The sequence below is a fragment of the Melozone crissalis genome, unplaced genomic scaffold (assembly GCF_028551555.1).
Source record: "Melozone crissalis strain CALT ecotype California unplaced genomic scaffold, PUWL_Pcris_2 ptg000034l_1, whole genome shotgun sequence".
NCBI classification, from domain to species: Eukaryota; Metazoa; Chordata; class Aves; order Passeriformes; family Passerellidae; genus Melozone; species Melozone crissalis.
Window position 1 is genome coordinate 22,517,843 of NW_026535812.1, and position 71,406 is coordinate 22,589,248.

The 71,406-nt window shown below is 44.4% G+C and overlaps 1 protein-coding gene across 5 annotated transcripts; it reads left to right on the forward strand.

Moving 5' to 3' along the window:
* The first annotated feature begins 2,458 nt into the window (after positions 1-2,458).
* Positions 2,459-48,344, forward strand: MECOM (MDS1 and EVI1 complex locus). 5 transcript variants are annotated; one of them, XM_054282548.1, is made up of 15 exons: positions 2,459-2,593; positions 12,790-12,892; positions 14,631-14,847; positions 16,535-16,682; positions 17,711-17,867; positions 22,941-24,303; positions 26,389-26,476; positions 29,386-29,412; positions 36,412-36,578; positions 38,916-38,993; positions 40,724-40,893; positions 41,951-42,095; positions 44,808-45,044; positions 45,603-45,789; positions 46,715-48,344. In XM_054282548.1, exons 2-15 carry the CDS (start codon positions 12,844-12,846, stop codon positions 46,847-46,849), a joined length of 3,168 nt encoding a protein of 1,055 aa, XP_054138523.1. In that variant the 5' UTR covers positions 2,459-2,593; positions 12,790-12,843; the 3' UTR covers positions 46,850-48,344. The 5 variants fall into 5 exon arrangements, with proteins under 5 accessions (XP_054138523.1, XP_054138525.1, XP_054138526.1 ...); XM_054282550.1 differs by having other exon boundaries at positions 17,714-17,867; XM_054282551.1 differs by lacking the exon at positions 29,386-29,412.
* The last annotated feature ends 23,062 nt before the right edge of the window (positions 48,345-71,406 follow it).

The following is a 71,406-nucleotide window of genomic DNA, read 5'->3' on the forward strand; positions in this document are numbered from 1 at the left end:
CGCTGCTCCGCGACCTGGCGGTGACCCCCGGCCGCGGGGCCGCTGTCGCTTTAAGCGCGCCGGGAGCGCCGCCGCCGCCGCCCCGGACGGGGGGGCCGGGGAGGATTGGGGGGGGGGGGAAAGGCGGCCGGAGCGGCCGGAGCTGCCCCGCTTTAAAGAGACAGTGCCCGAAAGGGGAGCGGCGGGAGGGCACGGCCCGACGGGGTGGGCGGGGAGGGGGGGCGGAGAGGGCCGCGCCGGGCCGGGCCGGGCGCTGCCCGGGGGTGCGGCGGGGAAGCAGCGCCGCGGGCAGGCTGCGGGCGTGGGGAGGGGGAGAGCCGCCCGTCCGTCCGTCCGCCCTCCCACGCGCACTCACTTTTCTCCCATCCCCGGCGGAGAAGTGAAAGAAGTTTGTTTTGTTGAGCGGTGCGCTGTGGGGTTTGTTGTTGTTGTTTTTCTTTCCCCCCCTTTTTTTTTTTTTTTTCGCTTTCCCCCTTTCCTTTCCCTGAAGAGGCTTGTGTGGGTTTTAGGTGTTGTTTTTTTTTTTTTTTCCTTTTTTTTCCCCTTCCTCTCCCTTCCCCGATAACTTTTTTCGCACACGCCGCCCCAAAGCCAGCCGATAAGACCAGGAGGGGCCGAAAGGGGACGGGGATGGCGAGGCGGCAGGAACCCGCCGAGCCCCGCCGCCGCTGAGCCCTCCGGGGCCGGCAGCCCCCGCCCGGGCCCCGCCGCCCTCCGCGCATGGTGCAGCGCCCGCCGCTCCCCGGACCCCGACGGCCGCGGCCTCCGCCCGCCTTTAACGACGAGATGTTGCTTCCAGCCGCCTGAAGGATATTTGTCCCTCTGCCCCCTCCCTGCCCCCGCGGGCTCCCGGCGACACAAGGTAAGAGCGGCGAGCGCGGCGGCGGCGGGGCTGCCACGGCCCCGCGGGACGCGGCCGCTTTGCCCCGTCGGTGCCGCCGCGCCGCCGGCCCGGGGCAGAGCCCAGACACCGGGGAGCGCGGGCTGAGCCCCCCTTCCCTCCTTGGGGCTTTCTCCGAAAGGGAAAATTACACGTCCCGTTCCCGAGAGCAGCCGGCGGTGCGGGCGGCCGGGCAGCGTGCGCGCCCGTGGGGACCGAGCTCGCCCGGCGCGGCCGCGGAGCCCTGCGGGGCTCTGCGCGGCTCTGCGCGGCTCTGCGGGGCCTCCGGGCTGGGGGCTCGGTTTCCCACCTTCTCTTTCGGAGGAGAGGGCAGAGCCCGGCTCGGCGGGGCGATGCTCGGTGCCGCGCGGGCTGCGCGCCCCCATCCGCGGCCCGGCCCGATCGCGGCCCCGGGGATGAGCGGGGCTGAGCGGGGCCGGTCCCGCGGGGACAGCGCGGGGCTCGGCCCGGGACACCGAGGGGCCGGGCTGGGACATCCGAGGGCTCCCGGCAGCGGCAGCGGCGGCTCCGGCCGTGGCTCCGGGCGCTCCCCGGCGGGGCGCAGCTTCCCGAGCCCTCCGCTTTCGTTTGGGGCGTTTCGGGTTGTTTCCTTGATTTTGCTGTGAAAATGGGGCGGCTGCTGCCGGGGGCAAGGAGAAGTTGTTACAGTTTAGCAGTGAGCTCCCCGGGAAGCTGTGGGAAGTTTGGGATAGGCCGATGGTGAAGCTTGCAAATAATGATATTCAGTCCGCTGTAATGATTAGTAATTTGTCATAATATTAGAATAGAGCATCGTCTTTAGCTTGTCCACGAGCAGTCTCATTATATTTGTTTATTGTCTGCATAATTGGAACCATTTATTGGTGTGTATTGAATACTGCCATGGTTTGCATGAGTGTTTAGGTTGTTTTTCATTTATTCTCTTTATTTTGACATAAGGAGTTCTGTTATTTGCTTCGATTAAGGGGAGGGACTTAAGTGTTGCACAGGACTGTTTGGGAAGTGTAATGGTAAAACAAGATAAATAACTCTGCCTACCAGATAAAGTTTGGTTCAGAGCAACAAATATAAAAATTCTAAATGAGTGCTGCAATCAAAGTAAATCCTAAAACAAAACAGAAACCTTAAATGAAGCCAACACCATCTATTTTAATAATTTTTGTTATAGTTTTGCCAGATTCTTATTTAATTAAAATAATAATTTCAGACACAGTCATTGATGAATGCATAGAAAATCAGGTGCCTCTTAAATTAACATACTGTTTCATTGCAATAATTAGGCAACATTTCGATTACTTGTAAATAATTGTCAAGACGCTTTTCAGAACATTTGTTGTCTTTTTATTATTATGTATGTATTCTGACAGTTCCTAAAAAAATCTCAGCAGGGAAACATATTTCTGAATAAACACACCATTACTATTGCTGCTACTACTGTTTATTTATTATTATTATTATTATTATTATTATTATTATTATTATTATCTGCTTGTTTATCTGGAAACCTGTGATTTATCTTTTGATTAGAATACTCAACCAGCAACAGAAAGATTTACTCTTTCATATTCTTCTTTTTAGATCTTGGATGAGTTTTGCAATGTGAAGTTCTGCATCGATGCCAGTCAACCAGATGTAGGAAACTGGCTCAAATATATCAAGTTTGCTGGATGCTACAATCAGCACAACCTTGTTGCATGTCAAATAAGTGATCAGGTACGTGGTGTTCACTTTCTGGACTTACTTTTTAAAGGAACTTTCACGTGTCAATGGAAAAAAAAATAACAGCATTTCACAACAGCTTTTGGCCTGTTTGCTGCTATGGCAAATGATAAGGTACAGATGGAAATGCAGAATGGAATAATTTTGATTAGGGGCGGTAGAAAATACGAATTTTCAGTTTTATGTATTGTTGTTCAATTCATGAAGGAGTTTTTTTGGTCTTATGTCTGATAAAATTCAGGGCTGCTTTCTAAGGGATACGAAGGCATTGTGTGCTGATTTTGAATTGGGAGCATTTTCTGGCCCCTGTTGCAGTCCACTTGGATTGCTGTGTTAAATCGTGGAGTTGGTTGGATGCTGTAGCATGAATTTAATGGAAAGAGGGGAGGACACAAAAGTGATAATGTTACCAGTGTACTTGCATGTGTGGGGCTTTGGATTTGAATGCACACATGCATGGATATTATTGTGCCTTCCCATACACTTTGCTGGAACTCGTAGTACTTATGTGCTGAATCAGGGTCTTCGGTGGTTTTCTTTTTCTTTTCATTTATTGCACTTAAATCCACTCTTTGTTGGGCTGAAGCATTATTTATCCTTGTGTGTTGGAAAAAAGGCTGGGATAGGCAGAGGAAGAATGCAGTAAAAGCATTTTGTTTTCAATTATGCTGATGAGTTATTAGGTGTTTCCTAAATCAGGGTTTGCTTTTGTCTGCGGATAACACAGGCCATTATGAAATATTTTAATGGGCAAAGTTAGGCTGAGGAAGCTTTTCTTCTTTAAAGTAAAATACCTAAAACAGCAAAGCAACAGATGATTGTGAATTCTTGTTTTCAATTTAAACTTCGCTACCTGCAACACAGAATTCGATTCATTTAATCAGTGTTTCATTTTTCACCACTTAATTAACTGCATCAGGTGAATGTTAAAGATTATCTTTAGCTGATTTAATTGCCTTGACAGTATTGAAAGAAGAATCACAACCAGACACAAAGCTTCAATTAGAAATCATTCTTTCTAATCAAATTCCATATGTATAGGAAATGAATGTGAGGGAGCCTGCTATTTCCAGCCCAGTGCTACGTATTTCACTCATGTGAGATAGCTGATTAAAACTGGGTTAAATAACTTTCTCAGAAACTATGAGAGAAGATCTTTTTCATTTCCAACTTTTACAGTTCAGCCCTGAGCACATGTAGCATGGAACGAGCCAGCGGACCGAGAGATAATTTCTTTTCTTTTCTATACAGCAGCTGGTTTAACTAAAGAAACCATAAAGGCTATTAGTAAAAGCAAGTTACGTTTTCCAAGCTGAAATACGCTTTGTGCTGAAAAACGATAAATTCTCTCCGTGCAGAGCATTTATGGAACAGAGATAGGAAAAGGAAACTATGTAGATTAATTGAAACAGCAAATTCAAGTTATTTTACATTGAGCAGGAGCTGGTGTAGGTAGGAAAGATGAGAAGAAATCACATGCATTGGTCAAGCAACTCACTGTCTTTGGGTCGGTGCTGGGGATCTGCAGCAGAAAGTGCAGGCGAGGCTGAGCCATCAGCATCTCCCTCTGAGCGCACTCCCGCGCTTTGACGTTTTTGGAAGCAAAGTTATGGCGCTTTTAACTTTCTCTTTTTTTTAGTGTTTACATTTCTGACATTTGGTAATGGTGGCTGTACTGCTGCCAATAATTCCCTTCATTCACTGGAGACTTGTTATTTATTTTGCACAGTATCGTGCTGTTCATAATTCCATATTTTTATAGCGTTTTGTTGCTGAGATTTGCAAATTAAGATTTGGTTGTCTTTCAAGTAGCTTGTTGTGATCTGGGTGCTGTCAGCAGGAGATTGTTGTTCATTTGGCCCTCTGGAAACGCTGCACACTTACCCACAAAATCGTCCGCGTACTCCAACGTTTTATGACCAGAGCCTAAAAAGTTAATGCTAAAAATGTGCTCATGAATCTTAAGGCAAGAAACTCTTTCTAACAGCTCCTCCTTCTGCTTTCTTCTGGCACAAGCTCACCAGAGGTAATATAAAATATAATGGGAAGGCAAACTGGGAAATGGACGTTACATGGCCAAGCGTGTGCGTGTACAAGGAGTGACAAATGCAAGTCAGGGCTGAGTGTGCGCATATAGACTCTGTGGGGCTGCCTGGGGTCACTCAGCCTTGGAAAAATAAAAGGGGGGAAAAAAGAGAAAAAGAAGGGAATAAAAAGGAGAAATAAAAATAAGGTGAAGATGAATATGTGTGTCAGTGGCTGTGGCTAGAGCTGGAGGGCAGAGACGATGCAGCCCAGCTGGTTCAGGGGACCCCAGCTCAGCTGCAGCCACAGCCAGGGCTGGGTGCAGGCAAGGGGGGACACCCCAGTTCTTCCTGCCTCCCCCAGGGACACCAAGCAGCTCAGCAGCCCTGGCTGCACAGGGAGCATCCCCAGTCCGCGCTCGCTCCCGAGCCACTGACACTCGATCAGCAGTAATTGTTCACCTCTAATTGCTTCAACTCATCTGTAAAATTCACAAGCAAACATTGGGCTGTACCTGAGAAGGTGAAAGATCCTTCCAGTGCTCCCGGCCTCATGCTGCCCGCAAGTTTATGTTACTAAATTCAAGCTTGACTGATAGGTATGGCTCCCAGACTGCTCGAGGCAGGATTGAGATGAACTCAGGGCGGTGTGTAATCTGGTCTCTCTGCTGTGTTCTACCTGCTGTATTTAACAAAAAGAGGGAAAGAAAAACATTTTTTTGTCATTTTCTCTCTTAGGGTTTTTTTCGGAGACATACCACCCCACCCCCTGACTCACGGCTGGGGTTAGGTTTCATCACTTAGGATCAACTTTACAAAAGGCCTGGGCTCTTTCTTATGACTGTATAAATGAGCTTTGCTGAGATGAACAGCTTGATAATGGTGGGATGCAGTCAAAACATGCACGCTGGATGCAACTCATGTTTCATTTGATTGCAGCTGGAGTAGGGCTTAAAAGCTGCATTTTTGTACTTACTGTTTTTTTAAATCTCGAATGAGGTCGATCTAGGATTTCTTTTTGCTGTCTTACTATTATCTCCTGTCACACCCAATCTAACCTGAACATATGTAATTTTGGGTGTATATCAATAATGAAATTCCACAAACTGGGCACTCAGTTTTTTTCTTTTCCCCAAAGAGACTACAGTGTGTGCAGAGCTGCAGAGAGCCTTGTCACTGTTCTTGCCCTGGAATGTGCTTTTCCAGCTCAGAGGCAGTTTAGGATTCTAGAGCAGTTTCTGCTAACTTGGACAACTCCTCTCTGTTATCGTTAAATATCTATTAGTTCAACTTTTTAATGACTTCAGAATGATTGGCTCTGTTAGGCTTTCTGGCAGTGCTGCCAGCCCAGCAAAAGCATTATTTTTAAAGATATATGTTAATGGAAGTACAGTTGCAAATCAAGCAGTGCCATGGCAGCGTCTGTCACACATTCCAGGCTGAGATCACGGTCACCTTCAAACTACAAATTTTTTTTTTTCTACTTTTTTATTTTTAGAAAGATTGTTGGTAGCTGTTGAAGTTAAAACCCCAGAATATTGTTTTTATCTTGCTTATTGCTTGCAGAGTTCTGACAATGATGCAGACACATAGTGCTGTGAAACTGACCTGGACTTCCAGATCCCTTTCCCCTCTACAAAGCAGCTCCTGAAGAGTCCCCTTGGTTTATCCACAGAAAACTCAGAGTGACTCAGGGTCACTTTACTGAGGTTTTAGATTGCTGTGCGTGCTGCAATAGGTTTTTAGTGGGTTTTTATGTGTGTGTTTTGTTTCCTTGCCTTCTACTCAAGTACGTGCCACTGCAAAGGGAGCAAAACCAGTAGTATCACACTCTTAACAACGTGCCCGATGTCAGGAATATAAACTTACAGGAGTGAACCTACTGCTGTAGGTTCCAGCAGCTCTGATCCCACCTTACACGTTTTACAAACTTTTTTAATCTGCAGGCACAGCTTCATGTTTCGGGTTTTACGGCCGCGGCCCCCTGTCCGTGGCGGGCAGGGGCTCCTGCACAGCCACCTGCAAAAGTTGTGTATTTAAGGAATAGTTCTGAGGCTTTGTTGTCAGAGAGTGAAATTAAGGTTTTGGCTGTTGCGGGTCAGGAGGGCACGCACACACTGAGCTCGTACAGGGCTCTGTTCTGCCATCATTCTTCCTGTGAGTTGCTGGTTATTAAGCAAATAAAGCTTAATCCAACTCCCGCTAAAAATCTGTCTCCAGTGGGGCAGGGATGTTTTAGCTTGGAGCTGGTGGAATGAAGAGCTGCCTCAGTGGTGATTTTCCACTTGCTGCAGTTAGAGCTGAGGCTGTGGGTGAAATTCCTGCCTGGGCTTTATGACTGCCTGTGTTATCTGGAATTTGATGCACTGGTGGTGTTACTGCCCTCACATTTGGTCCTGATGTGACCTAAAGTAAACTGTTTATAAGCCAAACCTAGAAACTTCTTGTTGCCATATCTGCAAAGCAATGAGGTTTTTCTTGCTGATTCATGTTTCATAAAAGTGATAAGGGATTTTTCTGTGATGAGGGCTGTCAAATCCTACTCATCTGCTCGTTAAAACGTAGAGAATTATGGGCAACCGCAGAGCCAGGACAATATTGCACCTTGCTTGATGTTGGTGTGGTTCATAATGCAGGTTCATGGGTGTTAGAGGGCAACAGATTGGTTAGATCAGCTGAGGAGAACAGCTGGGTGACAGAAGTTGGGGTCTGGTGTCAGTGGATAGTGATCCCTTAGGAGGAGGTTCTGCAGGACCAGAGCAGCTTGGAGGAATCAAGGCTTTCACAGAGGCTAAAATTCACTGACAGTGGAAGAAGACCTGACTGGTACTGGGGAGGGAGGTGGGCTGCAGCCCCCTAAGATGCCAAAAAGGGTGCCCTGCAGAGAGGTATCCTGCAGTTCCCTTCTTGCTTTGGGGAGCAGGAAGGTGGAAGAATGGGGATTCCTGGAGCATCCTTCCTCCACTCCTTCCTGCATAGAGATTTTGGGGCATTTTGGAAATGAAGAAGGAAAGGATTCACAGCCCTGGTGCTGAGGCACTGTGGTGCTCTCTGCCCTGTCTGCAGCGGGAAGGGGAGGGTCCTGGCAGGGTCCTTTCTCCCCTCTGGGCTCCCACTTGTGCCCCCACAGCCCCTTGCATGCAGAGACTTGCTGACTTTTGCCTCTGGATTTTTGCTGAAGTTTTCTTTGGGCCCAGTACAGCTCTCAGGCAGGACTCCTCTACCTTGGCCCTTGAAAAAACTCCAGTTTCTTTCAATTTATCATTTGCCTGAGTTTTGCAAAGAGAACCTGGCTCGGGTTTCATCACACAGCTCTCCAGCTGCATGAGTTGTTCATCATGGGAGCTAAAATTGAAGCTGTTCTATTTGGACCTTTTTCTTTCTTGTTTTTTCCCTTCAAACTCCTAATTACAGCTTGTTGTGAAGCTGTGTGTCTGTTCACCCTTCTCATTTATCTGGTGGGCATAATTCCTGATTTTGATGGAGCTCCTTGGAAGTGATGCTCATTAGTAGTTTTGGACATTTAATTTGTTTTACTTTTCAAGCAAATTCCCCTCTTGCTCTGAAGCCCTGTGGAGGTGGATGCCAGTTGGCAGCATGCACTCTGCCTCTTGGGGCACTTTCCCCAAAGGAGCTGGGTGATGGGGCTGCCTTGCTTGGGGGGAGTGAACCCATGGACTGTGGTCAGTGAGTGCTGGTGGAGCTCACCAGGCACCAATCCACTTTTGGGGTCTTCTGTTCCATCCCACCGTGCCAAGCTGGGTCCTCCTGTGTGCACAGTGCAGGACAGGATCCCTGGGTGCCTCCCCTGTGGTGGGAGCTGTGAGTTCAGCACATAAAGGACAAACTGCATCCATTGGAGCAGCGTCTCTAGCCTGCCCTAAAATTGGAATTTCCCCGGCAGCTCTGAACCATGTGCAGTGTTCCCCAAAGCTGTAGGCAGGAATGAAGTGTTTATTTGGATGCACCAGAGCACAGCTCCTCTTTGGGGCGCCACAAACGTGTGCATGGCACTTCCTGCCTTCTCTCACACTCAGTGACTGATCTGCTGCTTTTCCCCCCAAAACCTTGCCTTCAATGAACCCCCCTGGTTCTGGGGGATGCTGGTGGGAGCAGAGGGGGGTCCAGGCAGGGCTGGCAGGGGCAGGGGGTGGCTGGGGTGCTTCAGAGCACAGGGGCTCCGTGGCTGAGCGCGGCCCCAGCCGAGCTCGCGGGGAGCGCGCTGCGCTATTATTTCAATTATTACAACTTCCTGAATAGGTCGAAGGTCGTTCATAATTCACGCTTCTGTCATCTTTACACATGCCAAATGCAGTCTATTAAGCATAAATAAAATTTCAAGTGCCTGACCAGGAAAAGTAAACTGGGATTCATAACAATGAGGCCTTATTCATCCATTTAAAAATGAATTGTGTGTGTTCCTTTTTTTTTTTTCCTTTTTCCCCCCCTCCCCTTTCCCTTTATGGCTTTGCAGTTTGGGAGCTTTTATTTCTGCTCGGTAGCACAGATCTCTGACCTGCGGCGTGGGTGTGGGCAGGCACAGAGCCCTGATGAGCCAGGCCTCCCCCAGCCTCTCCCCACCTCAGACCCCCTGAACTTCGAAAGTGTTTCCAGACCTGAATCCGATTTTGCTCTTCCTACATAAACTGTAGTCACACACCGTTGATCCCAGGGCATGTGAAATGAGCATCTGGACTTTGCTTTTTTATTTTTTTTTTTCCCCCCTCCTCTGGTTGTTCCTCTCCTGTGCAGAAGCTCTTCCTATACTTGTTCTCAAGCAGATCCCAGTGCAGGCTGAACCCAAAAAAGTTGGTTAATGCAGCAGCATCAGTCAGCTGGAGAAATGATAGCCAGAAAATTGAAACCTTTCATTAATTACAGTAGAGTCAGGGCTGTGTGCCAGAAATCTTCAAGCTTTGCAATTGAAAAAATCCACTTATTTTATGATGGCATTTCCTAATACAAAAATACTGCCCGTGGTAGAGGTGCTGTTCTTGCAAGACCCAGGCAGCCCAAGGGGTGCCTGTGGAGCTGGGGGGAATTTGTGAGGTTCCCCATCTGTGGGCTGCAGGATTTCCCCCCTCCCTGCCTGCCCTTGGTCATCTGTTGCTGCCTCAAAATTCAGGCAATGTGGTTCATTTCAACAGTTGGCTTCTCACTTTTTCCTAGATAGGGTAATTCCAGGAGTTTTTAGGTGGGAAGAGTGAGGAAAAAAAAGCTATTCATGTGAAGCAATAAGGACAGCTTTTAAAATCAGAATACATTTACCTGCATGACTGTTTTGGTTTAAACTTCGATATGTTTTATTTTAGGTGTTCACTGCAATGCAAATTGATGCATAAAGGGTTAGTGCAGGTGAATTTTTCTGTATATACAGAAATTTTAAGCATTATTTTTAATAATAATTAAAGCTAGTACTCTAATGATGTGAAAACACCAGAGCTGCAAATCTGTCACTCAGCCTTTTTTTTGGAGAATGTCAGGTCTGAGATGCAAAATAAAGAAACATTACTCAACTTAAAAAATGGAGTTTTTTGGAGCACTAGTCTTGTTTCCCTGCTGAGGGACAGAGAGGCTGGCCAGGCAGTTTCTGATAGGTAGCTGGGTCATTTTGGGATTTTTAAATACCAGTTCAGACAAGACAGCTGTCTGCAGAGCCTGCTGCTGCTCGGGGCTGTGTCCCACAGCTGCGGGGAAGATGCTGCATCGCCCTGGGCTGCCCCAAGAACAGCAATGCTCCCCAGCTTTCATGGTGTTTCTTCATCCAGAGCCTGTGAACAAGACCCTCTTTATGCCCCAGTCCACGTGTCCTCCCTGTGTGGTGAGGGGTGAAAAGGTCTGTGCAGACACCTTTGGTGGGACAGGGAAAATACGGGAGAAAGCTCCGCTGTGGTTTTTGTTCGCTCCTTGGTGTGGGTGCAAAGCCAGCCCAGGAAGAACAGCCGTGTTTACCTGACTGGGAAACAGAACCTGGGAGGAGAAGCAAGTCCTGGGCAGAGCAGAGGCTTTGGCACAGTCCCTGTGGGGTGGTGGGAGTCCTGCTGTGTCCTGGCTGTGTGCTGCTCCTTCTGTGTCCTGCTGATGGAGGTCTCCAGAAATCTCTAGAGTCAATGTGCACATATCATTATTCCACACATCATTTTCACCCCAGACCAGCCAGCAACTGGGCCTATCTTCCACAGATCCAACTGCAGCTTACCTCTCAGATGTACAGAGGCCATTACACTTGTGGAATTAAAAATCCACTTTTCAACGCGTTCATAGTAACAAATGGAAAACCAAGCATTGCTTGCAGCAGATATTCACTGGATGTGGCATTGTCACTGGGTTTATTTGCAGGAGGTAAAAGCTGGCTCCATTTAAATGTGTTTTTGCCTTTCATGGGACGAGCTGTGTTGCCTCAGTGGAGCCCCAGCATGCGGAAGCACTGCATCCTTTGCCACTGACAGCAGCATTGTACGCTCGGGGGGTTGTGGTACCAGATACCTGCCTGGCTGCATGAAGGGATGCTCACAGGGCACTGCCAGGCTCTCTGGGCCTCCAAAACACCCTGTGGAGTTTGAAATCCTCTCAACCAGAAATACAAATGGGAAGCCCAAGCAGCCCAGGCTGGTAGTTCGCTGAGGGAGGGTGGTGTGGATGAGGAGGGAGGGTGGATCACAGTCCATAAACTCTTTCTCCTGGTTTTTATGGGGAAAACTGGCCACAAGCAGGGGGTTGTGCACTGGTACCTCGTGCCTGATGTGTTTTGCCAGCATTTCTGTCACCTGGTGAGGGGTGTGGGATGAGCAGCCTCCACTGCCACTTCCTGCACTGTTCTCCGGAGCGGCTTTTGGGACAAACTGCGGGAAAAAAAACCCCAAATCTGAGGAAATGCATCCGAATTCGATATTTTTAAGTGTTTATCCCGTTTAGTGGGCACGGCTCGTGCAGGCAGGAAGGATTAGGCTGTACGGCCACCTCCTGGAGGACGCGGGTATGTGCTGGCTGCCGATGATGCTCCAGTGTGCCTGGGCAGGGAGAGCATCACCCTGGGTGACAGTCCTGTGTGACCCGGCAGGGCAGGTACCCATCACCTCCAGACACCTGTCCCTACCTGTGCCAAACTCACCAGGACTTTGATCCCTGGAGGTGATTTGCTGCCTCTCTCCCCATGCACTGCAATGACAGTTAAAAGTTTCGGAGCAAACCTTTTAAAAATACTGAGAAAAAGCAAAGGCGTAATTTTTTAGCCTTTAGGAAACATAGCTGTCATGTGGTTTTGTTTAACAAGGCCCGAGGAAGTTACTAATATTTATTTGAGCTGCTTCATGGGGCTTTTTTAGTGCTCTTCACATTTCCTGCTGAGACAGAGAGCAGCCAGATGGATTTTGGGAATTTCCTTTCGGCAGAGTCTGGTGCTGCTGGCTTGTGATGCCCCTGGTGCATGGACCCAAGGGAGGGTGTCCCTTTGTCCTTCCCCACAGCCTCCTGCACCCCAAAGGGCTCCTTCCCACAGCCCAGCGTCACCTGTGTGAGGGGACACGGTGTCACCAGCCAGGGACACCACCAGCAGCCTTGGCTTTTGGCTGCTCATGGTGTTTCTTCATCCAGGACTGATTTTTCCCCTGGTTTCCATTTGGAGCTAAGGAATAGCCAGGTGCTTACAAGCTTCTCTCCTCACAGCTTTTTGGACTGTGTAGATGGTTGGAATGGAGGGCTGGATGGCTGTGGCTTAACCAGCAGCATCTCCTCATGTCTGCTTTAGAATTATAGAAACATCAAGGTTGGAAAAGACGTCTGAGATAATTGAGAAAAAGCATTGAAGTTACTTTAGTACTTTTCCCCAGTGCAACAGGAGTTCCTTCCCTTACCAGGATCACTCAGGGATGTGTTTTATGACTGCTCTGTACTTTGGTTTGGTATAACTCAGCAGACAAGTTGCTGGTGATATCTGCAGTCATCACGCAGCTCATTTTGCAGTAAAGGCTGTTGAAAGCAGTCCTTTTTATCCTCACAGAGCCCAAAATACAATGGCTTTGGGGCTGGAAGGAGCACACTTGCCATGGTCATCATGAGTGGGCAGGCTCTGGCCACGAGGTCTGCCACACTCACCAGCAGGGATTGGTGCTTCTTTGCATGTTGTGGTGCTTACCTTGCTTTTTCTTTCTATTTTTTTCCCCCCAGATATTCTACAGAGTGGTAGCAGATATTGAACCGGGAGAGGAGCTCTTACTGTTCATGAAGAGTGAAGATTATTCACATGAAACAATGGCTCCGGACATCCACGGTGAGCCTCTTCTTACTGTTTCATCTGCCAGAAAATATCACTGAAATTAACCCCGAATTTAGGAAGATTTTTTTTCTTCTGTTGAAATCTGGGATGGCTTCACTGCAGCCAGAGAGGAGAGCTGGACTGTGGTTGCATTTGTCCATCTTCTGCCTTTCTGTTCTGATTGAAACTTGATTTTTTTGTGGGGTTGCAAAAGAAGAACAGCAGTCCATGTCCTTATCTCAAGATTGTGCTGCTACTGCAGGAGCAGGGCCCTGGTTATAGGTTATTTTTTGTCATTTAGCCAAACAACTGTGACCTTGAAAACAGGAAATCTGAGGTTTTCGATGTTGCTGTCACTTGTGAGGACATCTCAGCCATTCTGACTCCTCACACTTGTCCTTTACTCATCCCACACACAGATTCTTTGTCTGAAACTCCTGAATTGTTGCTCAGATTTGTCCCCCAATCTCCAAAATCTCCTTTAGCTGTGATACTAGTGGGTTATCAGCCACAGCGGGACCTGGGTGTGGGATATCTGCTTAATGCCCAGCATGTTGCAGTTTACGCCCAGAGGGACATTTTACAAATTTTCAAGGAATCAGGAACAATGCACGGGGCAGAAATTATAAAGGTCTCTAATTTCTTGTAAGGGCTTGTACATTTAAATTTTTTTTTTCTTAAGAAAAAAGTGGGGATTATACATTAATTCCCATTTGGTTTTGTGTTTGGGTTTTTCCTCCAGTGTTAACTTTGTTTAGTTATTGCTGAAGGTGTCCCCATGTCCAGCACTCCCTGCCTAGTCCCCATGGCCTAGCAGCTATTGTACAAATGACACCAGAGGAGATCTCTGCAGTCACATGCAGGATCGTGTCCCTCAGGGCCAATTTAGAAGCAGGCTGAGCCAAAGTGCTGCTCGTGGACAGCCAAGAGCAGAGCCCCATGACACTTTCTCTGGATCAGCTCAACTGTCAAGTAGCAACCAAGAGCGTTCAGCGGGGATCCCAGCCAGTGCCTTTCTGACTCAGAGCCTCAGGGCATTTATATCTGGAACCAAACCAGGGTGTCTGGCTCCTTGCATGGACCAACACTAGAAAATACAGCAGAAAAAAAAGCCATAGTGGGATGCTCTTCTCCAAGTTTGTTTTTGGGGAGATTTTCTTCAACTAATCTATTCTTTTGCAGGAATTACTAGTTAAGGGAATGCAGTACTCACTCCAAAGTAACACTTTGCTGGTATTCGGCACTTTCCAGCAAGAAATTAAAACCAAATTTTTGGAATTTAAAGCAAAGAATTTAACTTCATGGATCTGTAGCCTACTTTGAACAGGGCTGGGTGGTGCAGAAGGACTGTGATGAAAATGATGAAGCTCAAAAAAACTCTAAACACCCTTTTGGCTATTTTAGATGCTGGTGTTTGTGTCTGAGTCAGTCCCTTTCATTAAGAAATGCAGAGACTGGCAGCCTCTGCTGGATATCCATGTATAATTCCATTTAGGATGGTATTTAAACACTTGTCCTTGGTATTTAAACCTTTGTCCTAAACCAGGGCTAGGGATTCCTGTTGGATGTCACCCAGTTTTAACATTATAAAGCATTCTTAGAAATCCTTCCTTCTTTTGAGGTTCTCCTCTGTATTTTATTGAGCAGCAATCCATTAACCACACCATCATCCATCCTGTGGTGGGGTGGTGGTTAAGGACGGGTGCAAGCTGAGGTGGTGTCCCTGTCCCCACCCTGTCCCTGTGTGTTGCAGAGGAGCGCCAGTACCGCTGCGAGGACTGTGACCAGCTCTTCGAGTCCAAGGCTGAGCTGCTGGACCACCAGAAGTTCCCCTGCAGCACCCCTCACTCCGCCTTCTCCATGGTGGAGGAGGACTTCCAGAAGAAGCTCGAGAGCGAGAGCGACCTTCAGGACGTGCATGAGATCCAGGAGTGCAAGGAGTGTGACCAGGTCTTCCCAGACTTGCAGAGGTAGGAGAAGGTGCTGAAAACGTGATTGAATGGGGCAGGTTCTTGTGCATTGTGTAGTGTGTGTTCCACGTGTCTGATTTTCAGTCTGAGGGATTCATTTGATGGAGGCAGATCAAGCCAGAAGAATTGCCTGGGTGAGGCAGGACTCTGGCCTGTGAGGTTTAAGTTCTTTTCTCCCTGCGAGTGAGAGGACGATATCTAACATATGGGGATCGTTGAGGAAATGTAAATTTAGCTTAAAATATTAAATATTGAACAGAAAAGGCAGAAAACAAAGAAGGGGTCATCATAAATAGATGGGCAGTACTGTGAAAAAGAGTGAAAAATGAGAGTGAATGCAGCCGTTCTTTGAACTGCTGAATTATTGAAAGGCTCATACACCACGCAGACAGTTCACTGCAAAAAAGGGCCAAAGTGTGCTAAATCCAGATTACATAAAACAAAGGGCCCAAATGAGCTGTGCTTGAGGGTGTGAGCAATTAGATGGAGAAATAGCTGGGCAGGAAGATGGGGATGCTGGATCCAGGAGTGCCCAGTGCTGATGGCCAGTCACAGAGTCCAGGTGCCACAGCCAGGGACAAGAGTCTCTCTGGGTCTCATGGCAAATTTGTTTATGTGATGGAAATTCAATTTTTACAAAAGTATCAGGAGGAGAAGCCAGAATTATTTTTTTCCCCTCACAAAAGAAGAAGAGGGGTAGAAGTAAGAGCATCTGCAGTGCGAAATCATTTCCATTGCCCATGGCTGAGAATGGAGGTTGCTGTTTGGGCTACACAACCCAAACAAGGTTTGAGCTACACAACCCAAACAAGGCTGTAACCCCAGCAGATTTGGTCACTGATTCAGCAGAGATCAGTGGGAACTTCATGTGAAAACAGTTTGGGCATCCCAGGCTAAAATTCCCACTTTCCAGTGGGTTTTCTGTGAATCCACTCTTGCATTATGGAGTGGCCTTCCCTCAAGCAGTGGTGTGAGTTATGACTCTGTACGTGAGCAAGCAATATAGCTTTTAAAAAATACATATTTACTAAAAATGAATGGTAAAAATTCAGAGACAAAATTTAATTTAAAGATGTGCAACAGAATTTAGGTGGACACTGAATATTAATAATAGACTGAATAAACCACCAAGAAATGAATGATTAAACAACAACACAATTGCACACAGTTAATAATAATAATCAATAATAGCTTCAGTTGTGGTGTACCTTATCTAGAGGCTTCTTAAACTCATCTTGTCCTACTCCAGAGGAGTTATTCCTCATCTATTCCTGCTGTAAGAAAAATTGACTCCCATCAAAGGAGTGGATTTATAGCAGGTGGTGGCATCCAAGGTGTGTTTAGAGGGAAAGTCATAAGGCAGAAATAATTCAGGCTGCAGGGAAGAATTACCAGAGTGAAATAGTGAGAGGTGTATGAAATAATCTCCTTGGGGAGCGGGGGCAGCAGCATCTCCTGGAGCATTTGCAAGTGGCCTGGCAAAACATGAGAGGATGTGTTATTCTGGTGGGGGGAAGAAGGTTCTGCCTCCTGGCTGGGGTGAGCCTGGAGCTCACAGGACTTATTTCTGTCAGCACTGGGCCTTTGGGGCTTTTTAATTTTCTTCCTTTTGGCTGTAACTGTGTGCTCTGCTCTGTGCTCCTCCTATAAACCCCCATCTCACCGAGCCCTGCTGCTGTTTCCACAGCCTGGAGAAGCACATGCTGTCGCACAGTGAGGAGAGGGAGTACAAGTGTGACCAGTGCCCCAAGGCTTTCAACTGGAAGTCCAACTTGATCCGTCACCAAATGTCCCACGACAGCGGGAAGCACTACGAGTGTGAGAACTGTGCCAAGGTACAGTGAATTTTTAGGCTGCCTGGCACTTCTTGTGCTGCTGGATGCAGGGGAGCCTGGAAATGGGGGTGCCCCAGGCTGGGATGCAGGAGGGCAAAGGGCTTCTGCCCTGCTGCAGATGGTTTCTGAAGGGTTTTCACTTCTACTCTGAAAATAGGTTCTTTTTATTTCCCTTTTGATTTGGAAATGGCTGTGGAGTCTGAAATGGGCACCAATGCAGGATGCTGAGCATTCTTGAGCTCAGGGCTTGGCTCCTTGAAAAGTTTGGTGGGGTGTAAGAGGGTCAATGAGGGGCAAGAACCCCCAGGGAAACACTGGGCAGAGGGTTCCCTAGGCTGTGTGCCAGCTGCTGGGACCAGAAACTTCAGGTCACTACTGCAATATAAATCAAAAATAAGCAATAGCAATGCACTCCAGCTGCACTGAGTACATCTCTCATCTCTAAAGCATCTCCATCACTTCCCAGCACTGGGCTTGCTATGGGGATTATCTGTATAGTATGTGGTACTCTGCATTTGCTTTTTATTAGATTTCCAAAGTTTGGCCCTTTTGCATGAGGACTTAATTGATTTTAGGTAGATTTGCTTCAATATTGAGAGTTTGATATTGAGCTGACACTTATAAGATGTAACCAAGCCCTGGTTTCCAGCTCTGAGTTGTGTACAGGATTACTTATTGTCACACACTCAGGTATCAGTATAAAATATTTCTATTGCAGTAACACTTAGAGGTTTCAAGCAGCCACATTTTCACTCATTTCCCATGAAATCCATGACCTCAAATGTGCAATTTCTAACAGCAAAGTCAAGTGTTTGTGCTGCAAAGGGGTGCACAGACACACACTTGGGTGATCCTGGGAAACTGAGGCCCCTTCCTGCAGGCACAGCTCCCATTGCTGGCCATTAGCAAGGGTTTTAACCTTAGAACACTCCCAAAAATAGCCCCAAGATTTGAATTTTAAAGGGCTCTTGTAATGTCTGGCTTCTTGCACAGTCAAGTTTCTTGGTTAATCAGTACTCATTTCCTAGCAGGTTTTCACGGACCCCAGCAACCTTCAGAGGCACATTCGTTCCCAGCACGTGGGGGCCCGTGCTCACGCTTGTCCAGAGTGTGGCAAAACCTTTGCCACTTCTTCAGGCCTCAAACAGCATAAACACATCCACAGCAGTGTCAAACCTTTTATATGTAAGTCTCCAACTAAACGTCTTTGATTAAGTGTTGTTTCTGTTGCTGTAAAGCAGAGCAGTTTGGAAACAGCAGGTTGTGTTCTGCTCCCTTTGAGTTCCCCACCCATGTCACAAGGGATGGGAGTTACTGAATGAGCTGTGGGAAATTTGTGGTCCAATGCAAGGAGCTGTTTTCATGTGATTTTCCTTTCCAGACAGACTGTATGAATGTACCTGTTGTCCCGGGGATGTTTTTCCAGGCGCAGATGCAAAGCGAGGAGTGGGATTTAGCCATGCCAGGCTTGGTGGCTGCAGCCTCATTGCTCTGCTCCTGCTTTAGGAGCAGATTTTGGGCTGCAGAGTCTCCACAGCAGATGCCATGACTTTTGCTGGATTTGGAAAACAAATCTCAAAGGCAATGAGATTCACCTTGCCACCTTCCTCGAGCATGCCCCAAGTTTAAGGACTGGGTTGAGCTGTTAGACCTTCCCTGACAGCTTCTCCAGCAATAAAGCTGGCCTTGGATGTGAGCCTGGCTGGCTTAAATGGGATCCTCAGCACCTCACAGGTTGCATTTGCTGCTGAGCCAGACCCTGCTTGGGAAGGGTGCAGATTCCTTTCCCCCCTTTTTACCAGGGAAGCAGAGGCAGAAAATATTTTAAAGTATTGTTGGTAGTGCTGCTCTCCACCACAGCCTTTTCAGGCACCTACTGTGACTTGAAAGGTACCTTGACCATCTCTCCTACTTGTCTGCTAAACTTTTCAATCTTTTGCTGCTCTCAACAATAATTTACTGAAATATCTGCACCACACCTGTGAAAAGCATTGGCAACAAGCTAATATATGTCCTCAAGAGGAGGAGTATTAAACAACTCATTTGTGCAAAATCTGTAACCTGCCATTGGATTAGTGATAATTTTGGTTTGGACTCCTTCAATGAGAAAATGTGTAATAGATCCAACGTTAAATATCACTAATAATTTTTAAAGCTGATTGCAGATTAAATGATTGCACTTAATTAGGAAACTAACTTCTGGTTAGGTAGGGACTCGTCAGGTAGGCCTATTGCAATGTCCTACATAGAAGTCTCTAAGTGGAAGCTCTCATGAATGAAATAATCTCTCAAATTCTTTTTTGTTGCTGTTTTTCCTGATAAATCAAAACGACAAATGGTATCTCTTCACATGTGGTGTGAGGGATGAAAACCCCATGGAGCAACGTACGGATAACATCCGTGTAATTGCAGAACAAAAAGGTTTGGGGACCACGTTTGGTGGGCTGTGCTGAGCTGTGAGAGTGAGGTAGGGTCACCTAGAGCAGATATCTGCTTTCCACCAGAAGGCCACACACCATGATTTACTCCTACCAGTCTGTTTATGGCAACTGTCTCTCATTAGAGTGTGCCGCCCCAGCCTGAGTGAAAACTCACCAACACTAAGGTAATTACTCACTGCCTTCGCAGAACCTCCAGCCTCCCCAAATAGAAACCACATGCCACAATGGGCTGAACGTATTCTACATAGTACTTACAGTAATTTTTGTAATAAGCAGAAAATATGCAAAGTTAACTGCTGGCTAATTTGGGGTTCAGAGACGATCACTGTACAGAGTGCGTAGGCACGAGATTAATTTTTTGCAGTTTTTGGGGGTTTTTGTTAAACCTGGGGTCTGCAAGGAGGGGAGCTTCTCTTACAAGTTAGTTGCTTAAAAAGTATGGCAGTGAGATTTAAAGGGTGTAATAAGGTATAACAGCAGAAATCAAACCCAGCTTCTGTTGCTTTCATACATGGAAACAATTAAAGTTGATAACCACCCCCCATCTACAAAAGTTTGAGTCATGGGATGAAAAGGAGGTAGATCTTACAACACAAATTTATCTGAGGAGTCCTTGGGACTGTCCATGGAGGTGTCACAGTCAGTTTAGACACTGAGTCTCCCCCAGAGTCCCCATGGCATTGGGTGTTCCTGTCACTGATGCTGTGACACACCTGGGCTCCAGGTGACAGTCCCCAAGCGGAGCAGTACTCAGGGAGCAAGGGCTGCCACCTGGCACAAAACTTATTTGCCAGCCCTAAAAATTGAATAGAGTGCCTGTTGAATGCAAGAGGCAAGCAGCACCTCAAATAGTTTTAAATAACTTCAATGCTCGAAAAGGTGAACTGTTGGTACAGCTGTTAATTGTTTGCTGAGATTATAATAATAAATATTTATGGATCTTAGTGGTATTGCCATTATTAATTAGATTTAGTTTAAATACTAAGATAAAATGCCTTTAGCCAAATTATTAATTTGCATCTCTCTTAATAGCCTGTAAGGATATCTTAAAATTTTAAGTGCATATTTTCACTTTTCTCCAGAGTAGAATATTTCTTGATTCTATTGACTTTATTCTCCATAATAATGGAAAATAATAGTTTAATTATGTACCACTGTTATTTAAGGGAGAACTTTCCAGATTTTAGGAAGACCTAATCCTTGCCAATACCCCTCTTTTTCGTCCTTTGCCACTCCAGCCAAACTGATCAAAGCCTTATCTTTAATAAAGCCATGTGAATAAGAAGCAGGACCTCAGTGCAACCTGTTAGAAGATCAAAAGTCCATTAAACATTCTTTATTTTTAATTCTACAATAGCTTATCATTAGAAATGCATGCATTTGAGATATTTATTTTCTGGAAAAATGCATATGGTCTATCCTGCTTTAGACATGGGAGAGGAATAAATTCATAATATCCAGCTTGTGTGAGCCTATGGATGCAACACTCGAGTCACCATTTAGGTCAGTTTAATTTTGGTTTCTGTGATCAACGTGGTGGGAGCTGGGGGAAATTACTGTATAAAGCCTCAACAGTGAAGGTAAGGGGCCTGGTTCTGTACCCTGGAGTGTGGAATAGAAATCTTATGCAATTAAGGTAAAAATAGGAGAAAATTGCAGAAAAATCAGAGCAAAATTGAATGATCAATAATTCTGTATTAAATAAAAAACATATCTATGATAAATAGGCAAATAAATTATTTTTTAAGGGAAAAAAAACTACTTAACAGGAGAAAACCAAGCATTTTCAAGAAACTAGAATAATCTTTTCTCATCCTTCTTGTCTCTCTTATTTCTTTCTCTTCCATTTTTTCTCCTGTCTATTTTTCGCTCGATTTTTTGATTTTTCTCTCCCTTCTTTCTTGCCTCTCCTTGTGAATGAAGATTCCCAGCAGGAACAGTAACTGATACACAGAACCAAACCTCCTTCCTGAATTACCACACTGCGAATTTCCTGTGTTTGGGCCCGATCCTGCGCCGTTTACCCCACGAATTGTCCCGGGGATGTCGGTGCGGGATGAGAACAGGGGAAAACCGGGTGGATGGGGCAGGATCAGGCCCGGGAACAATAGCAGCATTGTTGGTGAGACACGGAGCAGGCTGCTGGAGAGGTAAACAGCCAGGAGATGACAACAAGCGGCGGTGTTTCTCAAGGGCAGGGATTTGCAGGAGCAGGAAGGTTAGCGCGGGCCCCGGTGCGAGTGGAAGTCAGGGGACGTGATTGCAGTTCATGGGAACCAAGAGTGCAGGATGGGATACATTCAATTCAGTTTCCTCTGCGGGCTTAAAAATAGAGCCATTGTAAATTATGTCAGACTGTCTCGAGCCCATGAAAATGATTGTTAAAAAGGCCTCGGAATACACAATGCGCATTGTTGCCCGGCTTTGATGTGTGAAAGATGAGAGTTTATGATATCACAGAAGTTAAATAAAAAAATAAAGCGGCCACATGCTTTTTCCTGGCTGGGAAAAAAAAACAAAACAGAAAAAAAAGGATTTATTGCAGAGGGATAACAGTGCTTGCTGATAGTGGTGCTGCCTTGTTTTCAAACAAGCCTGGAGCTGATACTCTTAGAAGCAAGGTAGTGCAGAGATACAGACAAATTTTGGCATAATGAACAGCACAAGGCACAGCACAGCCTGATGCTCCTGCTCATCCAAAAGATGCCAAGAAGGGACATAAAAAGTCATTGGGGAACTAAGCACTGCCCTCTTCCAAACCCCACTTCTGCCTACAGACTCTTAACTTGGTTGCTGCCCCAGTTTGCTCCCTAATTTGTTTGTAGCAGCCAGAAAAACAGAAGGCTGTGAAATCCTGTTTGCCTCAGTGATGTGATTGACTCTGTAGTGTCTCACTCTGCACCACTGGGACCCCTTCCAGCCTCCTGCCACTGTGGAAGGTTGTTGGAAGCTGAGCTCCAGCGTGCAGAGTGTCATACTTACTGAGCATCAGACATGCAAATAAAGAGAGTTTCATTCTTAAAGGAAATTGTTCTTGAAATATGGTCTGTCTTGTCATGTGCAAGAGGAAAATAAGCAATATTAAGATTAGGAAAGTTAAGATGGGGAATTTCGAGTTATAGGCACCTGTGAGCACTGTATGCATCGCATGAATAGAAATGCATTGGACCTATGAGAGTGCTGAGGTTTTCCAGGTTCCAGCCTGGACTTCCATGAGATTAAATTTTTCATTGTAAGTAGAAAAAAATGTTTGTTACATTTATACTTGGAAATAGGAAATGCCTGGTTGTCTCTTCCTTCACCTCTTTCCTATTCTTGCAGAGTGAAAGCTCTGTGAGGCAGCTTCATCTCTGTCTGGTCCTGCAAATGTTTATTGTAATGATTCATTTCCACATGGGAATAGTGCCATAAATGGATGCCATTTGAAGACACCTGTGCTCTCACACAGGAGCACCGTGGGTTCATGTGGGGTCACAGCACGGGGTCGTGGCTGTGGGGGGCTCTGGGGGCTAATGCAACGTGGAATAATGGTTCTGAACGTGCAGCACTGTGCAGTGCAAAGAGCAAACGAGGAGAGTGTGTCTTTTAGTGATTCCAGACCTTTTCTGCTTGGTTGGAGCGGGTTTTGTGCTGTCTTCTGACATTTGTCTGCTCAGATGCCTTACTTTGGACAGTACATTTGCTTTTATACATTTGTGCACCTGGACCTCTCCCTGTGGCTTCCTCTTTCACGTTTGATGGGTAAAAAATGGTATTTTTTTAAAATGGGCAATTACCACAAAGCCTGAGATGTGTTGTTGTTGTTGTTTACATACAGGTGAGGTCTGCCATAAATCCTATACTCAGTTTTCAAACCTTTGTCGTCATAAGCGCATGCATGCTGATTGCAGAACCCAAATCAAGTGCAAAGACTGTGGACAAATGTTCAGCACTACGTCTTCCTTAAATAAACACAGGAGATTTTGTGAGGGCAAGAACCATTTTGCAGCAGGAGGATTTTTTGGCCAAGGCATTTCTCTTCCTGGAACCCCAGCTATGGATAAAACGTCCATGGTTAATATGAATCATGCAAATCCGGGCCTTGCTGACTATTTTGGAGCCAATAGGCATCCTGCTGGTCTTACCTTTCCAACAGCTCCTGGATTTTCTTTTAGCTTCCCCGGTCTGTTTCCTTCAGGCTTGTACCACAGGCCACCTTTGCTACCTACTAGTTCTCCTGTTAAAGGACTTCCGAGCGCAGATCAGACAAACAAAAGCCAAAGTCCCCTCATGACAAATCCTCAGATACTGCCAGCCACCCAGGATATTTTGAAGGCACTAAATAAACAACCACCAGTAGGGGAGAATAAGCCAGTGGAGCTTCAACCAGAAGGGTCCTCTGAAGAGAGGCCACATGAGAAACTCAGTGACCAGTCAGAGAGTAGTGACCTTGACCTTGACGATGTCAGTACCCCCAGTGGCAGTGACCTGGAAACCACCTCGGGCTCTGATCTGGAAAGTGACATTGAAAGTGAGAAAGAGAAATTTAAAGAAAATGGTAAAGTGTTCAAAGACAAAGTAAGCTCTCTGCAGAGCCTGGCGTCAATAAATAATAAGAAAGACCACAGCAATCATTCCATTTTCTCACCATCCTTAGAGGAGCAGACTGCGGTGTCAGGAGCGGTGAATGATTCTATAAAGGCTATTGCTTCTATTGCTGAAAAGTACTTTGGTTCAACAGGACTTGTGGGGCTGCAAGACAAAAAAGTCGGAGCCTTACCTTACCCTTCCATGTTTCCCCTCCCGTTTTTTCCAGCATTCTCTCAATCAATGTATCCATTTCCTGATAGAGACTTGAGACCGTTACCCCTGAAAGTGGAGCCCCAATCACCCAGTGAAATTAAGAAGATCCCAAAGGGAAGCTCTGAGTCTCCCTTTGACCTCACCATTAAACGTAAGGAGGAGAAGCCACTCACCCCCATCCCCTCAAAGCCAGCAGCCCCCTCTGCCTCCAGCCAGGACCAGCCCCTGGATCTCAGCATGGGCAGCCGCAGCCGGGCCAGCAGCACGAGGCAGGCTGAGCCCCGCAAAAACCACGTCTTTGGAGAGAAGAAAGGAGGAGACCTCGAGCAGAGGAAAGCTTCAGAGTCCTCTCTGCAGCACGCCAGGCCCACCCCGTTCTTTATGGATCCCATCTACAGGTAAAGGGCTCTCTGCTGCCTTTGAGCATCCTTTGGTGCAGGCAGCCAGGTCTGCCGGGCTGCCACCCTGTGTCCCTCTAATGTCCCTGGAGGTGCCATTGCACTGCCAGGGCATGGGGGCCACATGCTGACCTGTGCATCTACATCCCTCCTCCCATCCCAGCTGCTCCAAGTGAGCCACAGGACTGGCAATGATGCAATTAGCAAGCCCTCGTTGCCATGAGTCATTAATTTAACCTGCATAGCTTCACATGCAGAGGTTGAATATGTTCTCTGAGTTGGCATCAGTGTTTAATGTTTGTTTATTTGATGTGTATTTGATGGCACTGGTTTGCCTGAAGTTCATTTTCTTCCAAAACTCTGCCTCCTCTGGCTTCCCCTGGGGATGACAGTGCCCCTTGAACTCCACTTTGCCAGCTCCTCTTGAATCCAAGAGGAGTTTCTCACAAGTACAACAAAAAAACAGATTTGCCCTAAGATGTGTTAAAAGTAAGGAAATTGAGAATGATTTCTGCCCTTTTTTGCCATTATTTGAGCACTGGGTTGGTTTCTTCAGGCATTTTGTTCATAGAAATGAAGGCACAGCATCCTTGTGTGTACAAAGCCTCACCAGTGGGCTCTTTAGACATAGAATCATCACAGAAAGCTTGGGTTGGAAGGGACCTTAGAGCTCATCTCATCCCAATCCTTGCCATGGGCAGGGACACCTTCCCCTCCACCAGGGTGTGCAGATCCCCATCCATGGTCTACCTTGTGAAATCAGAGGGAGCATTGTTGGCTTTGAAAGGTCCACTCTGTCAGTGAGCTGAGATTTTAAAAACCAGTGGTAAAATCCAGACCTTCTGGTGTTTCCCAGCAGAACTGAGATGGATCTCACTGGAATGTGAATTTCACCCGCACCCTGTGTGTGTCAGCCCCCCTTTGCCCTTTCTCCACTTGTATCTCCAACAAGTCAAAGTCATGCATCTAAATTAGTTTAGAGAAATATTAGCCATAAAATTATTCGTCTGTAATATAAATGACTGATTTTACAGCCTCTTGTTATAAAAAAAAGGATACTGCCATGTAAATTATGCTAATTTATTACTTTATTTGAAAAAGAAATGCTGTGGGCAAAGTTTTTGGAGAGTGCTGGTGCATAAGACAAGAAGTGTGCATTATGAAGAAGCAGGATATGATGCTGTTTAGTGAGATGGTTTTATTCATGCCAGATTGATATCTGTGTTGGACCATAAGTTTTCTTTGCGCCATATTCACTAAAAATGCCTAAAGCAGCGGAAATAATGATCTGTGGTTCATGGCCCTGCATTACCAACTAATTAAATTGCATTGCAAACTCCCCTGCCCAGGGCAGAGGGGTTGGAGCAAGATGATCTTTAGGGTCCCTTCCAACCCAAGCCATTCTGTGAGCCTACATTTCCATGATTTTAATGAAATCTGTGCAAATTCTGGCAGTGATCACTGAGCCTTCCTTTGCCATGAGTTATCTCTACACATGGACGACACGATTCATCCATGAAAACATGCACATCAGTAACAGAAAAAGCAAAATCCTCAAATTTCCATGCTGTTTCTGAACTGTCCACACTGGGTTTTGCTGCCGTGAGTGAATTGCAGGATTTTTTGCTGGCACCCCAGATTCAAGCCCACCTTTCCTGCCCTGCTTGACCTTGGCTGTGCACAGGGGAGGTTTCCAGGGTGGTGGCTGTGATGTCTGAACATTGCTCAAGGGTCCCCTGAATTCCTCTCCTCTTAGTGCTAAGCCTGTTCAGTTGCCTAATTTCTGTATAAAAGTGCTTGGTAGTTAGTCATTGGTTCTTATTATAATGGTTATCAACCTCTTGAAATGGGATTATTCCCTAATTAAATGTTATAATCTCCTTTAAAGGTGATTCCCAGCCCCACCCTGGCAGTAATGAGCCTTGTGTGGGAATCAAGACCTGATCTCCTCCCTTATCTTTTACTGTTATCTCCTAGAAACAAATTGCTTGATGTGTAATTGCCTGTTTTAAACCTGAGTAGCTGTATGATTGTTAATATCTGAGACTGATTCATCACAAGCAAATCTAATTTTAACATTTACAGAGTAGAAAAAAGAAAGCTAACTGACCCACTGGAAGCTTTGAAAGAGAAATACTTGAGACCTTCCCCCGGATTCTTGTTTCATCCACAAGTAAGTATTTTGGGAATTTTGATGTTGTAAACAAGCCTGTTGATGCTTCAAAGCAGGTGCAGAGAAATGAATGCGGCCTTAGTCATTTTTGGATTTCCTAAAACACACAGTTTTTGCTGGAGACCATTGTGGTGGAAAAGCGTAAGCATTGTTCTGGGCTTCTTGATGTTTTGCAGATGAAACAACATGTTTTGATTATAGAGGAAGCCAGATTCGAACTGAGTGTGTCTTTTAGAACCATTTTCCTCCAAACCCATAACATAGCTACCAACATTTGCAGCCACTGGTGTCTTCAGCACTCTCCTGCTCTGAGCAAGGAGAGTCAGTACTGACTATGAGGAGTTGGTGCAAATTCACAGTAAGGCCAGAAAAGCTGAGCATCCCACTTTAAAGGGGGTTTTATTGTGTTCAAGGACTCTCATAAAAGAGGGAAAAGTTTCCACCTGTTGTTCCCAAGCCTCATAGTGCAAATGCTCCTTGGTTTCTTTGGTAGCTGCTGTGGGCTGCAACGTGTGCCGTGTGTGTAGGATCCCTGCTCCTCCAGTCCTCAAGAGAGACTTTATGAGGGCTGCTTGCTTGTTCACAGATCACAGTCCTGGGTGAAAAACATTTAGGAGGGTGTCCCAAAACAGTTTAACAACTGTGGTGTGTATGTGGCATAGGAAGAGGATCTGTGTGCAAACTGTACGTTGCTTTTCTTCACCAGCAGTGCACCCTCATTTCGTCTTCCTCCTCCTTGCTCAAGGAGATTTTGCTAAAAATCTCAGTTAAATCTTACACCTGAAATAAAATCCTCTGTGGTATTTAGACAGTTTGACTTCTTGCTGACTGTGGGCTGCTTCATCCCAGTAATGACACCCTGTACACATCCTGTATTTTAGGCACACGACCATGAGCTGCTGTTTCTGGTTCAGGTTCCTCTGAATTCCTGGGCAAAACAGCCCAATTACCACTTGTTTTTTTTCCTATTGAAGTCCTATATTATTTTGTCCTAACTTGCATACAGTATGTCCTGAAACATGCCACGTCTGCAGAACTGGGAAGAGCAGCTGATAGCATGTATGGTTGCAGGTGCACAACACTCATTTCCAATTTCAATGTCTGAACAAAGTGTTGGATTGTGTGTGAAAGTATTTAGTAGTATTTACATGCCATGAGTATTTATGGCATTATGTAAGTATTTATAAGCATTAAATAAGAATTTAAGGTGTATTAAAGTCACTGAGAATTTATGTGCCAGGTTTCATAGCAGCTTAACACCTCCTGCTGAGTTACCTTAAATAAGGTAAATCTGCCCAACGGGCAACACAAGTGAAAATTCCCCTTTAGTAGCAGATAGTGCTAATGCATAAATACACAAAGCACCTCAATCTGCTTTTTGTCCCTGCTGTGAAACAGGCTGGTTCCTCCCCATCAAGTCAATGATTCTGTTAGAGCAGCTAGGCAGCTATAAATTATGAGAAAATTATTTAAATGAGGGCATTTTAGATACCTCATTGACAGAAAAAGCAGGATCATATTGCTTAGTGATCTCTAGCTGTTGAGAAGCTGTAACTCAGAGTGGTTCAGTGATTTGGGGATTCTGAAGGTGTTGCTGCAGGTTGGCCTGATGCCAGTGGTGAGTGGGGTGGTCAATGGGTGGGAAAGGGGGTAAAATTCACTGTTTGGAGTTTGGTTGGATATTGAGTTGGATAGGAGTTGGAAAGGAGTTGGATATTCTTTTATGTATTCTTTTATGGATTTGGATATTCTTTTATGCATTATTTTATGTTATGTATTTATTATATTATATAGTTGGGTATTCTTTTGTGTGGCTGAGTTACCTGGGGATCTGGGAGTCAGGTGAGATGTGAAATGGAGACATGGGGCATTTCCCTGTTAATGGGAGTGATGTTCAGGCCTTCACCCTCTGTGTTTTGTCCCAGGGAGTTGTTGAATCTCTTGTTGGTGCCCGAGGAAGGTCCCAGTGCTGTCACCAAGGCTGTCAGTGTGAGGAGGAGGTGTCAGTGCCACCTCCCCATGGCAGAGCCAGCCCAGGTGGGGCAGGAGGGAGGGCTGTCTCTGCAGAACCCACATTTCTCGCTGTGCAACAGAACAAACAGCCCATGGCCAAGCCTGGCTTTGGTTTTATCATTTACCTGAGTGAGAGGGGTGATGTCTGTGACTGGGTGTGAGCTGGATCGATGCAGAGGTCAGCAGTGTAACAGGCACTAAGGAACGCTGTGAAGGAAAACCAAACCACCAGCACATGTCCTGTCAAAAAAGTGAATGTCAAACTGCTTTCTTTCAAACTTTAATAGAACAGAAAGGGGCCTTCTGTTTGCATAGGCAGAGTCTGGCTTGGTGTTTATGGAGGGCTGGGGAGCAGCTTCCAGAAAAGCTGTTTTTCCTTTATAGTCCTGTTCACCCCTGTAAAAGTACAGGTGGGAAGTGCTCCAGGAGTTTTCATTTTCTGCTGGCAGGATTGAAAATATTTACAAACTTATTGTTCATGTCCTAAAAGCTTGTGGTTTTGTTGTTGAATTTATTCCGGAAAATTGCCATCTCAGGGACCAAGAATTTATTGTTTCTTAACTGGGTAATATGACAGCAAACAGATGGATCTTTCAAATAGGTTTCTGAAATAGAACTTACAGACATAAACCCTGAAGTCTGTATCCTGGCCCTGGCTGGGCAAATATCCTCCCTGTACCCAAAAGCTATGAAAATTAGGTAATTTAATGGCATTCCACAATAATTTGCCATTACAAGGATTGTAATTTTTAGGAAGAGAACACCCCTGTCCAATAAATCATTCATAAAAAGATTTTAATTAGTATCTTTAAATAAAATCTTAATAAGTACATTGATTGCAATAAGGATTCCAATGCAGGAATAATGTGTTGTTTTTGTTTCAATTTTGCTCCCAGTTCCAATTGCCTGATCAAAGAATTTGGGTAAGTTCATTGCTTATATTTTTAATATAATCACTGTGAAATAAATTGCATAAGAAAAATATAATATGAAAGATAACTTACCTCTCATTTATGGAGCATGCCACTCTTTCCTACAGGGTCTTACAGCTAAGCAGATGAATATGCTCTTATGAAAAATTGGCTTTATTTTTATGTACCTGATCCTGCTGGTTTTGTTTGGTGAAGGCAATGGGAGCTTTACCTGAGTGAGGGTTGCAGAATGCAGGCTTTTGTTTATATGTGACTGAAATTGTTCCAAGTCATTTTCCTTCAGAGATTGCAGTGAAATTTTCAGGCTGAAATCTTGTTAGATAGCAATAGTTAATAAATATTTAATCTGCATTAAAATACAGAATCTCAGAGGATTTTATGTTTTTCTCTCACTTAGGTGGGAGTTAGTAACTTTACTAGTCACTTTAATAGCTTTGAAATTTTGAGCCTAATTGCTCATTGCAGTGCTTAAAGCAGAAATAAAATACTTATTTATTTGCTGTGTTTAGGTCAAATTTGTCCTGTGTGTACACTTACATCATCCTCCTTACACGAACAGGGCTTGTGCTTTAAATGCACAATGGGATAAATTTGGGCTTTCTCTTCTATTTTTACAAAACCTTGTTTTTAATACATCTAAATAGTTCATGAGAAGGAAAAAATTAAAAAAACAAAAAAAGAACCACAGCAACTGCTTTTGCAGATGCATCTCCAAAAGGGCCGAGTTCTGATCTCGCACCGCTGGCTGCTCAGCTGCAGTGCTGAACCCGTAAATGCTTGTCCCAGATTTTCCCAGCCTCTGGGCTCTGGAGGGGAGAGCTGGAGCCAGCAGTTTGCAGGATGGATCATGGGCTGGGGTTCTGACTCTCTCACTCACTGCTGCTCCTGGCTCTCGCTGCCCCTGGATTTTCTCCAGGCACAGCCAGAGCTCTGCAGAGATCCTGCGGCGCTGCTCTGCTCCAGTGTGTCCCTGCTGCAGGAGGGGCTCTGAGCCCTGCCCTCTGCTCCCTGCCCTCCTTGGGGCATCCCTAGAGCAGGGCTGGAGCTTTGCTTTGTGTGAGATTAATCCCACTTGCTGCTGGGAAGAGCTGCCTTCTGCAGATGCAGAGGTGCTCTGAAAGGAGCTGAGCAGCACCAAAGGGCTCCTGAGAGCACCCAGAGGTGCTGCAAGAGCTCAGCAAGCAGGAGGTGGGGTTAGATGCCTGACTTGGAGAGCACAGGAGGTGGTTCCCAAATATTTTCCTTGGGAAATTTGTTGTAGGACAAGAAGGAGCCACAGTAGGATTTGTGATTTGGCCCAGGAACCCTTAATCCTCTGCTTTGAGGAAAGTGGCTCTGCTTCAGCAGGTTGGGAAGTGGAAAAACCCAGTGCAGTCTGTTTCTTCTGTCTGATTTCCTTGATTTTGGCTTAGCCCTCAAATTTCCATCATTCTGCTCCTTTTGTGAGTGTATGTCTCCTGGCTGTGCTCACGCTTTGGGCAGCTCCAGCAGAAATAGGTGTTTAAAACATGAAGTGACTGAGCAGGATGCTGATTCATGGATGAATCTCCATCTTGAGAGATTTGGTTATGTCACACAAGCCTTTCCATCTCAATTCCCACTTGCATGTGCCACATATTTCAAGATTATTTGAGATTGGTTTTTCATTGTTTGGCAGGAGCCCTATGGTGCAAATCAATGAACATCTGTTTTGAATGGATCAGGATTAATTTGATCTCTTTATGCCATTTTGGTCCCATCAGGAGAAGGTTGCTCTAAGGAGGTTCTGTAATTTTAGGCAGACGATATTTGCTTTAGAAAGAACCATTGTAAATAATTAAAACAATTTTATAAATAAATGGAAAGGAATTTGGTGAGTGCCTTAACAAGGCTTTTGTTTTACTGGGCTTAGTTTTAGGGCATGATCCATTCTGCTAACTGAGCTTAATCCCCACCAACTGTATTCATACAAATCCAGTTATTCTGGAGGCATATTGCAGCTCAGAAGGAGTTTCTTGCTACTGCTTCATAAAGTTCAGCCACATGTGATAGGTCTCTTGAACGTGAATATAACTCAGCCAAGTTCCAGGGCTGGCTGTCCAAATACACTCAAGACAACACGATTCACAAATTGCAGATTTTAGAGGCAACATTATAACTTCAGCTGGGGAAGGGAGAAATGCTGAGCTTTAGCAGTTGGATTTTGAAGAGTTCCCCAAATAACAGTAGTAAAAATAGAAAGCAAACACTTGAACAGTTTTTTTTCCCATGAGGTCTGGCCATAAAGTCAGTTGTTTTTGTGATAGTAGCAATGAAGCAGTCACGTTTGTCAAACAGGAGGTCATGTAATTCATGGCATTGTCTGCGAGATTATTTCACATCATCAGGTTATTCTGAAAAAGCAGCAACAGCAAACCTTCACTTTATTTATGCCACTTTTTCTTGGGTTGGTTAATAAATTTTAAGACAAATGTTCAAGGCCCCTGCTGATGATATCTTGCCCGCTGAAATGTTTATAAATACTTGTTTTAGCCGATTATGGTAATGTCTGCATTTTTGAGTCGGAGCTGGGGAATTGTGACTGCACATTAGTTTGCGTCAGTCGGAGGTTAATAGCCTCTCAGGGAGGTGGGGGAAAGCTGCTTCCTTTTCCAGACATCTGGACACAGATAGAATCAACAACTCTTATATGTGTAAATCAAAAGTTACTGTTCTATATAAAACACTGTCATTCACTGATGGCAGATTAGGGGCGCACGTGACCTGTCCGTGAGGCAATAGCTGTGTGGAAAATGTGTAACAGGATCTTCCCCCTCTCCTGCCTCCTCAGAGGGCTTCCTCCATGGGCATGGCAATCCCACTAATCCAATCCTTGGGGTCAAGCAGTGCTTCCCCTCCTCGTGCCCCATTCAGGGATCAGCACAGCCCTTGGGTGTTGGGTTGGGGTGCAGAACCCCCTGAGAGCACAGCTGGTGTCTTCAGGCACACACCTGCCTCCCTGGTGGTCCCAGGGACCATCCCTGGAGAGGGGAGGTGACCATGACCACCCACCCAACGCCCAGGACAGGCACTTCCACCAACACCTCTCTCCAGGAGCTGGTGGATTGAGTAGCATCTCCATGGCCAACACAACTCCTTTGGAGGCAGGTCTTGCCTTGCCATTCGTAGTAAGAGTGTTTGTAAGCAAGAGCAGCTATTTCAGGTGTGTTTTAGAAGAGGGAGGTTCATTGTGGAAGAAGGAAAGTCATCTCCTGGGTTAACATTTAGTCATTAAAAAAAGAAGGGGGGCCGGGGCGGGGAAAGGGGAAGAACAAAATTGTGATTTTTACAATCATTGAAAATTACCAGTGGGTCCACCTTGGAGTGTCACTGGGCTGAACCGTGGCATATGTCTGTAAATGCCATAGGAAGAAGGGTGAGCAGGCAGAGAGTTTGTGGCTGTTCACTGCGAGTACACAAATCCAGAACTGACTATGAAGATTGTGCAGAGATTCAGAGAAAGCTGAGACACCAGGATTAAAACAACCATGAAAGTCAATGTCAGTAAATACTCATTAATACCATGGGGAAAGTGTGACTTTTAACTCCTGTCATTCAGGAAAAAGATCTTGAAGTTGGTAGTCTTATGAAAATATCACCTGAGTGCTTAGCAGAAAGGAGTTGAAAACATCATTATGTAATAGTGGCTTCAGGTCTTGAATACAGCTAATGTTCCTCTCAAAAAGGCCATAGCAAGATTAGAAAAGACACAGAAAAGTGCAACAATGATGATCACAGGTAGGGAACAGCTTCCATTCAAAAAGAAGCTAAGTAGATTTTGATTTTTTTCAGCTGGGAAAAAAATGCCTGAGGGGGCTGTGCCTCAGCTCCGTGAGCCCATGAATGGTGAGCAGAACCTGAATGAGGAATGGTTATTCATTAGGGATAACAATACCAAAAAAAAACCCCCACAAAAAATATCAGGCAAAAGGCTCAGCAGGAACAAAAGCCAGTATCTTTTCATATGCACCTAATTAAATTGGTGAACTCTCCTTGGCAGAAGTAGAAATGGGTTTGAAAAGGTTTAGCCAAGTGAATGGGAGCAGCGGCCAATGTTCAATATTGTAACAGGGATGCAGCCTCCAGTTAATGCTCCTGCACCTCCCTGTGCTGGTGGGGGGTAATTGGAGGATCTGTCCCTTGCCCACCCTCCTGCTTGTCCCCTGGAGCCCCTGCTTGGCACCAAGCGCCACCTTCCAAAAGCCCACGTGGCAGGTTTAGAATTCATGCTTGGAATTTTGGTGTCTGAGTGAGTCCTCAATGCAAACCCCCTGGATTTCTCACTGCTCAGCTGCTGTTTTGCAAGTAGACTGTGAGCAGGGGCTGTCTGCCTGCACTGAAGGCGATGGACAGCATTTTGGGGATCAGGGTTGCAGGATTTCATGAGCTGTAAAATGCCCCCACAGCCCAGGGACCCATCTCACAGTAGGGATTTGCATCTTGAAGGCTCTGAGCACCAACACACTGCAGGACTTCTTTAGAAAACGCCCCAATTTTGGTTCTTGGGAGCCCTAACTGCAGCAGATAGTACCAGCTATAATTATCCTGATAGCAGTGGAGTGACAGTGCCTTGGATCAGCGAAGCTGTGGGGCCAAACACTTCCCATTGGTGCTGCTGCAGTTCTTGAAAAACATAAATCATACCAGGTCACCACATAAGTCAGGCTTTAAACAATAAAAAAGCCAAAAAACCAAACAGCAAAACAGCAAGCACAGTAGTCATTCCTATGGTGAGAAACATATTTTTAGAAAGCGAGTAATACTTTAGAATAATTGGAAGTGCTCGTGTTTCCTCTGGATGAGGGATTTAAGATTAGGTGCTGATTTCATACCTATTTTGGGACTGATGTAATCCTGGAGGCAGTGTTGGAGGTAGAGCTGGTCTGTGTTGTTGTTCATGAAACAAGAGTATCTCAGTTTCTACTCTGCAAAATCCTGGAAATAAGAACTAAAACAAAAATCAGCATGACTAAGCCATTTTAAATGTAAAGGGGAAAATAGTTGCTTTAATATATTACTGGCGGGCACCATGTGCATGAGAAATTGTGATCCAAAAATGATTTAAACCCACTAGATAATGAAATGGACTTGAATATTAAATATACATAAATAAAACATTTATTATACTTCTCAGTACCCTTATTATTCTTCACCATAAATATATGATATCATAACCCCTGCTCTGTCTTGTCATTGCTAATCAGCCCAAAGGGCATTTTTCATTCAAACCATTTATTTTCAGCAGTTGTAAAATAGATGAGTGAATTTTTGTGGGGAGCAATTAGAAGGAATTAAAGGTAGTGGAAGGATTATTTTTAAAGCTTTAAGAATCAATTCCAACTAAAGGAGAATATGAAGTCGTATAAAAAGAAATATATGGTAATGTTGAGGTGTATGGGTTGATAATGACATCTCGGTGCCGAGATAGAATTACCTCCTCTCCCAGCAGCATCATCATTACATATCTCATGCCTGTGATCAGTACATGTCAAAATCCTTCATATTGACAAATGTGCTGTCCACTTGCATCTGTGGAGAATGTTTTAGCAGCTGAGTGATTATGAATCAAACCCCAGAGCTTACAGCCCTTAGTGCCTCGCAATGCTTTCACATTTGTTGCCTGACAAGTAAATGTATCTTGACTTCCCTCTGAGATTTTTTTATTTTTTTCCCACTGTGTTTGATGAAAGACATTTGGCAAATTGGCAGTGGTACCCTGTACGTTGCAATTTGTACTCAGCATTAGGAATCTGAGCATGAAATGAGAGGGCAGGCTACAGGCTAAAGGGAAAAAAACAACCCAGCCCAAAGGCAGAGCTAACCATCATGGAAATAGTCATGCCAGGAGACAACCGTGTAATTCTGCCAATGAAAATAAAATTAAATAAACCTGCAAAAATTCCCAGTCCTTCCAATTAAAATTTCAGTTTTCCAACAATCAGAGGAGCCTTTTATGGATTTTGAAGAACAGTCTGTGGAGGTTTTCCAGCTGAGAAGGGTTCAACATCTTGTCTTTCATATAATTTCCTTCTTTGTTACAAGCAAGATCTTGCACAGGGCTCATGCTATGGGTTTTGTGCTCTGTAGGTGAGAGCTTGGCTTTCTTTTTTTTTTCATTTGTTTGTGGTGTTATGGAGAGGTGGATGGTTATTCTCACCTGTCAGTAGGCTCAGCTGCATTCTTGAACTCTTCAAGTGGAAATGTTTGAGGTTTTGGAGGAGCTTTTCATGGTCAGTTCCAGACAACTAAAAGGAAACTGATCTCCAGAAATTATTTAATCCCCACTGCCTGCAAATTACAGACAGCTAATCAAGAGTGGAGCCATCCCAAAGCACATGGGAGTTACAAGCAACTAGAGGTAGAGCAAGAATATAAAGAGGTGGAAAAATAGCATAGGCATCTAACAGGGAATGTGAATACAGAGCACCAAACCCACCAAAGCTTCATTTCTTCTGTGTTTGTTTAATTGTCTTTGGCTGTGATGGGCTACAACACTGGACTGGGTGGTTGGATGTGGCTGGGACATTGATGGAGCCTCTTTGGATCTGGATTGTTGCATCCCTTCGTTGAACTACAGTGTTCATAAGGTTTCCTCTGCAATATGCGTCCTCTGCAAGTCCTTAAAAAAATAAAATTGGAAGTTCAGTTATTTCTGTTCATTTGGTAATAAATATTCAATGATTTCTGTAGATGGGATTGCATAGACTGGTAGGCACACAACCACAGAGCGTGACTGCAAAACCTGGAATTTTGTAGGAGCTGGGGCTTAAAAATAAGAAGACATGAACACTGGCTGATTATTACTCTCATGACCCATAATTTTCAAGACTGCAAATCTACACTGAATTTTTTTTTCCTTTTTTTCTTCTTTCACTTGTCAGTTGACGTTCTCTGCATTTCGGGTTGCCGGTGGGGGTAGAAATCCAAGGAGATTACTTACGGTGGTGGGCTCTGTGCTCTCTCCTGCTGCAGGTGTCAGCCATAGAGAACATGGCCGAGAAGCTGGAGAGCTTCAGCGCCCTGAAGCCCGAGGCCAGCGAGCTGATCCAGTCGGTGCCGTCCATGTTCAACTTCCGCGCGCCGCCCAGCGCGCTGCCCGAGACGCTGCTGCGCAAGGGCAAGGAGCGCTACACCTGCAGGTACCACTGCAACCCCCTGCTCTGAAATCCAACAGAGAGGCTCTCTGGGCTCGCCGTGCCCAGCGTGGAGAGCGTTTCCCTTTGGGGTTCCTGGCCTGGATCAGGAATGGCGTGGCCAGCTGGAGCAGGGAGGTTGTTCTGTCCCGGTACTGGGCACTGGTGAGGGCACACCCTGAGTGCTGTGCCCAGTTCTGGCCCCTCAGTTTGGGAAGGACTTTGAGATGCTTGAGGGCATCCAGATGGGGCAGTGAGGATGGTGAGGGGCTGGGAACACAAACCCTGTGAGGAACAGCTGAGGGAGCTGGGGGTGCTCAGCCTGGAGAAAACGAGAATCAGGGCTGCCCTCATCACTCTGCACAACTCCCTGAAAGGTGCCTGTAGCCAGGAGGGGTTGTTCTTTTTCTCCAAGAACTGGAAAGCACAGGGGCAATCCAAGATAACAAGGAAGACTCTTCACACACAATGAGAGGACACAGCCTCAAGCTGTACCAAGGGAAATATAGGTTAGATATTGGGAAAGAGATTTTTACAGAAAGGGTGGTAAAGTACTGGAATGGTCTGCCCAGGGAGGTGTTAGAGTCACCATCCCTGGATGTGTTTAATACAAGGGTGGGTGTGGCACCGGGTGCCAGAGTTTAATTGAGGTGTTGGGGCTGGGTTGGGCTTGATGATCTTGAAGGTCTCTTCCAACCCAGTGATTCTATGATTCTGTTTATTAAATTATTGGTGTTACGAAACAAAGGGCTCTCCCTTGATGCCTTAGAGTGGCTGCCTAGAACAGAGGCTGGATAAGATTAAGAGAATAAAAGCAGGTATTTGTTAAAGGCCTTCAGTAGGTACACCTTGGGCTGTCAGAAGCCTCCCAGAGGCTACACCCAAGATGGGCAACAGTCACGAGTTTTTCAGACAATTATAAGTTTGGCCCATTTACATATCAGAGGTTAATCCTCCAATTACAGTTTCAGGTAATGAAGTAATTTACTCCAAGTTTGCCCCTCCCAATTCACTGTTGTTTACATGTCTTCTTGAGTTTCAGGCCCAGAGAGGAACTGTTTTGTCAGTAGAAGACAGTAACTAACACTGTATATGGAGTTTTAGAGTTATACACGAAAGCAGTACAAGATTTGAAAAATATAAAAGCTAAATCCTAAGGCATCACCCTGTATCACAGTGGTTTGATAAATGAGGTGGAAACCGTTAAATAAACAATTCTTTTTTTTCCAAATTTTCTCATCACTTTCATATATAAAAGCATGCTTTCATAATTGATTTTTTTGATCATAAACTACAGACGTGTTTTCTCTCTGGCTTCTGGTTTTAATATCCAAAGGGATCAGTGATAAAATACATGACTTATTAGGACTTGTGTGTACAGACTTAAAAAAAAAAACCCCACAATGAAGATAGTCATTGAATGTGCACCCAAAATGAATGGGAGCTTTGTCCAGGAGAGTGGAATTAGCTGTGTGGGTATTTTGAAGGCTTATGCATCACGTTGTGAAAAAAATAAATGGGATGTTAAAAGTGAAGGGATGCAATCTTCAAAGTCATTGCATGGAGCTGCCACCACCCTCATTCGCTTAAGAGAGTGCTGTGTGTGCTCTGTCCCCATGCAAAAATGTCCTCAACAGAATGGGCCAATTATAAACTGCATATTAACATGCAACTTGAATGAAGGGGAGAGCTCACAATAATTTTTTTTTTTGCCATTATTTTTCCTGTGACATATTATCGAGTTTGGAGAATGGTTTTTAAATTGCACTGCTTAAGTCTCTATATCATCTCCAGAATGTGCAGGCGTTTGACACTGGCATATCGGTTTATCTGATCTTTTTGAAAACATGTCACCTTCTTTGAAGACATGTTGTTATAGAAACATACCTTGATGGATTAGGTCTTTGAGTCTTGTCTGCTCTGATCCTATTCAATGCACAGAGCGGTGTCACGTTTGCTGACACGTAGAATTGGTTGAAAGGTTTGAAATTTGCTTACACAGAGGCAGAAATCCAAGGCTTTAATAACAGATTCTCTTGATTCCAAATCTGAATGAGGCTGATAATCACCCAGTGGGCTTAGAACCTTGGGGTGATCTTTGAAACAGGTTTTTCATAGAACCCTTGCTTCTGCACAAGCAAATCTGATTGGTGACAGCAGTTCCAGCCCCACTCTTGTGTCTGTGTGGATCCCTTACATTTGCAGAGTGCTTTTATTGGGATGATGTTGCACCAAAGCAATGGGACCATGCTGTGATGATTCCATTCGGGCTGTGCATCCAGCTCAAACTGGGATGAAGCCACTGAAGGTTGTGTTGTCTTATCAAACATTTTCTTATCACAGATACTGTGGCAAGATTTTTCCAAGATCTGCAAACCTGACCCGTCACCTGCGGACGCACACTGGAGAGCAGCCCTACAGGTACCACACCTCACCCCTGTCTGTGCTGTGGTCAAGCTTTGGGGTCCCTTCCAGTGCAGACATTTTCTCTGGATAAAGCCAGGGAATCCAACACCCTTGCTGGACCAGCTCCAGCCCTTCCTCCTTAGCTTTGGACCCACCATTGCATTTTGGTGTCAGAGTTTTGTGCTGATACTCGATGTTGCAGCTGCAGAAAGGGGGAGAGTTTTGGTTTTAACAAAGTCCTTTTGGCTGGGGCAGCTTCCCAACACAACCCCCAAGTCCTGCCTTTGCTGGCAGGGTGGCTGGCACTGCTGAACCAGTGTGACTGAAGTGATGTTCAGTAGGGCTCATGGACTATTTTCCATTACAAAAATGTTTTTTGCTGGAGTTCCACGGTGTTATATGCAGCCTAAATTTGGGTGATTTGTCAGTCATCCGATTTCTGAAAGGTCCTGGTTGCAAAGGCATTACTGTATTTATTTGTTTCCTGCCTAATCTGGATCCTTTCTGGGGTCTGCTTAACCAAAACCCATGTGGGTGTACTCTCCTGTTGATAAGAACATGTGTGTGATACTGAATCCAGGACGGTCACATGTAGAAATGTGTATAAAGCTTCACCTTATTGAAAATGAAAGGCTAATTTAAACTGGAAAGAGGCCAGTTCATGTTCCAGTAAAACAAATGCACAGATTTCTGCATTTTATGAGCTGTAAAGAGCAGAGTAAGCTCATTGTTTGTGAGGAAACAATGTTTTTTGCATCTAGTCTCTTTGGGAAATGAGATTCACATCTAATTTTATTGAAGGGAGGTCTTGATGCATGTTATACCCGTCCACTGCATAAAAGCCACAAGCAATTAGTAGCATAATGGGTGATTTCAGCACTAAAAAAAATTTTACATCCTTGACAAGTGTAAGAGAGGCACGGGAGAAGTAAAAGATTGAAAAACTAAAGTGGTGAAGACTCTTGGCTGGTTGCCAGCCAGAGAATTTGGAATAGTTATACTATGACTTAGTAATGGCTTAAAGAGCAATACAGTAAAGGCTTTAGGGACTCCAAATCGCTGCAGAGTATGAAAATTGATGCCTCTGGTACCAGAGTGATAGACTAAACTACTCACATTGGCACAGTATTAAAGGTTGGGATTGTTTATTGCTGGTTTTTGCAAGATAACCGAATTTCCTCTGGGATTAGCAATCAAGCAAGCTAATTCCTCAAGAAAAGATTTAATCACACAGTATAATTTAGAATAGGAAAAGAAATAGCCCTTTTTACCTTATTTGAGCATTAGAAGAGATCTGTTTCATGTTTTTTCCAAAAGTGTTTAATTGTATTGTATTGGCAGCACATGAAACAATAGAGTTATTGCTCTACTGTTTTCAAACTTCCCAACTTTGCATGCAACAGTTTTAAAAACATGGGACTCAATTACCATAGCTAATTTGATGTCATTAGCTCAGAAATATTATGCTCATTGCTAGAGGCAGTACTTAAAATATAAAGTCTAATATGAATTAAAGCTGAAAACCCCACCATAGAAGTTGTGTCTCCATTCCAAGAGCACGGCTCTCTAGTTAGCCAAAATTTGTCTTTATGTCAGGGAGGATTGAGCCTCAGTAGGGAACAAGGAACTGTGGTTGGGTGCTGAGCCTGAGCCCAGAAGGCTCTTGGTGTATCTTAGGACGAATCTTACATTTCCAGCTACTAACAAACTCTTCCCTGCCCGCTTGTTTTGTTGGTTTTTTTCAGATGCAAATACTGTGACAGATCCTTCAGCATATCCTCTAACCTGCAGAGACATGTGCGCAACATCCACAATAAAGAGAAGCCATTCAAGTGTCACTTGTGTGACAGGTGTTTTGGTCAACAAACCAACCTTGACAGACATCTAAAAAAGCACGAGAACGGCAACATGTCTGGTATGTTGTGTCTTTTCCCTCCTGTCTCTTCCCTCCCCAGCCTGCTCCCTGTCCCATGTGCAGGGACTGCCCCTTCCCTGTCAGTGCTGCCACAGGCTCACGCTGCTCCAACGAGTGGGGAGTAGCAAAATATGTAAGTGCCTAAGCTCTGGTGACGTTTAAAGTGCTTTGAAAATCCCAGCATAAACTCTCCCCTCGTATAACTTAAGACCACTGGATGATGTCTTTTCTTTTGGTTTTAATTAAGCCGACCCATAGCGTCTAGAGAACAGACTGGGAAAATTGGTTTAATCCCATCTCTGCAATCACTTGGCTCTCAATAGGAGTCCTAGATTTAGAGTCTCAGGGGGCACTCTGAAAGATTTTCCTGGCACCTTCTGAAATATTCCCACTGTCAGGAGCTGAAAAGCGCTGGCTATTATGGAGCTAATGGTGCCTCTCAAGCCCCAAAGCAAATTGGTCACTGCACAGCAGCAGCACAGGCAGTGGCAGGAGGGGATGGCATTGGGCTGGCTTGGGTGTCTGCAGGGTTTAATGAAAACCCTCTCTGCAGTCCTTTCAGTCTGCATTTTGCCTCAGTGGAGACAACCATGGGCATGCAGTCAGTGCAGAGCTGTCCCTTCCCTATGCTCAGAGAACATGACACTGGGCTCTCAGTGAATATGCCAATGGCTGGTCCATGTTTTGAACAAATCTGCATAATTGATAGATTAAAAATTAAGTTCCATTTGCTCAGTTGAGCCATTGGTCTAAGGAGGACAGTTATCAATGGACAGTCTTGGAATCACAAGCAGCAGGAGGGAGATGTTGAAATACAGACATGGCAAAAGTGATGATAAATCATGGAAATGGTACCCAGCATGCAACCCAGTCATTTTGGCTGGAAATCACCTTTGCCCATTAATTACTGGTTTTATGGCCAAAAGCTGATAGTTCACACTGACCAGCTTTTGGCTCTCACCTATATCAAGCAGAGTTTCAATTTCATTTTGATTTAAATGGTTAAATATAGAAAATGTAAAGGAGCAGCAACAGACATCGTATGTTTTGCTTTAAGGTACTGCAACATCTTCACCTCACTCAGAACTGGAAAGCACAGGGGCAATCCTAGATGACAAGGAAGACTCTTACTTCACAGAAATTAGGAATTTTATTGGAAACAGCAACCACAACAATCAATCCCCCCGAAACTCAGAGGAGAGGTGAGTTGTGTCTGATCTGCCGTCAGGAGGTGCCCACCACTCCTTTTCCAGGTCTGCAGAACTGATTGTTCACTTTTGATGGTGTCTGGGGCCAGAGTTATTTCAGAATCTGTTTGATTCAGTGGCCACCTTGGTGTCTCAGGAAAAGAAATGTGTTGATTCTCTCCCCACTGGGTATGAAGATGTTCCAAGTGGCAGATGCTGGACAAGAGATTCCATCTGTGAACACATTTCTCCTTGTATCTGGAGCTCTCAGTTTCAGGCTCCCGCCATTGATTTAAGCCTGCTGAAAAATTCCTTCTCTTTACATTCACGGCAGAACAGGTGAATTCTACATCCTGTGGCTAGATGCATGGAGCCTTAGGATTTAAGTGCAATTTAAATGTGTAATTAATAAAGTAGACCGGGCTAAATTCTTGGATCAAATGAAAGATTGTAGCTGGAAGTCCTTTCCCGTAAGTAACTCAATCCCAAGAAAGATGCTGAGTAGCCAAAAGCCCGTGAGGCTGCGGGTGGGCGCTGGGAGTCCACAGAGCTCCAGCACGTGAAAGAGCTTTTTCTACTAAGATTTATTAAGTATATGGGTGTTTGAATTCTTCTGAACTAACAGAAGAGAGACCACTTCTAAATATTTTCAGTTAATAAAAGTACAGCTAAGCAGAAAAGGCTGTGGGACGGAGCTCCCACATATGTCTTTGGGATTGGTGTTGCATTATGCATTATTTTCCCTTTTTGAATTGGCATTACGTTATCAACATCAAAAAATTCTTGCTGTTGGTGGCAAACTTTGCTGTCTCCTCAATTTCTTGATGCCTTTGTGAAGGGATAAAAAGGGTGGACACGACACAATTTCCGCTATGGTATTGGATTAAGTGATTACATGCATATTCAAATTTCATTCCATCTTGATTGGCAATGAGGGCTTGGGTTTTTTTTCTTGCACATCTGGTCTCAACATGTCCTCCGACAGGAAGTCAGCAAAGTGGAAAGGTTGCTGGGTTGTGCAGTGTTTCCTTTCTAAATTTGGCACTTCAGACTGCTCTTGACGGATATTTTATCCCTGGCAAATTGCTGCATTTGAAAGCATAATTAGAGAATCTGTTTTCTTAATCACATGGCTTTTGTTACTTTGGTTGTAGTCCATCTCCCTTTCATTTCTAGCGGCCTCAATTGAGCATAACAAGCAAGTTGGCAGCCCAGACTGAGCCCAACAATTTCTTATTTCTGCCTATTTAAATAAAAGATGATAAAGAGATATTTCTCTGATGATCTTAGAGGGAGGCGGCTGCTTCAGCTCTCCCTGTTCTGCACAACCTCAGATTTTTTTGATACTCTTCTAAAGACAGACTGTTCCCTAGAGCTTTCTTCAATGCAATACTAAACTCATGGCAGTCAGCTGGAATTTGCTTGGAAAATAGATGAAACTCTAATATGTTCAGGAAAATGGTGCTATTATTGTGGCAGAGACCAGCTTTGCTCCTCAGAAAGTCAAATGTTAAACACCAGCAAGGCTGTGAGGGCTCATCTTATCTTGCTCCAACGTTGGGTCTATCCCATATTGTCCCGCACAGTTTGAAGCACGTGGAGTCTGAGGCGAACTGCGTGCGGACAATAAGGTTTCCATTTTTGTAACTGTATTCCTGGAAGAGTTAAGGACCTTTTGCACAATGAGAACAATAGATGAATCAAGGCCTCTGTGCTGCATGACGTGGTGGGGGCAGATACGGTGGTAGCACGAATTTTGGGGGGGCTCCACTGGATGCAGCTCGTTCACGTCCCCGTGCCTCTGGTTGGGTGTTCGTTGAGGCCGTGTTGGATTTCTTTAGTTCTCATTTGATGTGATGGAGACAATGCAGTCTGAATCCTACAGGGTTGAGACCATTACCAAACGAGCCCCTACTTCAGCGTGGGTATTATGCCCTTGATAAAAATCCCGTAGGAAGTAGTTAAGAGAAGTCATTGTCTGAGAGCAAAGGGCAGCGTAATAACAGTTTGTAGACCAAATGGTTTTCCATGTGTGTATTGCTGTAATTACTCATTTAATAAGAATAAATGCACTTAAATTGCCTTATGACCTTTCTTTTCATTGCTTTTTACCCTTCAAATGAGTCAATAACCTAGTTCAACATTGAGGTGACATTGCAGACCACTCTTCAGGTCTCCAGCTGAAATGCCTTACCTTCCCATGTATGAAATCCATACATTCAGTGAAGCAATATGGTTTCCAGAGGGGTGGTAGTGGGCAAAATTAATTATACATATAATTTTGACTTTAAAACTCTGAATGCAATATTGGATGTCATTTTTTTAAAAAATGCCAGATCGATTTTCAAAGTTTCTTGGCCCCTACAGCTTCTGTTCAAAGGCAGTGAGTTGTTTTGCCCAGACTACATGTATGATTGGAAACTTGAGATGAAATAATGCATGGGAAAATTTGGAATGGTTATCTGAACTCGCCTCTTGTTAGAACAGTAGTTTTAGCAGGATAACAGGAAAATCCCATGCTGATGGTGCTGTAACGTCCCACTGATTTCTGAGTGGAATTTTCTCCAATGCTGCATGAATGTCTGAAGCTAAGCAAGATATAAAATGCAGAAATGACTTTATTCTGCTGGGAGAGATGTTTTTCAGTTCTGCCTCCAAGAGGCTGCCCATGAGGAGCTTTCATATCTGATCTGTGTTTACAGCTTGCATTTGTTTTGCTCCTTTCAGAATGAATGGCAGCCACTTTAAGGATGAAAAAGCCATGGTAGCCAGCCAGAACTCGGATCTGCTGGACGACGAGGAGGCAGAGGATGAAGTAATGATGGATGAAGAGGATGAGGAGAGCGAAGTGGCAGGGAAGGCAGTCAAAGAGCCCGCGACGAGCGACATGCACGAGGGCACTCCCGAGGAGGATTATGAGGAAACGAGTGCTTTGGACATGAACTGCAAAGCTTCCCCTGGCAGGTTGGTTCCTTCCGAGTATTGGTGTGCCCGATAGGCGGGATGGGAACAATAAACCACGCAGGAGTGCCAGCACCAAACCGGCTGCCGTGGGAACCGCTGCGGAGCGGCCGCTTCCCACTCACAATAGCGACGTGCGTCCGTGTTTGGGTCAGCACCAGCCCTGCTCTCAGCCTCCTCGTGCAGGCTGGAGCCCTTGTTAGGAAAACTGAGTGTGCTTGGGGAGCTATTGTGAGGTTCTGGGTGAGACAGGAAGCAGGGTGAGACAGTTCCATGGGAGAGACGTTATCTGCTCCGCGAGCCGTCCTGGATCTCTCATAATGGCCTTGTGAAAGGCTGTGGAGACACCATGAGAGAGACAAACTCTCCCTCCCCCACTCAACTGCCCTTTCTTTGGAGCAGAAAAGGGAATTACTTTTACTTCAGGATTGCCATTCCATGAGGCAAAGTGGTTTATGGATGTGGAAAAGGGGGAAATTTCTCAGATGTGTAAATCTAAGATGAGGGCACGCAGAGAGGATCATTTAATTGACATTTAAAACCTCCGTGGTGTTTTTGTAGGTATAAAGAAGAGGAGTACAATAAGACTGGACTTTCAGCTTTGGACCACATAAGGCACTTCACAGATAGCCTCAAAATGAGGAAAATGGAAGAAAATCAATACAGTGAAGCTGAATTGGCAGCTTTCAATGCTTCCCAGCTGCCAGAGGACCTCAAGCAACCATTGTACAGGAAATCCAAATCCCAGGTAAAAGCTTAACTCAGTTAAAATATTTCTGTCACCAAATGCCCGCAGGATTAAGCTGTTAGTGTGTGGCAGGCAGGGTTGTTCCAGCTTTGTCAGACAGGGCTGTGCTCCATGTCCACAAACCTCAGGCTCACCCAACATCCCACTGCACCCCAGAGACATGGCAGGGTGCTCTGGTCCCTGAGAACAGAGGACTTGCATACTTTTTTCTTTTTTTTTTTTACTATTTTTGTTCTGCCTGCTGTCCCCAGAAATGCCACAATAAGAACTAGTCCCACTCTGCTGACACTGATGCTGCAGAGTTTAGCTGCAGCCTCACAGGGATGTGACTTGATCTTCTGGCTGGCTTGGCTTTTTGGTTGTTTTTTTTTTTTTTTGATGGATGGTACCACCTTTAGCTCCTCAGCATGTTTTACAAACAGCAATAACTGAAATGGCATCCTCGTGCTATTTTTTGCCGTTTTCTAAACATTAATTAATTAAAATTGGGTTTTTTAGCCCCTTTGAAAGATTCCTGTTTTAAAAACTGCAGAATATGCATGTAGGAAAGGTCAGCAAAGGAGACTGTTACATTTGGTGAAATACAGGACGAGACAAGGGATAATGTGATTCCTCAGCCTCTTGAAAAGAGACTCCTGTGCCAAGAATCTGAAGGCAAAGGAGACTTTGGGACCTTGTCAACTATTAAAGGTTCCTCTGAGCTTTGTGAAACCAGATGAAAGCAGAAATTATTATTACTATTAGTGAGTCAAAAGTGTCAGTGAAGGGGTTGACAGTGGTTTTTACCTAAAGCATTTAGTTGGGTTTTTTTGTAACTAAGCTGAGCCCCATGGCTGTATCCTGCCTGCCGCCCTGGCCGCGCACGGGTGGCGCGGGTCCAAGCTCAGGAGTGTGACCTCCTTGTCCCTCTTCTGTCCCCATGCAGGCCTATGCCATGATGCTCTCTCTCTCCGAGAAGGACTCCCTCCATTCTGCACCCCACAGTTCTCCCAACATGTGGCACAGTATGGCGAGAGCCGCCGCGGAATCCAGCGCCATCCAGTCCATCAGCCACGTATGACAGCGCGGAGTCGTTCCGAGGATGGGACCAAGTCCAAACCAGTAGCATGGCTCTTTCGTATATGACTATTTAAAAGACTGCTGAGCAGAATGCCTTATAAATCTGCAGGGTCACTCATTTAAAGTCCGGTGACCTTAAACGGAATAATTTTAAAGAAAAAAAAAAAAGAAAGAAACTATTTATTCTCAATATTTTGTTTTGCACAGCAAAGGCAGCTGCTGACTTCTGGAGGATCAATGCGACTTTAAAAAAAAATAAAAATTTAAAATTGTTTCAGTGGATTACGTAAACGGGGCCGGGAAAAAGTGTCTTCCAGTTCACCCGGCTTTGAGGGGCAGGGGCAGGAGGGTTAAGACTGCATTGATACACACATGGGCACTCCTTTAAAGTAGGAACTGAATGGATTTTCTTTTTGTATAAGATAGTTTGACACAGGATTGGGAACAGTTGCTTTTATGTACAAATCTCTTCATTAAAGCTTTATGCATTTTAGCCCTTCAAGGAAAGAAAATAGTTCTATCAAATGCACACTATCCATCGTAAATGTAGAAAGAAGTAACAGGGAATATTTTGTTCTCTCCGTAATTCTTTTACCTTCTCAACTGCATTGTTTAAAAAAAAAAGGAAAAACAAGGAGAAAAAAAAATGGCAGAAAAAGAAAGAACTCTAAGAAACAATACATAAGAGGCTTGTGTATATTGTAAACTATGAATGTTCACTACTCCAAGAAGCTAAATCATCCAGATAATTCCGTGAAAGCACCGCGTTCATCGACAGCACCACTAGTTCGAATCATTGTAAGGAGATTTTTTAATTTTCGACAATCATGTCACTATTTTGTTGTATTGTTTCCTTTCCCCCTACCCTCTTAATTTCTCCTTTGTGTTGTGTGTACCGTGTATTTATTTGTTGGCAAACGATTGTTTGTTGATTACAATAGCACTGTTCCTGTAACAAACAGCACTGCTCCAGTCCCCCACTGCGTTACGACGTAAGGCACCCATGTACTTCCAAAAAGAGTGAGGTGAACTGATCTGTGTATATGGGAGTGCAAAACAGTGTTTGAAATTTTCTTACATTCCTCTTTTATTTTTTTTTTTTTTGCCTTTTAATGAACTAAATAACTAATAGATGCGACTTAGTTTTGTTCTGTTTTTTTTTTTTTGTAATACAGTAAATTGATTCGATTGTATAAACAGTTATAATTTCTTCATGAAAGCATGATTCTTCTGATTAAAAAAACTGTACCCAATATTTTATGCTGGTTGTCTGCGAGCTTGTGTGATGTTATGTTCATGTTAATCCTATTTGTAAGATGAAGTGTTCCAAATTTATGTTTTAAAAAAATAAATAAATAACGGAAGGTATTCAGTTATTTTTTGGGGGTTTTTTTGGCCTTTAGTGAGGGACCAGATTTATTTTTCCTTTTGTTTATAATCTCATTTTGAAATAATCGGCAAGTTGAGGTACTTTCTTTAAATGCTTTGTACAATGTAACTGTTACGCATTTCAGTACATTACTATGGGAGGATCAACTTAAAAAAAAATAATAAAGGACTACAAAACTGAAGGGATCCATTTCCTTTTTGTCTTGGTTTTGTCTGAGTTGGGAGCAAAAACAAAAGGAGCATTTCCCTTGGAGCAAAGATGGATCTGTGGGGTCATGAGGGCAACCAGAGGATGGGGCACTGGGAGGTGTCTTGGACTTGGCCATGAAATGTGGGACCCGAGCCAGAGCCTCTCAATAGACTGACTGTTAGAGAGGTTTAGAAAGTCCTTTATGTTTCAAAACACTACCTTGGAAAAGAGGGATATTTAGGTCGTTTCACAGACGAGGTTGGTGCAGTGTCACCTTCAAAGGCACTTGTGGAGCCCTGACTTTGAGTCTTGCCTGCCTGCTGCTGGGTGGGAAGAAGCGGCTTGGCTGGTGCATAGTGAAATATTCACTCACCAGAGTGATCAAAATCCATGGCTGAGAAGCTAAATTAGCCTTCAATTGCATAAAATGAGCCTTTTAGAGTCTAAAAGGGAAAAAAAAGGGCATTTTAATTTGTGTTCCCTTTGAAATCAGATTGGAATCCCTGCTTCTGAGCAACCTGTGGAGGGGCGATGTAAGAAAAGCCAGCATTTTCCCAGGGAATGCCCATCTTGCTGATCTTCTCATCAGCAGAGATGGAAGGGCTGAGGTGTTCCTCTCTCAGCCTGTGTCAGTGCCCAAAGACCTCTCATAGCTCATAAGATATTTAATAAGATATTTAAGTTATATTTCAGAATAACCTGTGTGTGTCATTTTGTCTTCAGCCCAGGTGTGGGCTTGTTTGGTTTGCTCCTTCAGCTTAAAAGCCTTCTGCACGAGTTGGTGGCAAGCTGAGAACCTACACTGGAATGGTTTTCATGCAGGAAGCCTAAACCCCACCTGGAAAAAAAGTAAATAGATGAATAAAAAAATCCCGTGTGCATATTCTTGTACTGCAGTGGCCTGAGGTAATGGCCACGTACATGCAGATAATTGCATAAATAGGCCATTATTTTTAGGGCAGTTAAAGCCACTGTGAAACTTGGTTTTAGATTTCTGCCAAATACAGAGAACAAATAGATTAATCAAGTCAAGCTTTATCTGCAAACAGCTTTCCAGATCGTTTTCCCCTTTAATTTGATGCAATGACAGTTCTTATCAGCTCTGCCCTCACCTGCCCTAGATGAAAGAGGGTTTGGGAGGTGGAGAAAGGGTAGGACAGTGTTCCCTTTCCAGACAGGGTTTAAAGTTCTGGGTTAAGCAGCACACCTATCACAGACCTGCCAGGTAAAGTACTCCTTGAGCTGAGCTCAGGGTTAGCTCACCCTGCCCATAACCAGCTCTGGTGACCATTAGGGAGCAAATGCCACCAATCCCTGGGCTCATTTTCCCATTGGTTGTCTGGAACTTGGTATTTTCTTGTCACAGTGTCCCACCCAGCAGCACTGGCCATGGGGTTTGATGGGCAGAGGGGACAAAGTATATTTCTGTAATATCAACAACAAATCCTTCAACTCCATGTAGATCCCTTACCATGACCTTGATTTTCACTGCCTTGTCTCAGTACCAGAGTTGTTCACCCAGAGGAATAGCTGAAAAGCAAACCCAGATTTGATTACTCATAAACAAAGAAAACTGGATAGTTTTTGTCTTTGTGTCATACCCTCCCCAATGGACCACACAGGTGCAATTGTCCAGGTGCAAACAGATGCTGAGTGAGGATTGACGTTTCTGGCTTTCTACTACAGTGATTTAATTTTTTCTGAGGGAAAAAAAGAAAGTCAATACTTTCCAAAAATCCCTTCAGCTCATTTCAGCATCATCCTACTGTTCGCCCCACTGTAGCACTTTTCTGTAAGTCAACAAATCATTCCCATGTGATGCAGCAGCCTTCCTAGATGGAGGAGCTGCACATTACCCTCTCAATTCCCATCTACACAACTGAGCAAAGCCCCAGCATGACAAGATGATTAATCAATATTTCACCCTGGCCCAGCTCCTCAATAGCCCTGTGGGTCTCAGTCACCATTCCCGTGTCAGCTGCTGTTTCCAATGGGTACGTTTGTGGAATAATGGGAGGGGAAGTTATTATAAAAGCATTTGCAGGGCTGCTTTTGCTCAACTATTCAGTTTGGCCCATTGCTCCGTGCATGTTTTGAGATTTAAAAGTTTCTGTCAGGTCTCTCCCATGTAGAGACTCACTGTGAGCTCCTGGATGGCTCCACTGTGCTCTCTGCCTTCCAGCTATATTTAGTTGTGGTTTTGTTGCTCTCTCGTAGAGTGTTGTGGAAAAGTCAGTTTTAAAGATGCTTCCAGTAATGATTTAAACAAAACAAAGGTATCCAGCAGCAAACAGAAACCCCCTTTTCCACGTCAAAGCCCTTGCTCCTTGCCAGGACTCCAGTTAGCAGGAAAATGTTTTCTGCAGCCTGGCCAAAACCAGCCTTGCTCCCATCCATTGACTGGCTCTGTGGGTCTGTGAGCACACCTAGCCTGGGGCTGGCAAGAGCCAGATTAATTCAGCTTCTGTTTCTCTACAGAAAATGGTGCCAGCTTAAGGAAAGGCTCAACTCAAGGTCAGAGTCATTTAGGGAAGGCTGGGGAGATGGTGAACATCAAATAAAAAGTAAAAAATAAGTACTGTGTACACCTTCTTTTCCATTACTTTTTTTTCTCTGGTTCAGACTTATTTGCTGCTGGAGGAAAACAATTCTCAACAAAATTATCCCAGAATTTAGATTTTAACAAGACTAACGTTTAGATAATCCCTGGAAAGAGGCCCCACTGCCACACAGTGATCCAGGAACTCATGGAACATCTTTCCAGCCTCTATCCCAAAACCACTGCCTAAACTTTTCTTGGGACTGGTTGCCCCACTAGGTACGAGCCCAAACCAGACTGAACACAGATCCTTTTCCACGATGGAAGCAGAGCCTGCTTTCTTTGATCCAAGAAAGTGCACATTTTAAAGGCAATTGAAGATATTTATATCTATAAATCCAATTGGGGAAGTTTGGGGAACCTTTTGTTATGAAAGGTGCTGTGGAAATATGGAAGTGTTGTGGTACAATGAGCTTTAGCAGTCTAAGCAGGAGGTCTGAGAGAAGGCACCTCCAGCAGGCACTCGCCTTTTCCCTGCTTTATTTTAATACTAATTCATTCCAGAAAAGCCGAAGAAATTTGATGAAAAGCTACACTTCTAAGAAAAGGTTTTGCCCAAGAGTCTTCAAGCAGGCCTCCCAGCTTGGGAGGGTCTAGTGGGAGAAGAGGGTTAGTGGTGATTTTGATGCTTAAATTATCAGTAATTAAGAAGTTGATTTTCGGGGATTGAAGAAAATTTTAAACAGCTGCTTCTCACGGGCCTTTTACTCCTCATTTTCATTAGCATGTGCTAAGGCAATCTGGAAAATATATTGAGATCCATATTATGCTGTGTCAAGACCTCAGCATCTGTACCTTGGGGCAGATACATGCGAGATAGGCGAGGGTGGATGTGCCAGCGCGCACATGTGGAAGCGTTCAATTTGTAATATGATTACAGCCCCAGCACAAAGCCCGCTTGATACCTGGGGCAGCCTTGCTTCATGGTAAGCTCAGAAAATCCTCCACGATCATGTCATGTTTCACATCAGCAGCCAACCCAAACCAGAGGAGCGGCGCTTTAATTCCTGGGGAATCTCTTTCAACGGGCGCGTGTCAGCCCCAATTAAGGTCCGGGCTAATTGGGGGGAGGCAAGCAGGGGGGTAACGTGGTCCTGCAGCAAAGCAGCCCCTTTGTCCAGGCCACACCAGCCCCTCTGCCTTCCCCAGGGTGGCCACTGGAGGAACTGCTGCTAGAAAAGCTCCTGGAAAGGTTCACAAGCAGAGGGAGAGATTTCAGCGCGGATAAGAGAGATCAGGGGGCTCAGCAGCAGCTCAATGTGGGGTCTCCTGCTTTAAAGCTGCCAGCAAAAGAGAGGAAGGTGGTGAGCTGCCTTCTCCACACACAGAGTGCAAACCTGACCTCAGCATCCTCCGAGGATCCTCTCCCATCTCATCCACACATCTTGCTCTGATCAGCTCAGTTTTCTCTCCAAAAAAATCCTTCTGAAGCACAAGTGCAAGACCAAAACAACAACTTTTGCTCCTAAAATATCAAAAGTTTTTTTGACATCTGAAGTGCTGATACATTAGCAAAAAAAATTAAAATTCAGGCATGAGCTATGTTAAAATTGATTTAAACATTCAACCTCTCCTGAATTTCAGAGGGATTTATGTGAAAATCCCAGCGGGCTCAGTATCAGGTCATCCGTCATCCAAATAAATGTAAAGCACTGGAGGACAAAACCTAATGGTCTAATTTAAAACTGATTCCTACAAATATTTGAAGGATTTTGATCTTCCTAATTAAGGAAGAAAATATTTTACTGTACCCAGCTGTTTCATAGAGTCATACCATAGTTTGGACTAGAGGGGACCTTTAAAGGCCATCCAGTTCCAACCCCTGTGCCATGGGCTGGGACACCTTCCACAGTTTTGCTGTGGACACTTCCAGGGCCAGGGCAGCCTGACCAACACATATCTCAACAAAAAACATTGTAAAAAATTCTTCTTTATGTCTAGTCTAAATAGATCTTCTTTTAGCTTAAAACAAACCATCACTCCTTGTCCAGTAGAGCAAGCCCCATTGGAATCTGTCCCCTGCACCCTGTGGCCTGCTGGGTCTTCTCTTGAATTCATCTCCCATCTGAGCATGGCCAGGAATATTTTCTAGCATCCAGCCTTGGGCTCAGGTCTTAAGGGAGGAAAATCTTTGCCACTCTCAGACTAACTTCACATCCTCCCAGAGGTGTGAGGTCCAGCCAGCTGCAATCACACTGGTGCAGTAAAATTTTGGTTCAGAAGGATCCACAGCCCCTCTGCTCTGTGCAACCACAAGCCACAAAACCCTTTGCAATCCACCATAACGAAGGAGAGACCTTTATTACATTTAGACTTGATTCCCTGGTACTCCCTGGAAGCAGCTCTGCTGTTTTTATTACTTAAGAGCTATTAAAACCTTAACCACTGCACGGAGCAACTCACTCCAACTTTACACTCAGCCGTAAAAGCTTTGAATGGGAGATCAAGAACTGCTTTTTGGACAAAACACCCCATCAGCTGAGGAGTGCCAGGGTCAGGTCTGAATTTGTCCCTGCCCTGGCTGAGCACAGAGGCCAGGCTGAGAGGTGCTGAAGGGCAGGAGCTTGGCTTGTAGCTGAGTATTTCTCCATGGTTTTCTCTGCTGCCTGTGAGGATGGACAGGGAGAGATGCCAGTGATCTCTCCTTCTCCTTGTGCCAGTCATAAGCCAAGCTCTGAGCATGCCACCCTAGGAAACAGCAAAGTTGGACAGAAGGCCACTGTGTAAAGAATAAATAGAACTGGAAGAGGGACTGGGGTAAACTCCACCCAAAAAAAACCCAACAAAATTCTATAACCACCCTAAACTTGTCATGGTGTTGGGAGAAAAGAAGCAGGAGTGGGTAACCAGCGGGATGGCACAGAGGCTTTGATCAGTTCAGTCATCTCTCCAAAAAAGTCCTTCTGAAGCACAAGTGCAAGACCAAAACAACCTGACATGGTGTAAGGGAATGGCAGCACCCAGAACCTGCTATGAGGGAACTCCCCATTTGCTCTTTATGCTGCCCAGGTACTGGTGGGGTGTAACACAGAAGTCAGCTCAAAACCTTTCATTATTTTCAGGGGGTTTTATTGCAGAGTAGAAAAATCTGGCTTTCTCAGCTCGCTGCTATTCCAAAGTATAACTTACTCCTCCTCCACTCTGCCACTGAAATTTTAATATTTCCTCTTTGGAAAATGTCAGGAGTCTCAGCAGGGTGTGGGTTTCTGCTCTAATACAGCTCTGCCAGGGGTGAGCGAGGCTGAGGAGCCCTAGGGCAACACTTTGCCCTTGGAAAATAAATTCTACCTACTGTCCCCACAGAACAACAAGGGAAAAAATAAAAAAAGAAGCTTTTTCCCAAAACCTGAGGAACCAGCCTCGTAAATTATCCGTTTGTAATGTTTCTTCTTTTCAGCTGAAACAATGATCCCAGTACATTCTCTTTTAAACTTTGTATCCCAGTCCAAGTGGCCACCTACTTTGTTGTCCAAATTTCTCGTGCAGTTGGAATCTTACAATGTGTAATCTCAGTAGGGTTATCAGTTATGTCATGCATTATACAGCCTCCAATCAGCGTAGTGGGAAACAACATTTTCATTTAATACCAGGAGAAACAGTGGAAGTCAGCGATTGATACCAACACAATGATGGGAAAAAGTGTCCAGAGGTGCTACTCACATAATCTCACTTTACAACATCTTGAAAATTCAATAGAAAGGACTTTGCTAACAATACCAGAATGACATACCACTGATTATTGTTCCTAAAGCCCTTAACAATAAGAAAGCTCTCTAAATATATCTCAACAAAAAACATATAACAGTTTGTTTCTTCTTTTTTTTTTTTTTTTTTTTTCTCTTTGCAAAGCACATAGTATTAGTCAACAATTGTTGTGTGGCGTGAGCCCATTCGAGCTGTTGGCTGGTAATGTTCTGGGAAATGAGCTCTTGAAAGATCTTTTTTTCTTTTTGAAACATGCCTAACAATTGTATCTTAAAACAATCCTGGATCAGCAGACTGCAAGGACCCACTCTAACTTATTTTCTTAAGGATGACAAAAGAACAAACTCCACTTGCGTTTTATTTACTGGCTTCAAACTGCCGTGAGAAGTAAACTCGAGCTCAGAGCAGAAATGAGAACCTCTTTAAGGACCAACTCCTTGGTCTCCCTTTCCCCAGCAGCCCATCCTCAACATAAAGTGATTTTCAGAAATGCAGTTAAATTGAACCTTAAATACACCATATTATTTACCTCAGAAAGAAACTGGAAATAAGCATTTCCATTTATTTCTAAACCCACACATTAGGGGATGAACTAGAAACCCCTTAGGAGTCAGTGCCTAACACAGAAGAGCCCTGAAAGTAATTAATTGCTCAGCATATTCCAAGAGCAGTACCCACCTTTGGGGCCATTCCTGCTGACCCCAAAGCACACAAATGAAGACAGATATGAGAATAAAACCCTTATTTGGCATTGCAGCATCAAGCCCATCGCTATGTTTCATCACTGTGTCACTGTACAATGCTTTCAGGCTGTATGGTCTTCCAGAAAATTGTTAGTGAAGATTAAATCATAATTTAAATTCCTTTTATATGGTTTACATTTCAAAACCAAACTGAACCCTTACATGTCTTGCAGATCTTCACTGCATTTATAGCCCCAAAAGGCCAATGAAAGATCCCTAAAAATCATTAGCAGAAGCAAACATTGAATCACATTACAGAGTCAACAACAAAGAATTTTTGAATGAAATAAATGTGTCGTGCTTGAGGATATTGAGTGAAATATCCACAGGATTTTCTTTTATTGCATGCCCTTAGTCTCTCTGTTTATTATTGAAGTGGTTAATAAGCAATTCCTAAAACTGATCCAGAAGGTGTCTTTAGCAGCCTGACTGTCAGCCCATGCCATCCAACATGTTTTCCACCAGCCTTTTGCAACCCCAGCTTGATTTCACCTTAAGCACTCTTTGAATGATTATTTTTGTTCTCTGAACTTAGACATCAGCTGCAGAGATTCAGTTAAGATTTGTTTGCGGTCGATATAAACAGCATTTACTGGCTACAACATATCTCAGGAGGAAAAATTTCAACTTCTGAAAATATTTTAGGATGATCAAATGAAGGGAATTGAGAAAACTTTGTGAAAATTTAACTTGAGCACTGGCTGCTTGGCACGGCTTTTCCCGTGGTACCACCTGCTAGTGCCTGCCAGTATCCCCAAATTTATTTAGAGGTACAGATACATTATGTACTTCACTTGGAGGATTTTTTTCCAAATACTATGGATGTCCTTCAAAGCACCTTCTACTAAATTTTGTAGCACCTGGTTATTGAACCAATTATCTGATCTCTCTCAGCTGAGCATATTGACATAAACCTTTTTATTAAGTACTGAATATAAAGTGTTTATTAAGTATCAAGGAAGATTTTGTTTTCTTACAATTTCTCTGATAGTTAAGTGTAGATTTAATTAGTGGTTTTCCTACAACAGGGTAACTTGAATGAAGTCTCTGCTGAATTAGGCTGACTCTCCCTAAGGCAGGGCTGGAAATATCCTTACAGTGGTTTTAAACTAATTTTGCTGCTTTTCACTTCTTCCTGATTTTCTGTACTGGCAATACTCATGTACTGCATAGGTACTTACATGTAATTATTGCATTTAATTGCATGTCCATTAGTGTAATTTAGAGAAAATGCTCACCTGAGGGACAGAGACAGCCACAGTGGCTGTGAATGAGGAGGTGACTTCAAACTCCCCTGCCTTGAGGGGGTTCACCCACCTGTCCTGGGGGGCTGTGTGTGCTCTGTCCCAGGGCTGGAGCAGGTCAGTGGTGGCACAGCTGCTGGTTCTTGCTGGTTCTTGTTGGTTTTGAAGTCAAGGGATAGGAAACTGCTTGAATGGCTGGAGCCAGAGCGTCCCTGCGAGGGGCTGCCAAAGAGGAGAAAAAAACACACAGGGCTGTACTGCTGGTTAATTACTTTGTTGTTTTTTAACTTTACTTTTTTGTTTATTGTTAGGGTTTTTTTTTATTTCTGTTGTAAGTTTTTAGCTTGACAGTACCTGGGAGTGGGCCAGTGCTGCAGGGGCTCCTCACTGGGAGCTCAGTGCCTTTGAGGATGTGGGGCAAAGCACCAAAATCCTTTTGAAAGACTCCTCAGCCTAAGGTCCACTGTCCCACCTCCTTATCCTCTTCCTCCTTCTCCCAGGAGAAAGTCCTGGGAGCAAAGTGTCTCCCCAAGTGATGGAGCCCCATCTCAGGGACACCCCACAGCTGAACCCAAAAACTCTCAGCCCCTTTGCTGAGGGCCCTCCCTGTGCCATACAGGGCACTGTCCCCAGCCTGGCTCAAGCACAGCCAGGCCATGTCTGGAGGTGTGCAGGGCTCTGGCAGTGGGATGGGAATGAGCCTTGGACATCCCAGCTCCGGGCTGGGCACGCTGCCCCGCACTCGTGCCCGGGAGCTGCTGTTACATGCCTGTGAAAATATGTACCCCAGTAACCACACAAGTAAACATGTGCCTCGTGAGCTACATGATTCATGTGTGAGCTGATGTTTCAGGGGATTTCTGCATTTTTAAAATGCTATCCGTGTTTGAAAGTATGGTCCGGGAACATTAATAATTTTCTATTATTTATAATATTTGTTTTCCTTTCTTGATAGCTCACCCCGAACCTCACAGTCAAAACTGACATAAGCTTTTTGAAAAAAGAAAGAGTTTATAACGAAGGGTTTAGTATATTCTGGGAGTGCAGCAGTTCTCCACAGGAGCATCAGGAATGGATGGACTTGAGGCCTTTTCCAACCTAAATGATTCCATGATCCAATAGAATGTGCCCTGGCAGGGACAGCAGCAGGCAAGAGACCCCCACAGACCCCCTCCCCGTGCCTGCTCGTCCACACAATATTTCTTGCCTCTATCACTGTATCTAGCATGTGAGAAATAAAGTGTGGAATACTTATTTCAGCTGCGCCTCACGGGGCTGCCGCTTTGATCAGCCAATGCCTGGGTTTATTATCCAGCACGCAGGAAAATGGACAACTCAGCTTTCAGATTTTAGGTACAGAGCTGCCGCCGTGAAAGGGCAGCCGAAGCTGCCAGCAGTCATTAGAGAGCCTTTGGCTTTGAACAAGAATATCCTGAGCCAGGGGATAAAATCCCCCATCCCCTGCTCCACCAGGGCAGCATCCACAGCTTCCACCCCATCCCTGCACCACCAAACCTCGCAGCGGCTAAAAACAAGCAGCCAGGGTTTAGTTAACCCCGGCTTGACTCAGATTTAGTCTGAGGAGCTCAAGGCCAGCAGGGAAGTGCGAGCAGGGATTTTTCCCGGAGCGCGGCGGGTGATTCGCATCCCTCCAGCCCTAATTGCCGGCTGCTCTCTCGTGGCTGCGCGGGGAAGTGCTCACGGTCCTGCAAAACAAACCCAGGCAAAGAGCCCTTCACCAACTGCAAATCAGGCTGGGTGTCTGTAAGTCTCCTGTAAGAGGACTTTTTACAGCCCAAAATCTCAGTGCCGGGCTACCACAGCTCCTTTCTCTGAAGCAAATTCTGGTTTTGTTACCTAATTTTTGAAACCAAGGCAGAGGTACCAATTTTGCCCTCTTTATGCTGGCAGTTAGCTGGTAGGTGCTGTTAGGATTTTGGAATCTAGCTGTACCTTTTTTTTTTGTTTTGTTTTGTTTTGTTTTGTTTTGTTTTGTTTTGTTTTTAATATATGTTAGTCTGTGGAGCGGAACGCACGAGCCAGACCTGAGCGGTGCGGAAAGGCTGTCTTGATTCATTGCACTCATATGATTTTGGCTGCAGTAAATTCACTCTCCTGCTACAGCATGCAATTTGAGGGTTTATTGAATGCTGGCACAACCAGAGGGGAATCATCAAAGTGGAGATAATTGCAGGGCTCTCGTTGCTTCCGCTGTCATTGCTTTACCAGCTATTGTCTCACTGCTGGGGAGAGCATGGCCAAAGACCTCTCAAAAGAAATAAAATAGTAAAAAAAGTCCATTTTATACCCTCTTCTGTTTCTTTTCCTTGTGGCAGGACTTACTCTTATGTGTGATTCTTTACAGTCTCCAGGAAGTTTTTGGTTTCTTCTCCTATTTCACTATCCCTTTATTCAGCCCTGTCTCTGAAAAACATTATACAAGATCCTGTCCTTTTTTTCTGTATTGTTAGCACCCAAAACCTTGGCCCCTTTCTGTTTGAGGTGGAAACCTAAGACGTCTTCTCCAGCAGCAGGAGTTTGGCCAGTGGAATCCCTGGAGGAGCTTTCTGTTCACCTCAGCAAGCCAACAGGGAGAGCGCCTGGTCCCCGCAGCCTTCCCCTGCTATTTGTCTTCCCTGCTCTCCCTCCACTTCCATTCCCCTAAAAATCGCCTGGAGATCATTGGCCAGTTCAGCAAAGACAACTGCTCCATCACAGCCGAAATCCGAGCTCGCACATATGGTTGGAGTTAAGCTAAGGTCTTCTTCCCAGAAATGCTTTGTGAAGTTCTTCTCCAGGCAAGTCTTTTCCAGTAAGATAGTGTCTCCTCGGCTGCTGTTTTGCTTAGTCTCGCTTTCTTTTATCTTCCTTGTCGAGCTTAAATGTCGCCATTCGCTGCTGGCAGATGTGGTTTGGGATTCCTGCATTCCTTTATGCCTTTATTTCAGTGCTTTCATCACATCTTCTCTTTCAGCTAGGTGAATCAAAGGCCTTTCCATAGTCCAGTCAATGCGAGCTATACATGATGGCTTGTTTTATTTGGCAATCTTCTCCAGAATGTGATTCATTGTCTGCAGGTGATTCATAGTTAGGAAATTACTTCTGAACCCTGCCAGTGCTTGTGGTTGATTAAAGTTCAGAAGTCCCTGTAGTCTGTTCACCAGCGCTTTTTTGTCAACTCAAATATTTGTGCGCAGTAAAGAACAGTAAAAAGTGGATGTGCTACTGACATGAGCAATTTACTTGAATGTTTGCATCTTTAGAAAGTTCTACCAAAATATCTAGAACTGGCATGAAACTGTTTCACAATGTCTGACTAAATGAATCACGTTTTACAAATAAATATCTGTCAAATCGCTCAATTACTCGAGATCCAGTCATTAAGCAATAAAATAAAGCAGTAAATAGGAGACATCTGCTGCAAAGTGCTACAGAAACATAAGGCATCTTTCTCAAGTTACCTTCTTTGCATTTTGGTATAATGATTCACCAAAAATGACTTACCCAGGGCAATCAAACGTCAGAAAATTGTCCACCCCAAAACAATATTGGCATAGCATGGTAACTTACCCAAATACATCTTGGTGGAGGCTGCCTAGGAACTGATCAGCTGAAGTGGTCACCATTATTGGGTGAGCTCAGATGGTTCGGGGTACTGAAAACTTGAAAGAAAAATAGCATTGGAAGTCATTGCTTCTGATCTTGAATTGATTTTTTTTTAGAGATGTAAATGCTGCCCTTCTTTTGAAAGATAATATTTCCCATAATGGCCAAGAGAGAACCCAACTTTCTCTTTACATCAAAGGTGCTTTATGTCAGAGGTGCCTATAGGAATAATATTAAAACTCAAGGCATGGAAGGTCAAGGGGCTTGAAAAGTGACTCTCTAAGGAGCTCCTGCTCAAATCCATTACAGCAGGAACTGAATCTCAAAGGTTGGCTACTTCTAGGGGCTGCAGCCAGACAAAAGTGGGGATAACAGCTCGTGACAGTCAGGCACATCCACATCTGAGCTGCCACTTTCCCCAGAAGGATGAGGGGCTTTTTGGCAGCACCATCCCACAGTGTTGACACAGAAAATGGTATTTCCAAGAACACAAATCAATTCAAGTACCTTCTGGAAAGGCACTCAGATAACAGCAAATTTATGGACTCGTAGCCTCTTCACTTTGCTTTAGGGCAGCTCGGGCTCGTTGCTTCATCAAGAGTGTCAGCTTGCAGAGCAGTGCTTGATCTGCAGTTCCTTGAGAAGGAAAATATTTTTAAAACTTATCTTGATAGTTATAGAATTTCGTATGAAAGATACATTTTTCCTGCCAAAAGATTCCTACAATTCTCAAGGAGCACTTCAAAACTGGTAGAGCTGGACTGACATTGCATATTTTACTGGTAATGGAGCATAGTAAAAACAGAAATGGAAAGAATAATCAAGTACCCAAAGCTGCATTATCACAGAAGTATCAGCTCCTTTCAGACTTTTTCCTGCATAACATTTCAGCACCAGCAGCTCTACCCAAAATTTGGCTCATGGGTTATGTTTAAAACTGAAATTGTGTGTATTAAACCCATACATAGGCAGGTTTCTGTGTTTAATTCAAAATTCTTCTCTAAACAAACTCTGTAACTTCTCCATGCTTCAGGTCACAACAGTTTCTCTGTACATATCTCCAGATGGAGAAGGTTTTTGCCAAAATTGAGGTTTTAAATATCTATTTAGTGACTTTAATTATTTTCCACAGTTCTCACAAGCATAAGAAGCTCCAGCAAGTGCAGTGTCTTTTAAAACTTCTCCCACTGTGCTTGCTCAGACAAATATTTCTGCTGAGTTCAATTCCCCCCAGGGGAATTTACTTTGGAGAAGAAATGGTTAAAAAAATACCTCCAGGATTTGACTATAATGTCAGCAATTTAGTAAGAACATTGGGACATTGTGAAGTTTAAAATCTGATTAAAAAATAAATCTGTAAAACAGGAGGCTAAGACTTGAGTTTTCCATCTCATCCAAGAAACTGGGTCTAGTATAATTTAAATAAAGTTGTTTAACAAGTAGGAGCTGAATGCTTGACTTAGAAGACATAGAAATGCTGCTGCTCAGGGGAGGTTTTCCAAAAGCCACCAGCTGCCGCATGCACGTGCAGGTCCCACTGGCTCAGCAATGCTCCAGGTCAGATTTGCCTGCTGAGATCAGCCAGCAACTCTCCTCTTTTATAAAAAACTACAAGCAATGACAATGAATTTGGCATTTTCTTCATCAACAGTGCTCAGCTTTGAATTCTTGCCTCGTTTAGCCAAAGATATTTGGCTTGGTCGCTGCTCCTCTTTGACAGTTTAGATATCGGTGGGCTTTGCCTTCATGCAAACATGTGCTTTTTATTTTAGGCTACGCAAAACTATGTCAAAATGGTAGGGGAAATATATCCTCATGCATCCCAGGATAAAAAGGATGGCAGTCGATTCAAATTCGTGTCCACTCTTCCATGACAAGTGCATGCACATCTAGCTGATAAATGTGTTTATTTCCAGTGTTCCTCTATGGTTCAGATGTCAAGAGAAGGACAAACTCCACCATGAGGGGCAGAAGGACTTCCAGGAGGAGCCATGCCTCTGGCTGATCTATTCCTGGACAATATTTGTAATTAACTTGAAAATATCCAAAACAACAAATGCGTCTTTCAAGCGGAACTCAAATGACAAAGAACACAAAGCAATGAAACACAAACCTAGTGTGGTTTTTCTCCTTTTCCTGAAAGAAAAAGCAGTGCTTTTATAAAACTCCAGTGCTCCCAGTTATGATGTAGAGACTCAACACATATGGGGTACAGAGAGGAGGTGGAATGGTGCCTTTCTGAAATAAACCTCCCTGAATGAGTGTCACACTCAATTCCACTCAAGGAGAAGAGAAATGCTGCTGGATGCAATGTCCACATGCATTCCTGGCTGTCCAGCCACCAGAAAATGTGGGCAGGGAGGCTATAACAGCATCAAGAGTTGGCTGGTCCCATGGGAGGTTTTTAGGACATATAAAACAAATTTAAAACAAACAACGAGCCCCAAGCACTAACATGGTGAGAGCCCTTCATGAAAGCCTGAAGAGGCTCCTTGGAAACAACAACTCTTTGGAATAATTTACAAATGCTGCCCCATCTGTAAACACATGAAACATCCTTAATGTAAACAGTGTCCCTCACTCTGGAAGTGTGAGGAGAAATGAACAGGAAGCAGGGCAGCAGAAGGAGGAATAAATCAGTGACAGACTTTTATGAAATGAGACATCTTGGTCCTTGCGCTTATACGCGCACACCAAAATTGTTTATTAAGTCCACATGGATCCGCAGAGCTCTTTGGGAAAGACAGCCTAAAGAGATGAGGAACATGAAAGGAGCATCCAGAAACAGATGGGACGTGAGGTTTTCAATAAACCTGAACATAGAAGGGGATCCCACATAGCAGCAGCTGAACTGCCTCGTGCTGTGAGCCCATCAAGTTTCACGAGCTTAACAACACTGGGCTGACTCTGTTCATGGGGATGAGAACGTGCAGAGGATAAATCCAGGCAGTTGTGTGGGGCTGATGGGCTGTGTGGTTCAGCTGTGAGGATGTTTCCTCCAGGGGAATGCAAGGTCCCCTTGTAGCTCATTGCTGGAATCAGCAGCTTCTCAGTGGGATTTGCCAACGTACGTTGCCTGGTCCATGGTTAATTAAAGGATCTACAATTCCCGTTCCTATTCCATGCCTGTGCCAGAAATTCTTGTTCTGAGACTGGATCTGGATCTCACTTTGAAAGGAAATTTTTAAAGAATCCCCAGTGTCTGGTAGTATTCCATAGTTATTATTTGTGTTATAGGAAGACCAACAGATACAAAAAGTAGATGAGAGCCAATGTGGTCATCTCTGTACCAATATAGTGTAATTCTTATCTTGGAGAACTTACAAAAATAGGAAGAAATGGACAGAAATTCAAACACAGGTAATTAGCATTGCAAGAGGATAAACTCTTGGTTCCTTGATATCCCCCAAACTGTCCTGTCCATCTGCCCACTCATCCTAGACCTCCTAGCACTCCTCATGACCACTTGAAGATTGTTTTTTTTCATCAAGAGCTGCTGTGGTACTGATAAATAGAAGTATTTCCTGGGATAGAGAAGAATGACTGGAGACAGAAGATGCCCCCAGGTGAGATCAGATTTCCCATTAAAAAGCTTTATGTGTCTTCAGTCCTGACAGGACACCAAGAACCACCAATTAAATGTGACACAGCAGATAAGACAAATCTACAGTTATCTCTAATATGTAACAGTAACTGGAACAAAATTACCTGAATCACATTCACTCTCTCTCTGTGGCTGGAGATTCACAATCCATCACTTCACCAACCTCCATCAAGAGTTTGAGAAAAAGCACCTTTGAAGAAAAGTTGAATTTTACAAGAACACTCTATTAGACCATGGATTAAGACAGGAAATTAGTACCTAGGGTCAAATCCTTCTGGGAATATTTACATTGGAAAGGGGCTCCCTGATTTGTATTCCTATAAATATTACCTGCTCGCCAGGTGCCAGCTGGGGGCAGGGCTGGACTGTGGAGGGTTTAATCAGGACAGGACATGGAGCATCCTCTGCATCTGATGATTTCCCTGGGCATGTGGGTGGAGATGTGGGCTGCAAGACAAGATCCTTCATTTTGGGCTCCAGGGAATTCAGGGCAGAAATACGAGCCCAGAAACGAGCACCGTGGGCACACTATACACACTTAAATAGATTGTCTCTCCCATTCAGATCCACAGTGCACATGAATTAAGGGATATCCCAGTAATTTGCAAGCATTCCTTTAAGCAGAATCAGCAGCCACCTGCCTGACTTGGGCAGGAGAAATGTGGAATTTCTCCTGACTTTATCAGACATTATCAGCCCTTACCATGAAGTCCTGACTCACAGACTGCATTGGTCCTGCTTTTCCATCTCTTTCTGTGCCATGAAGCCAGTCCCTAGGGATGAGCAAGGGATGAGCATGGTGCTGGGCATCTCCTCCTTCTCCAAAAGCTCTTCAAGACCCACCTCATCATCCTCATGTCTTTTTGGGACACAAAGCGATGTCAGTGGTTCCATCACTGCTTTTTGCCATGATTTTGGGCAGTCCTGACCCATCTGGAAGGGAAGAGGTGATGATAAAGCAAATTTCCTCACATGCACACCAGAGATAAGGTCGTGCCGTGAGGAAATCCCTGCAGAGCTGAGCTTTGGTCACCAAGCCACCTTTAAGGATTCAGTTTGTGAAGTGCCTTGGGTGAGTCAGACTCAGCAGTGCCCTGCCACTTGCAGGGGGATTTGGCAGAATGAACAGAAATTGCTTGCTTTACCCTTCTGAAAAGGTCTGTGCTGGCTAAGCCCAAGAATATTTTTAACAAAAGATGGCACTGCAGAAATATTTCAGGCAGGAATTCTGTATCACTTAATATGGAGTTACTTTTCCAGTCTGAGTGTGAGCAGGATTTATGGCATGATTGTGCCTTCAACTATTGCTACCACAACTGCTGGTCCTACCCAGCCATTAAATACTGGGTTTTTGGAAGCACTAAGAGCCTTTCATAGTAAATAAATGTAAGTATCCTCAATTTACGAGTGGAGAAACAAAAACAGAAAGCAAAGACTTTAGATCTTCCTGAGATCCCACTCTGTGAAATGTCCATGCTGGAAAGCCGCAACGCTTAGGGAAAAAGTGATACAGGATCTAAGAAAGCTTCAACTGTTTTATAGAAACATTTACACACATCAAAACATTTCATCCCAGGCCACTGCCACTGCAGGTAGTTGCTAATTAAGATCTGCTGTGCTGTGGCTACTGTCTCTAAAACTCTGGCCAGCATATGTTTTATTTCTCTTCTTTTTTTTTTATGTTTCTACGTTGTTTGTTTAGCTTCTGAGCTTTTCTGATTATATTTTCAAAATTCAGTTTTATGTTTGAAGATTAAGGTTAATAGGCTTGTGCAATATATAAAAAGATTATAATTTATTATTCAAAAAGTTTCCTGACAAGATGTCTACAAGAAACATGACCCAAACCACACCGCCTTGTAATAATACCTCTTAAAAATTCCTGACCTCCCACTAAACACTCCTGCAGACTTCCCTGCCTCAGTCCTTGCTGAACATCTCATATATGTCCCCTGTAACATTACACAGGAGGAAATGAAACGGGAAAGTCATCAGCCCAGGCTGACAAACGAGGGCAATTATTACCGCCAGGTTATTTTCTCCTGGTATTGACAAAAACCATTTTTTTGTGGCAGTGACAGGCTGGAGGCTCCTGAAAACCCTTTTGTGCCCCTGTGGCACTTGGGGCATCTTCCCTTTTCTTAAAAATGGGCCACTGAGAATATGATGAGAATATGGAAGAGGAGAGAGGGTGCGGGCTGTGCTTAGAGGGCAAAGGGAGTACAGGTGTGAGGAGCACAGGTGTGAGAAGCCCAGGTGTGAGATGTAAAAGCAAAGCCATGAAGAACAAGGCTTCTCTGCAGTCAGCCCCTTCTGACAGGGGTTTGGAGCTCACACCAGCACACCCAGGCTCAGCGCAGGGGTGGTGCTGCCTCTGCCTGGCCCTAAAATCTCTTTTCAGATGACACTCCAGCCTGAGGGCAGCGTGTCCTCTCCCACTGACCTGGCTCTCCTTTCCCTGAACTATACTATAAGGATGGACACTCTTTTGCCATCACCACTGTCCCTGTGTCCCCACAACCGCAGGTGACAACCAGGCTGGGCATGGCGCTGCTAATTTATTGACACACACAGTTCGACAATTAGTGATTTGCGTAATTACAGATTTCATATTTGCTAAAAGTAGCTTGCTTTTCTAGCTTTTTTTTCCCTTAATTTTGTCTTTCTGGGTGTTTTTTTATTCCTTGTGATAGGGTTTGGGAGCACTACTATAAGAGAGCTTTGTGTGAGCTTGGCCCACATGCCAACAGCTACTCACCACCACTAATGGGTAAAACTACTGGGGGATTTTAAAGCTTTTAACAAGACCTTGTCTAGACTGGTATTTAGTGGCAATACAATTAACTCATGTTGCAGAAGAAAAAAAAGAAAAAGAGATTAAATTATTTTAATTACCTTTTGAAGACACTTCTTCCCTGTAGAGGTCAGACCTTGATTTAAATTGGTGCACATCAGGTGTTGGCCCACTGATGGAGCAGCAGTGTGAAGGTGAAAGGGATCTTGTGTTTGTCTATAAGACAGGCTAAAGCCTGGCCATAACACAGCAATATTTGCAATAAATCTTGGCTCAGCTTTTTCCTCGCTACAAACTTGGGGGGGTCAAAGGAACCCCTCAGCATGGGGCTGGCACTCAGGATTCATGTGAAATGTCCAGGATGCAGATATTGGGCATAAATTTACCTGGGATGCATGGATGGGTTTTCCATGCCTGTTTCCCTTGGACATCTCCTCACCCTTTTGTGCCACTCTGCCCTGTAGACCCTCAGTGTTAACACCAACCATGTCCAGAGTGGGCAAAGGCTATATTTATTTATTTATACATATCAATTTCTCCCATATTATCCCATTTATTCTCCACCACACTTGTGTGGATGGCATTGCTCTGCTCCTTAGGCTTTTCCAGCCCTCCCTCCACATCAGATGCATCTCCAGTGCTGATAATCCTTCCCTAAACAATTAAACCTTCATTTGTTGCTTCCTTGCAACTCCAGATTTTAAAACTATACACTTTATTTTTTTTCTGTTAAGTTAGGATTGCTTCCAACTTCCAATCCCCAATTTAGATTACACGCTCAGAAACTAACTCCAAACATTTACTGCGTTTGAAGGTCACAGTGCTATTGATTGATTTCCAGTTATAATGTATGTTGTCCTAACATGAGTTAAAAACATTCTGGGCTAAATCCAAAAATGCTGGGATCAAAGCATCTGGACTTGTTGCTTTCATGTTTGGCACATAAAGGGGCTGGCAGTCACCAATGTGGTCTTGGCTGGGCTATAGTTGTTTTCATTCTCTGATGTGAAACAGTTGGGAATCACAGACCCTCCAACAGTTATAGTGGACTAAATAAAAATTGGCTTAAAAACCTGCCAAGCATTTGAAAGTGCCAGTCTCCAGAGTTTTTCACAACTTATTGGCTATGGCATGTTTTTCTTTTCATTTCTCTTGTGTTTTTTTTCTTCCTCTCTCTCTCTCTCTCTTTTTTTAAGAAAGAATTTTCTGCAAAATTAGACTTTCAGTTGGGTATTTGAAATAGGTAAAGACTTCATCTCATCAGACTCAATTTATCATCTTTGATCTGACTTCACTCATTCCTTTGGCTGCTCCATCTGATTTTATAATTAAAAAAAAAATACATTTTTGCTATCAAACTTATCACATAAGAAAATAAACAAGGGCCAGTTTCTTGGCTAGCATCTTAAAGATATCCCAGCATCGCATCTGCATGTCAGCTTTTCACTTTCAAATTCGCTTTAAACAGATTATTCCTAAAGTTTTTTCATTAGTCTCCCCTAAAAGTCTCCTATTTATATTTGCTGTTTATAAAATCGCATCCAGAGGCCGTTGTGCAACGCGCTGCACGGAGTCAAAAGCCATCAAGCCCTTGAGACAAACAATAGAAACTCTTTACAGATGGGAGCTGTTGTACAGATGGAGGACGGGGGCAGGAGGGACATGGAGATGGGGAGAGGAAGAATTATGGATGTTGGCTGTGCTTGCGAAAGAAGCCAATGGCAGAGCCAGCCACTTAACCCACATTCCCATCCAATTGCCTCCCTACTAATTAATTTTCCTCTCTCATCCTTTTGGAAGGCACATTATAATTTTTACCCCCTTCTCTGGCGTTTCTGAAAAAAATAAAGCGCTGGCAATTGAAAAAACAGATTCTCCACCAGCGTAACGCATTTTTTCAGCCACTTTGGCCAGTTTCTAGGAGCTCAGTGCTGGCCTTGGGAGAGATGCTTTGGAGAGGGCAGCACCAGGAAGGTCACCGCAGCCAAAGTCAAAGAGCTGCCCCTGTCATTTCCAGCCAGACAACGGCACCTTGCTGCACGCTGGGTGCAGGTTTATGCTCAGACAAGTTTTAGTGCAGTCTATCGGTCAGGGAGAGCAATGCTGCTCCTCCTGCTTCCCACTCTTGACAGCTAATCCACAGGAAAAGGGAATTTATTGTGGCCCCATCAGTGGTTCAGCCCCGCGCTGCACCTCAGCCTCCAAAGATTGATGCCATCAATGTTCCTCGCCCATCTCTCTGCCTTCAGCAAACCTCTCCCAAGGGAAAACGTGCTGCAAATCCCCTCCCTGCTGCCCAAGCTGAGCTGAGATCCCTTGGATTCAGGCGAGTGATATCAGGGCAAAAAATGGGAGGAGGAAAAGGACTACGTGATCCTTAACCTCTGCATGAGAAGCAGGGTCTTCTCTGACTGATTTTTAAACAGACCATTTTCAACATCTCCAAGAGGCTTCCAATCAGTTCTGGGACAGTAAAACTTGGACTGAAGAGAGGCTAAAACCAGCTAAAAGTAATGTTTTAGAGACAGTCAGGACATGAGGGATGAAGTGTTAAAGCAAAGAGATGATTTCAGTTCTGGCACCTTTGGCAAGGCTAAATATCTCCTCAGGACTCATAGTAATGAAAAAATGAATGCTCCACTAAGAAAACCAACAGTCAGCATAAAACACATATTTAGCATTAATATGTAGTCTAGAGCCATCTAAAAGTAAGATTATCTTGTAGTAAAATGAAAATATATTTGGCTTGTTAAAGGATTTTGAGGACATTTTTGTGTTCAGGTGAAACATTATCAATTGCTGCTGTGTGTGGCTGTATTTATACAGTTTGCTTTTCATATTGCCATTAGAAAAACCCGTGCACATTCTTTCCATGTAAAATAATTTTGTAAAATAACTTAGTCCAACAGTTACACCTAGTCTGGGTATCAAAGATTTTTTTTTTTATTTTTAATGTTTTGATTATAAGTGAGTAAATGAGCATATGTGCAATTATATTTTGGGTGCAATAGCTTCAGCCGCCACATTTTGGCATTTTATTTTATTAGCTAAAAGCTCACATATGGTTTCCATGTTTCCAATCTGGCTTTAAGGATGCAATGGCTGAATTAAGCAATGTTTCTCCTCACTCCAACTCCCTTAGATATACTTAAAAAGTCCATTCAGATTATAAAAAAAGTAAATTAAGGTTTATAATATTCAGAAGGTGGCCCATGGTAGTGAATAATACAGTGCTATCTTGTAAGTCCCCTTGCACCCTGCAGAAACTGTTAAAGGCCAAGTTTCATAGCTTAAAATATTAAATCACTCTGTGATCCTGTGGGGCCTGAATCCCAGCATTTTTCTTTTACTAAAAGAAAAGAAAAATCATTCATATCATTTTATCAGCGTGAGAACCCCCAGATCATGGGTCACCCCACATGGCCACTGGGATTTGCAGGTCCTTCAGCACCTCCCCACCTTGGACCTGGAGGATTTGGAGTCTGACAAAGTCTAGAAAATTGACCTGGAGGAAAGAGCTCAGGGTCATTTGACGTGCAGCTATGAGACTGGTGAACAGGAATTGTTGGGTCTGGGAGAGGAGCACAGCTCCAGGGGGTTATGGAAAGGCCATGAACAGCTCTGTATCCCACAGGGTTTGTGGCAGAGGTGGTGTGGCTCTGACATCAGGCAGCGCTTCCCAACCACAGACGCTGTGAATCCCTAAATGCAGAGAGGGAAGTCAGCGAGTCCCTTGGGAAGGGGTTTGCAAGAGCTGCAGGCAAACACACGTCAGGGATGGTCTTGGCCCCAGTGCAGCAGCTTGGCTGAGTGACCTGCCAGGCCCCAGCCAGCCCTGAATTCCTGTGAGCTCATCAAAACACGTCCAGCACGTCTGGGAGCATGGGAACGTGGGGCTTCTCAGCTGAAGTGGTGCAACAGCAAATCACAGCCAGGATACCCCTCCTTTATCACAGAACCCTGCAGTGGTTTGAATGGCAGAGGGGCCTTTAAAAACCATCTCATTCCAACCCCCCACCACAGGCAGGGACACCTTCCACTATCCCAGGCTGCTCCCAGCCCTGTCCAACCTGGCCTTGAGCATCCCCAGGGATGGGGCAGCCACAGCTCCTCTGGGCAGCCTGGGACAGGGCCTCACCAACCATCCTAATACAGAGTTACTTCTCCAGATCTTCAAGTTTCCACCTAAATCCATCCAAATCCAGCAAAACATGCAAGTTTGAACAGAACCCATATCCATAGGTACACTTAAGCATGGGATTAAACAGTTTTCTGAAAGGGGTCCCTATGTTGCTAAGGATTGGCTGTTAGTCTTGGCTCTTTTTTTCAGCTAAATTGAGATGGGAAAAGGTTTCCACACTAGGATGAAGCCAAGGGCTTTTTCCTCTCCCTTTCTCTCTCTTTTTTTCCACCTTTTTTTCTCCAATATAACAAGATAGGTGCCTGACAGCTTTTTCTATTTTACTAATATCCTGGAATTTGGGCCTTGGGGTGTGGGAAATTCAAGACTAAATATCTGCTCAGGCACGTTCTGAAGATTGTAATCCCAGTTCTCACACACATGAGCTCTCCTGACCACTGGGATGTTTAAACCAGCAGAATTCTTATGATTTGGGTAAATCTCAGAGTAAGAAGGGGAGACAGTGTAAGGGATGGACTAAATTAATCTGGTTTTTCACAGGGT

What these genes read in the sequence shown, in the direction of transcription:
- MECOM (XM_054282548.1), top strand. Translation starts at nt 12,844, where the DNA reads ATGAAGAGTGAAGATTATTCACATGAAACAATGGCTCCGGACATCCAC. An exon ending in TTTATGGATCCCATCTACAG is followed by an intron (nt 24,304 to 26,388) that starts GTAAAGGGCTCT and finishes TAACATTTACAG; the next exon opens with AGTAGAAAAAAGAAAGCTAA. An exon ending in CGAGAACGGCAACATGTCTG is followed by an intron (nt 40,894 to 41,950) that starts GTATGTTGTGTC and finishes TTTTGCTTTAAG; the next exon opens with GTACTGCAACATCTTCACCT.